General features: G+C 36.9%; 5 protein-coding genes across 5 annotated transcripts; all 5 read left to right on the forward strand.

The window, feature by feature from the left end:
- Positions 1-16,144: 16,144 nt before the first annotated feature.
- LOC125475882 (F-box/kelch-repeat protein At3g06240-like) lies at positions 16,145-18,408 on the forward strand. The gene is made up of 3 exons (XM_048581245.1): positions 16,145-17,822; positions 17,963-18,011; positions 18,100-18,408. Exons 1-3 carry the CDS (start codon positions 16,155-16,157, stop codon positions 18,294-18,296), a joined length of 1,914 nt encoding a protein of 637 aa, XP_048437202.1. The 5' UTR covers positions 16,145-16,154; the 3' UTR covers positions 18,297-18,408.
- Positions 18,409-32,835: 14,427 nt separating this feature from the next.
- Positions 32,836-33,860, forward strand: LOC103932723 (ribonuclease S-7). The gene is made up of 2 exons (XM_009342360.3): positions 32,836-33,150; positions 33,334-33,860. The coding sequence occupies exons 1-2, from the start codon at positions 32,899-32,901 to the stop codon at positions 33,820-33,822; spliced, it is 741 nt and encodes a 246-aa protein (XP_009340635.2). The 5' UTR covers positions 32,836-32,898; the 3' UTR covers positions 33,823-33,860.
- Positions 33,861-56,040: 22,180 nt separating this feature from the next.
- On the forward strand, positions 56,041-57,049 carry LOC125475884 (ribonuclease S-7-like). Its single transcript, XM_048581247.1, has 2 exons — positions 56,041-56,357; positions 56,561-57,049. The coding sequence occupies exons 1-2, from the start codon at positions 56,106-56,108 to the stop codon at positions 57,047-57,049; spliced, it is 741 nt and encodes a 246-aa protein (XP_048437204.1). The 5' UTR covers positions 56,041-56,105.
- Positions 57,050-64,578: 7,529 nt separating this feature from the next.
- Positions 64,579-66,804, forward strand: LOC125475883 (cyclic phosphodiesterase-like). Its single transcript, XM_048581246.1, has 3 exons — positions 64,579-65,995; positions 66,136-66,184; positions 66,273-66,804. Exons 1-3 carry the CDS (start codon positions 65,327-65,329, stop codon positions 66,467-66,469), a joined length of 915 nt encoding a protein of 304 aa, XP_048437203.1. The 5' UTR covers positions 64,579-65,326; the 3' UTR covers positions 66,470-66,804.
- A 3,487-nt stretch (positions 66,805-70,291) lies between these two features.
- On the forward strand, positions 70,292-71,440 carry LOC125475886 (telomere-associated protein RIF1-like). Its single transcript, XM_048581248.1, has 5 exons — positions 70,292-70,622; positions 70,734-70,801; positions 70,916-70,977; positions 71,091-71,240; positions 71,325-71,440. The coding sequence occupies exons 1-5, from the start codon at positions 70,552-70,554 to the stop codon at positions 71,358-71,360; spliced, it is 387 nt and encodes a 128-aa protein (XP_048437205.1). The 5' UTR covers positions 70,292-70,551; the 3' UTR covers positions 71,361-71,440.
- The last annotated feature ends 649 nt before the right edge of the window (positions 71,441-72,089 follow it).

Raw genomic sequence — 72,089 nt, forward strand, 5'->3', positions numbered from 1 at the left:
ATCCTAGTGCCATTACTGATGTATATATATTGGTATTGATTACACTTTTGTTAACACAGACAGCTTTAGCTGTCATTTGTTCACATACATCCTTCTCTGTACTATATATATATATATATATATATATCAGTTCTTTGATTTGAAACAAAACAATTCTTGATGCTTTCTTCTTAAGGTTAATTGGTATGTGAAAGCTCTGATACCAAATGTAAGATCAATATAAATAAAGTAACCACTAACCTGAAGAAGAAATCTCTTGGAAACTAGGGATCTTCTGCATCTCTCCTCAACTGGATGCAATTGCTCAATGACTGGGATCTAATTATTCTTTAGTTTGCATGATTGAGAGAGCGCAAGGACCCCTTGTTTTCTACTGCATACGATGATGGTTGATAAGGACTCTTCCCATTATACAATCCTAATCAATTTAACCTTATCATTGAGAAAATCTATCATTCACATCCATTATAAGTGTTTCAACACTATAGTGATTGTTTTAGCTAAAACCCCTATTATACAAATTCCTTATCAGCTTACAACCTTAGTTAATCCCAATCTCTTGTATCCTCATGTCTCCAAACTAAAGATGATAAGTGTTCAGCTCTCATTAGAACTTACAAACTAGTATTGCTACTTGATGAGTTGCATGATTGATCGATCAATGTCACTACGGAGAAATTTTTCTTTGTGACCAGAACACGAGTGGTATACCACGTGTTTTTATATAAGTAGTGAAATTTTTTATTTTTTAAGTTATTAACTTTTTAGCGCACATATCCTACCATTTGTATAGTGACATATGATGTATCACCCTGTGTTTCCGTCACTGAAAAATCTCTTTTCACAACGTACCTACTTATACTGTAATAATTATGACCGATCACTGTGTACGGGAATATAAATAATAAGTATTTAATGAAATCAGATATATGTTGCTCCTCGAGTACATTTCTTCATTAGCACCAAACCTATATATATCTTGTTTAACTTTAACTGCCTCAGCGAGCTTTGAAAATATTCAAGGGTCTAATTAGTCACTGGTCGGTCTTCCATGCAGTCATGCATCCGCATAATCGAGATTGTACATGTACTATAGAGAAAGGGTTTAATTAACCATTATAACTACAGAGAGAGAGAGAGAGAGAGAGAGAGAGAGAGAGAGTAAAAAGACACAAAGTCTGAAGGATGATTCAGGAATGTACAACATCAAATTCAAGGAAAGGGTTAATTAATACTACTTCAAGACAGACGTCCAAATTCATATACTTGACTAGTGGATCTATCTTGTTTTTAAGTGCTGAACAAACTAGTTGATATCTTCTTCTTCTTTTTCACAAACAAAAGTTCGCTTGTTATCTCGTTAAGGTATTCCTCTCTTCTAATCGTGTCTCCAAAAGTTCGCTTGTTAACTTGTTATCTCGTTATAGTACCTATGGGGTGGGGGTGGAGGTGGTGGAGGGGTTAAAATGAAACGATCGAAACAGATGCGAAATTGTGAAAAACTTAATTAACATTCCTACTCCCACTATAATGAAAACCAGTACAAGTCTGCAATTCAGTATATAACTTGTTACATATCACTATCAAGTTTTCAAATTATAGGAAAAAGAAACTGTAGACATGCTGTGAGAAATTTGAAACCAAAATATGCTGTGAGAAATTTGAAATAGAAAACTAGATTTTAATCCCTAAATAAGATGAAGTTTAGAAAAATGTCTTATACAAGATTAAAAATTAATTTTAGTTCCTAGACTCTATTTAATGCCAGCATATGTATTCAATGTTTCTTTTTTTATTTATAATTTTATGAAAATATTATAAATTTTAATTCTCATTATGGTAGGCATCTTATATAAGAAAATATTTTCGTAGAGATTTTTCGGTACACTTATGTTTTTGCATATTTTCTTATCTACCACTATTCATAAAAATATATTTAGGTACGAACATTTCGGTACAATGGGTTAATATAATATGTTTAGGTACGAATATTTCGGTACACTAGTTTAGTATAATATATTTAGGTACCGACATTTCGGTACACTAGTTTAATATCATATAATTAGATACGGAATTTTGGTACACTTATGTTTTTACATATTTTCTTATCTGTCACTAATTCACTATAATATATTTAGGTACAAGCATTTCGGTACACTAATTTAGTAAAATATATTATGATATGGATGTTTAGGTACACTAATTGGAGAAAGTTAAATAAAGTTGTATAATAATAAATTTAAAATTTAATGTAATAACATTAAATAAGTTATCTATTAAATATAAAAACTTTGACGAAAAAAATTCTATTAAATATAAAAACAAAAATATAATATGAATTTGAATTAAATACACATTAAGGGTCTAAAATCAATAATCAATTTATAGAATTTCGTGTTTATAATCAAAACCTTTCATATTATAAATCGCCCTATAAATATCGCCTCTACAAAAAATCAATTAAAACTAAAGTCGTTTAATCATCAAACTGTTTAAAAACAAATGAACGGAATTGATAAAAGTATTACGAACCGTCTATGTATTTGGCACAATAGATTGACTAAATAACCTTAGTTTTAATTTATTTTTTGCAGAGATGATCTTTACAATGTGATTCATAGTATGAACCGGTTCTTATCATATGGACCAAACTCTGTGATTAAAACACTAAGAGTTTTGAGTAGAAATTCCTACGTATCTTTAAGTAGCCAAGTATTATTCTTAAAATTAATGACATTTTAAATTGTGGGGCTTTCTTTTATTCATTAAGTTACATTAACTTGTGTATTAGCTATATCTGATATTGTGCAAATTTCAACATGATCACAATCTGTTCATGGCAATGACATTTTTGCTATAAATATTGAGAGCTACTAGACCCACCTCATTGTCTTATTTTCTCACCCACGTTATAATGTCACCCACCTTAAAAAGTTAAAAAATTAAAATGTTATTTCCCCACCCACTATTATTCCCGAAATAACCTTTAATATATACATAAATATGAACTTATAAAATTCTCTTAGAAAATATAACAAATAATATGTAAATGAAAATCATTAAGGTCTGCAAATTCAAATGGAAACGAAAGATATATCCAAATTCAAAAGAATTCGACAACAACAAATTCAAAAATATGATGGACAAATTCAAATGACGTACACACAAATTATTCTTCTACATTTTCATTGGAAACATAATCTTCTACCCATTCCGTAGAAGCGTCATCTTCTACCTGTTTAATAAAAAAGTCATCTTCTAAGTCCATTGATATTTTTTTTTACTTTCTCTTAATGAAAGGAGATGAAAATGTGAGTTAGGGTTTAAGGTAGACAAATCGTCTTCCACTCCCAACTTCTTTTTATTTTTTTTTAAATTAAGCAAAACAAAATAATTAATGTCTTTATCAATCTTTTTGCAAATGGACAAATTTGTAATTAAAAAATTCATTAAAGGGTGGGTGGGAAAATAAGACATTCGGGTAAGAATAACATCACTCTAAATATTTTGGTGGAGTTATATTGCTTTCAACTAAATTATTAGTTATACGAATTTATCCTTAATCTAGTAGACGTCATCACTGATGAATTTTTTCCAAATGAACTTCAGAACATCATTCAAATTGTGGGGTTTAGAAAAATCTCGTGTACAGAGGTCTATTTGCAGATGATGACAAAGAATTATGGATATATGACAAGGAAGTATGAAGATGAGATGATAAGAATTGTGAACTGGAATTGTGAGACATACAGGTAAGTACTCTTTAGCTGTTTTGGTAAAAGAAAATTATGTCATTTGATTATTGAGTACGCTCATAATTTTATGGTTTTCACTTATCTAATTTACTCAGCATATATTAATAGGGCATGTAATTTCTGCTTAGTTAATTTCTAAGTAGTTGTCATTTGATAAAATAACAAAATGAAATTTTGCTCTAACTTTCCTTGTGCATGTAAACACAATATCAGAAATACATGTTGTCCTTAATCAGATGCATAATTCTAAGTGCTTGCATCTCTCCTTATGAGAATGTTAAATGAGCTCAAGTAGGACAATATTTTAGTATAAAAATGAATTGAATTAATTTGGTAAGGAGATATGTCGTTTGCTTGTTGAGAATGAGTCCCACATTGATGGGAGGAGGGACTTTGCATGGACTTATAAGAGGTTGGGCTACTCCCCATATTGTCAATTGATTTTATGGTGGAACCCCAAATTTCTTCATGATATCAGAGCAAGGTTGTCCCATGTGTGAACCAAACGGCCACATGTGTTTCACATCAACCCCATTGTGTTGTCCACTTGTTAGGCTCGTAAATTCGCCACATGTGAGGGGGCATGTTGAAAATGAGTGCCACATTGATGGGATGAGGGACATTGCATGAGCTTATAAGAGGTTGGGTTACTCCCCATATAGCTAATTGATTTTAGGAAAAATTAGGTTCTCATCCCTATTTTTCCTACTCCATTGATTAAAACCTTATTCCTTTTCAATTTTTGATCAATGTCCTTATATTTTAATAAACGTCATTAATTATTTCAATAACATAATATTTTTATTTCTAAATATATTCATTTAGTGTTAGAAACGTTATATTTGTTATATTTATATTTATGGCTAAATTTTTTTATCATATATTTTTATTTTAGTGTGTACCCATTTTTTAATTTGCAATGCTTTTTTTTTTTTTTTTATTTGTACCAATTTTCTTTTCAATTTTAATATGTACCCATATATTAATTCATTTTTGTGCCCATATTTTTTAAACTTTTATTTGTATTTGTACCCATTTTTAATTTTGCTAAATGTACCCATGCTAATTATATGTATTTATTTTATGTTTTAAAATATATCAATAGTTATCTTTTAAAATATGTTAATAATTATGTTGGTACATTATATTTTTGCTATAATTTTTGTGAAGAACAATATTACTCTAAAATTGATTTTGAAGTATTTATTATATTTTAAAAATATTATTTAAATTTCATAATTTGGGGGACATTAAATGCATAAATGCATGAGTTAAATCTCTTAAATGAGGCCAAGGATGTAACATCCCACATCGCCCAGGGGAGTGATCCTTAAATGTATATTCCCATCCCTACCTAGCACGAGGCCGTTTGGGAGCTCACTGGCTTCGGGTTCTGTAGGAACTACGAAGTTAAGCGAGAAGAGGGCTAGAGCAATCCCATGATGGGTGACCCACTGGGAAGTTCTCGTGTGAGTTCCCAGAAACAAAACCGTGAGGGAATGGTAAGCCCAAAGTGGACAATATCGTGCTACGGTGGAGTCGGGCCCGGGAAGTGGTCCGCCCGGGCCGGGATGTGACAATTTGGTATCAGAGCCTAACCCTGGTTGCGTGTGTGCCGACAAGGACGTCAGGCCCCTAAGGGGGGTGGATTGTAACATCCCACATCGCCCAGGGGAGTGATCATTAAATGTATATTCTCATCCCTACCTAGCACGAGGCATTTTGGGAGCTCACTGGCTTCGGGTTCCGTAGGAACTCCGAAGTTAAGCGAGAAGAGGGCTAGAGCAATCTCATGATGGGTGACCCACTGGGAAGTTGCTCGTGAGTTCCCAAAAACAAAACCGTGAGGGAATGGTAGGCCCAAAGCAAACAATATCGTGCTACGGTGGTGGAACGGGCCTGGGAAGTGATCTGCGCCCGAGCCGGGATGTGACAAAGGACCTCGATCAAAATATTTAAACAAGCAAGGTTTCAATCTAACAATTAGGTTGATTAGGGATTGGAACCAAAATAACCCTTGATTTTATGATAGAATCCCAACTTTCTTCTTTGGTTTTGACTTAGACTTAGTGCATGGAGAAAAACAAAATCATGGAATTTTATGATTGAGTTTTAAAGAGCATTAAAGTAATGATTTCACATATTAATATTCTGGTTAAATAGCTTTAATGTGGGTTTCCTTTTATTTCTCATTGATTGAGTTGTTATTATTATTTTTTTGTCTACGGAGTTTTATGCCGATTAATGTTGATGTTTATAATAGAGAGTTAACGCGCTTATGAATTTTGTGTTAAATAAGAATTAATCTTGAGCATTTAATATGCAAATTAATTTGGGAAATTATTGTTATATCATGATAGTATGTTTTAAAGAGATTCCAATACCTATGTGGAGGTATGTGTGAAGTTACAAATTGTTAGAAATATTACGTCAAAATATTACTTCAAAAAATAATATAATGTCTGGTTGATTGTGATTACGTGTTTCTTCTCTAGTGGTGGAATGATACCATGGAAGTGAACATAGAAAATTAAAATGACGGTCCACCATGAACGATGAATTCATTGAGAAGGACGCATATGTCTTGAGAGAAAAGTTACACAAGATCATTGCCGAGGCATATTTTGAATACTAAACATATTTGAAGTACTATTACTTAGAAATTGACGTCTGTTGAGTTTTACATTATACTTTTTACATATGGCAATGCATAATAATTGCAACTCTTTATTTGCGATGACATTTTAATGTGATGTATCGGAGAGAGTCTAATTTGACATGCATGTTGAAGAGTAGAGGCTAAGTGGCTTAAAACCCGTCCAATTACATCCAAATACATGAGAGACGAATTTTGTCAACAAGCAGAGAAAACGAAACCCTAATACTAACGGGCTAAGCCCAAATTCTAACAATAAAATAATCCTAAATTCCAACCACCTCCCCCCCCCCCCGTCAAACTCATGGCGGTACACGTCATGAGTTTGCCAACAAGCAGATGTGGATGCAAGCTCCGTTAGGTGGACAAGACAAGACAAGCTCCATTAGGCGGACACGACAAGACAAGCTCCATTAGGCGGACACGACAAGACGAGCTCCGTTAGGCAGACAAGACAAGACAAGCTTAGTTAGGCGCAACGGCGAAGCTAGTAACAGGGCTAGAGTGGGCTCTAGCATAGGGAGAGTTTTAGTTGTTTAAGGTTAAAAATACTGATAATTTAGATTATTTTATTAATTTTAATTGTTATAGCCCACCTAATAAGTAAAAATTCTGAACAATATGACTACTTTTAGAAAAAGTAAGAGTTAATAAATATTAAATAAATTATTTACTTTAATCAATATCAAATTTTATTATTATTATATTTCAAATCGTACACACACACAGGCAGACACGTCTCATTAAGTCTTTTTATTTGATTAGTTTCTAGGGAGTAGTATAGTGATTAGTTTAGGAGTAGAGTAATCATCTCATCCGGTTTTAAAAAGTAAATTTAATATTTTATTAATTTAGGTTTCCTAGGAGTAGACTAGTTTATTATTTTATTTCAACTTTTGGGGTACAACACAGTGACACTCTTTCACTTTCTGACTTTCAAAAAAGCCTTTGTCCCATCTTGACCTCTCGTCTCTGCACTGCAGTTCACAAAAACTAAGCATACAATACAAGTGAGAAAACTTGTTGGTTTTTCTGGCTTATTAAAACAAGACGTAGCAAGATTTTTCTAGCTTATTAAAACAAGACGTCGCAACAAGATGGAGAGTGAATTTCTGGCATATTCAATGGTTGTGTATATGGAAAAAAAGCTTGCCAAAAAGATTGATTCAAAAGAAATAACAAAAGATTTCAATTCCATTAAGGATCGAAGGGCACAACTTGAATATGTACTTTTTCTTTTATTTGTTAAGTTGTTATGACAAGATTGATGATGTATGTCTCTTTCTACTATAAGTTGCAACTTCAAATGTTTTCTTTGTTAAATCTAGTTGAAACTGGCTTTATTCATAGTTTAATTTTTTACTTTAAATTATTGCTTTCAGGTTTGTCATTGTGTCACTTTACATAAGTAACAAAAAAATTTAACCATTTGATCTCCTAGTAATAATTTTAGTTTAGCTCACCCACCAAATAATTTCCAGCTCCTCTATTGATTAGGCGGACAAGACAAGACAAGCGGGCGGACAATCAAGCAAGCAAATGAACAATCCAGGCTTCAATCAACAAGGCCCAACTAAAGGCCTTCAAACAAATCATAATAGCCCAACAGATTGTGGGCTCCATACCTTTTTTCTTTTTGCCTTTTTCCTGTTTTCTTTTTTATTTTTTTCCTTTCTTTTCTTCTTCTTTCTTCGGTTCCGGTAGCAAAATGGGCGCAAAACATGTGCAGACGAACATTCTGATAGGATCGTACAGGTCCGAGTTCTGGATAGCAGGGTGGTGTGGCGTGGCTGGTGGTGCGACTTATGGTTCTGATGCAGATTCCACACAGGCGGTGAGACGGATGGATGGGTCTCCATGCAGCATGCGGCGCCAGGACTCTAGTTTTGCTTTCATTTTTTTTTTTTAAAACTACCCACAAATAAACAGTCTAAACCAATCAAGGCAAAAACAAGATCCCAAAACCAAACCAGAAAATAAAAAAAAACAAAAAAAAAAATTTCACGAACCTAAACTAGACAGGACAACAAAATGATATCAAACAAGAGCAGATTAAATCCCGAAGAATTGTACCTGCTCTGATACCAAGTTAAATATCAAAAAACGCCATGAACAAGACTAACAAAATAAGAATATTATTAAACAAACGAGAATGCCGAAACGGCTACAAAACCCTAAAGGCTACATTGTGAATGACTTGCTTCTACGAGCTACAAAGCATCACATATACAGAGAACTAACCTAACCCTAATAAGCAAGAAAATGAAACCCTAATACTAACGGGCTAAGTCCAAATTCAAACAATAAAATAATCTTAAATTCCAACAACAAGGAGTTTAGATGACATATACACTTGAAAATGTGGGGGTATTGCTATGTTTCTGTAAGTTCATCTATAACCTGATCATCTTATGTGAATATATATGCAATTTTGAAAATAATTTCTTAGTCACTTATTTTATACGAAAATGAGTGTGTATATATATTACCTTTTGATATTGAATTTTTTTCTTTTTTTGGTGGAGGTGTATTGATATATATATACTAGAAGCAATATACTAAGAACCGAGCAGATACCTAAAGTATTTTAGTTTGCAGTCATGATCTGGTGCCAACAATACACAGAGTCTAACACTCATGTGAATTATGGAATGAGTTTGCGTATCCTTGATATGCAAATTATGAATAGAGCTTGATTTATTTGATCAATTGTACAAGAGTTTGCAGATAATATATTTGAGCAGGTTCACTAGCTATGAAACAACCGGCTGGTAATCTTATAAAGAAGACAATGTGAACGACAAGAGACGATTTCTTTCTTTATCTATTATTGAGATATCCGATTATTTGTGGAAGAGACCACTTTGTTTGGTTTGAGATATCCCACTATTTGGGAAGAGACTAGTTGGTTTATTGTGTGTGATATCATAGCTATGAGGGCATTAAGCAAAATGACTTATGCATATGTACTTGATATAATTGTTTTGACGTCAGAATTGGATTTAGCTAATCATCTGACAAATCCACTAAGCTAAATGCTAGTGATGATTATGACATCAAAGGGATGAGACGTATGCATATAACATTGATCAAGAGTGATGGTAACCCAACCTATGTGAAAGGAGATGCCATGAACTAGGTTCATATGGGTAAGAACAAGTCACTTGTTGATTGGGCGTGCATGATCAATTTATATCTAATGTTATTATTGTTGAGAGTCTATCTCTATGGTATAGATAATGCAACTACTGCAACGTCTAAGGTTGAACTTATGTTCTTAATGAATACCAAAGCCTATATATATGGGTGGTGTGCTTGACTGCAATGCACACTTGATGGATTCACCTATTTGAGTGTGGGAGTGGGGCCGCCACTCATGAATTTCCAGGTGGGCGCATGGCCTATTTGCGCCAACCCTCCAGAACATGCTCGATCCGAGGATTCAATGTAGATGGTTAGTCCTATGATTCAGGCAAAGAAATATTGGTTCATTGAAAATTCAATTTTTACCAAATTTCTATGAGTTACTACTAACTCATCCTAAGGTTGGTTCATAGTCCAAAAAACACTAGTGTTCATGCGTTGGATTCTTATTTTCCTTTCGTATTTCCTTGTCCTCTTTAAACTTGTTTTACTCAAATTCCTTTTGTGATTCAATTTGTATTTTGAAATATGGGGAATTGTTGGCATTTTTTTATTGGGTATTTCAAAATACAATTCCTTATTGATCATGTTAATATCATTCTTAATGATTTTTTCTAATCTCAATTTCATTTTTTTTTTTTTTGCAAACCAAAAACTGAAGCATTAAAGCGGTTATAATATTGGGGCTATAAATTAAGTACATTTTCTCTTTGAATATGCCATCTTGATTAACCCATTAATTGGGCAATTATATTTTTTGAAGAAAAATTGGGCAATTATATAGTCTAACGTTTCTAGACCATGCTTAATCATGTTTACTTTTCTCATGTTCTATATCAAAACAACTCTTCAAGCCGCGTGAGTATTATGGTTGATCTTTACCTAGACTACTCCTTCGCTATTGAACTTCAAAAATTTTCTTTCCTACAAACCTCGCCTAGTTGAATCTCACCTTCCTCTCCTCTTTTGATTTCTTGTATTCTCTCAAATGCTATTATAATTTCACCTTTCATATGCCTAATGAAGGATCATAGGTTGTTATATCCTCAGGGTAGGGCACCATAACCCATTACACTAAGACATTGTCTTAGAGGGGCAAAATCTATTCCTAAGGATAGTGACTGCACACCTCAACCTAAAATCTTATTCAAATCGAGGATTGACGAAGAGTTGTTCTCTACCTACAAAAGATAAATATTTTATCTTATTTGGTTTATTTTATTTAATAAATTGTGGTGATAAAATTATGATATACTATTATTAATTTTGTGATTTGTTGTAGGAGAAGTAGCATACGTATCGCAAATATCTCCAACAGTAGTTAAAGTTCTCACCATGCCAAATTTCAATACATACGATTCCTCCATATATGGTACAACAACAAAAACAATAAACTCAAAATTCAAACCAAACAATACAAAACCAAAATAATATATACAATAATGACAAATGAAATATGAAAAAAAAAAAAAAAAATATATATATATATATATATATATATATATATATATATATATATATATTGCATGGTTTCCATGCGTTGCTCACAAATGGTAAAAATAGATGTTAAAAAAAAAAAAAATACTCTAACCTAAAAATTAGCTTACTCATCAATGGAAAGTAAATTCGGGGTGGCAATGTACTCAACCAGTTTAAAATTGAAGAAATAAAATATTAAACAAATGCTTATGGTTTTGGATCTTTTATCTAACGTTCTATTGAGGGGAAACAACACATGTGAATAAAGCAAATGTTAGTCAATGGTTTTGGGTCTTTTATCCAACTTTCTATTGTGGGGAAACAACATATGTGATTAAAGCAAGTGATTTAATGATTTATATCTTAGGGAAGAGGATCCTCTTCGGAGCCGGTTCAACCGGAGCCTTCGGATCCTCCTCCTTCCTCTTCTTTCTTTGCAGATTTTCGGCCCTCGAAGTCGGCGTCGTAGCCTCTTTGAAGTTAGTTATTGGAAAACTTCAAAACCACACAGTCGGCGACGACTACTACGACGTTACCGATAACTAGCTCCAGGGAGGCCACGACGTTGACTTCAACCAACTCCGACCACGGCCGACTCCCACTCTGAGGGCCGAAAAAGTGTAGAGAAATAAGATGAAGGAGGAGGATCTAGAGGCTCCGGTGGAACCAGCTCCGGAGAGGATCCTCTCCCATATCTTAGGGCCTAGGCTAGTCTTACAATAGTATCTTTTAAATAATATCGTTAATATTACTGGTATAGGATGGGTGTAACCGTGTAATACAACAATCTTAAATTCTTACTAAAAAACAAAGCTGGTTGATAAGATGCATATATACCTTCCACCAAATGTAGAAAAAGAAATAGAGATACAATGTATGCATATCTCGATACGCTAAAATGGACATGATTCATATATATTCCATAAAGAATGTAAATATTCCACCTTTTTCGAGTAGCGTATCTTCACAATATGACTCAGGCTAAAATGAAGTCATGTCTAATCCACATTCGTCATGTGCACATGATGTGACAAAATAAAATGAATTTGAGCTAAAATCAAATAACATGAGACCCACAAACAAATAATGAAGAATACCGAGCCGGCCCAACTGTAAGGTTGTGGGGTTGAATAACACATCTCACACTTTGGTCATATCCATCCAACCTAAGACGATGTTCCATCACGGTTGAAGGTTGTAGGCTCGAACAATGCAACTCTCACTCTTGGTCCATCATTTTATAAAATTAAGACGTTTTCTAAGATGCAGACTTTGAGTGGGACCTTGCATTAGAAACTCCCATAAATTAAAGAGTTGAACTTGAAACAAATCCCTCCCAGTTAGTTGCATTGCACCATTCACAGTCATAAAGCAGAACAGAACGCCAGCCGGCACGGCCTCCATCGACTCCTCTTCCTGCGGGGGTTTCTTTCATCTCTGGTAATTTCTGCAACAATTAATTAAATCTTTACATACTAATCTAAATCAGTTTCTATGATGATGATGATGATACACGCGCGCGCGCGCGCGCACATCACCATGTATAATTGAACCTTGCTTCCGAAAATTAATCAAAGTTCTGATCTTAAAGCTTAATCAGTTTCCTGTGTTAGAAATTTAATAATTTAAATATTAGTATTATTAATATTTAAATATTAAATATTCAAATGAATGAAAATTAAAATGGAAAAGTGGGTTAGTCTTGGACTGCCTATGTATTGCAGTCTGCAATTGTTGCTTTTTAATTTTATTTTATTATGAAAAATGGTCATGGAAAGATTTGACCGGCAAGGGTTATGCATGTTTGAACAAAGGTTGCAGCTTTTTGTCATTTGGAAACAGATGTAATATTCAACAAAGGTTTGCATCCCTTGACTTGGAAGCAGACGCAACCTTTGTCCTTTGCAAGGAGATGCATCCTTTGAAAATGTGGCATATCAATGCCTATAAATAGACCACCAAGTCAAGCATTTTAGATATAGTTTTGCATTCAGAAATCATATAGAAATTAGAGTAGTTTAGTGTTCAAGAAAGAGAGAGTTTTAAACAATTTTGGTTCGCTGTTCTTTGTGGATTGGAGTGTTACTTCCGCAAAGAGAAAGATCGTTGTATCATGGGAGACATTTGCCAATGCAAACCTTGAAGCACCGTTGAGGGGAAATCTTGTCTTAAGGCTAAAGAATCAAATTCTAGCCTCGATCTCTAAAGGTTCTTCTATTCCTTGTTTTTCTTGCATTTATAGAGATTCTATTGTGTGTTATTTAATAGTTTTAATAAAATATATAACAGCTTTTCCATACCTTTTTCCAACATCCTGTTTTTCTTAGAAATCTTAATTAAAAAGCTTAATCAGTTTTATGTATAATCCACCACTAGCGATCCACAACAATTTTCAGGATATCGTCTTCAAGTCTGACTCTCTAGAGCTCATCAGCAACATCAAGGGTTCGGAATCTCTCCAATCGTTTTCATTCGATCAATTGGCGGTGGTTCCTCGTCAAGCGAATTGTGCAATCGATTGGGTTGCTTCGCAATGTAATAGAGGGATGCACTTTGATGTTTGGGTCATAAGGCCCCCATCTCTAGTTCACATTTTATCCAAAGATGGTCTCTCTTGCCCCCCATAAAACTTTGGAAGCTGCGTTTGGGAAGGATAGCAAATTGGACCTCAGCCTCGCTTTTGTGTTGTGCTCTGCCTTCATCACAGGCTCAGCTTTGGGCGAAACCTCTTTTGGCTTTCTTTGTTTTGTATTTCTTTACTTTTATTCTGCCTTGTTTTGTCTTTCTTCCTTGTATTGCTATTTGGCTTCTGGGCTCTACCCTTAATGAAATGCTACCTCTTGTCCAAAAAAAGAAGAAAATCGTTAGAGGGAGAGCGTGAGTGGTGTTGCAACAAAATGGAACAAGATATGTTGATGAAAATTCTACTATCTCTGCCTCCCAAAACTCTGATGCGATTCAAATGTGTCTCTAATATGGAAAGTAAATTGGTAGACCTTTCAAGTTGGTGGGCACTTTAGTAATTTGACCATAGTTCTATAAATGGAGGTGTAGCTTCTAAAAGACTCCAGAGGCCTTCCATAACGAGAAGGGACTTGCTGACCCATTTTTAGGGCGATCGGGTCATCGACCTGCCAACTTGACTTGCTCATATCTCCTTCATTAGATAGATAAGATGCATGCATACCTTTCACCAAATTACTTCAATCTAAAATAGAGGTTTAATTGCTACCAAAGGCCCAATTGCTAGTGTAGAACAAAAATATAGGGGTAAATATCAGTTTACTACCCTCAAGTTTCGTGGTTTTCAACATTTGGTACATGAAGTTTTTTTTCATCCTAGAGTCATACCTAAAGTGTTAATTTTGGGACAGTCTCACACATCTGTTAGTTAAACTGTTAACTGATGATGTGGTGCCTATGCTGGACAATGAGTGGACGTCATGTGTCATTAAATGATCCACGTGGAAATTAAAAATTCAAAAAAAAAAAATTATTTAAAGAAAAGTTATTAATTTTTTTTAAAATAATAATAATAAAGCAAAAGCAAAACCCAGATCGTCTTCCCCAAATCCCCCGTGCCCACCCTCCCTCCCTCACTTTTCCCTTGTCAAAATCTCGAGCATCTTGACCTCTCCCAGAACCTTCTCACCAGCACCCTCCCCGCCACCCTTCCTAACCTCAAATACCTCGACTCACCGGAAACAATTTCTCCAGACCAATTCCCGACTTCTTCGGTCGCTTCCAGAAACTCGAGGTCCTCTCTCTCGTCTATAATCTCATCGAAAGCACCATCCTTCCGTTTCTCGACAACATTTCCACCCTAAAAATGCTCAACCTTTCCTACAACCCGTTTCACCCCGGTAGGATCCCGGCGGAGCTCGACAATTTGACGAACCTTGAGGTGCTCTAGCTCACCGAGTGAAACTTAGTTGGCGAGATTCTTGACTCGCTGGGTCGTCTAAAAAACCTCAAGGATTTAGACCTCGCTATCAACAGCTTCAAAAGGACTGTGGGACGGGAGAAGGAGGGCAACGACGGGATTTTTGGGATGGGAGAAGGGGGTGGGCTCGGGTGGCGACGGTGGGATTTTTGGGAGGGATGATGGGGGATGGGAGAAGGTGGGATGGAGGCGTAATGGGGAGGGAAGTGGTTGCGGGTGATGGGGGTAGGAGGGTGGGCACATTGGGATTTAGGGAAGACAATCTGGGTTTTGCTTTTGTTGTTGTTTTTTTTTTAACTTTTCTTTAAATAATTATTTTTTTGAATTTTTAATTTTCACGTGGATCCCTTAATGACACGTGGCGTCCAGTTGTTGTCCACATAGGCGTCACATCATCAGTTAAAGGCAGAGTTAACAGTTTGACTAACGGATGTATGAGACTATCCCAAAATTAACACTTTAGATATGACTCTGGGACGAAAAAAGCTTCATGTACCAAATGTTGAAAATCATGAAACTTGAGGGTAGTAAACTGATATTTACTCAAAATATAGATACAATGAATGCATATCTCAATACATTAAAATTGACATGATTCATATCTAATCTAAGAAATGCAAATACTATACTTTTTTTTTCCGAATAATGTATCTTTACAGTATAATGCAGGCTAAAATCAAGGCATAATCCACATTATGCCATGTTGACACGATGTGACAGAAGAACTGAACTCGGCTAAAATCAAATAACATGTTCCATGAGGCCCACAAAGAAAGCAATGGATGATATTTGGTGGGCCCTACTTTTGAGTTAGAGGGTTCAAGAAACGCATCTCTCACACTCTGGTCTATCATCACGGTTGTAGAGCAGAACACAAAACCAGCAGTGCGGCCTCCATCGACTCCTTCTCCGGCGGGGGTCTCTTTCGTCTCCGGTAATTTCTGCAACAATTAATTAAAATCTTAACTTACTAATCCTAATCAGTTTCTGTGGTGATGATATGCACACACGCAGATCAGGATGTATGTAATTGGACCTTGCTTCCGAGAATTAATCAAAGATTTGATCTAAAATCTGAATCAGTTTACTGTTTGTGATTTTTTCTTCTTAGAAATCTTAATTAAAAAGTTTTCATAATTTGTTGTTTATCGTTAGAGGGAGAGCGCGAGGAGGCAAAATGAAAATGGGACAAGATATGTTGGTGAAAATCCTACTAACTCTGCCTCCCAAAACTCTGATGCGATTCAAATGTGTCTCTAAATGGTGGTCTGCTCTCATCAACAATCCGGGTTTCGTGTCAAATCACCTCTCCAACTCCGCGAACAACAATCTCACCACTCTCCACGTCTTTTTGGCGCGATTAGTAGTGCAGCGGCAGCATGAGGAGGAGGAGGAGGAGAACCCCAAGTGTAACAGCACCACTAAGAAGGGGGAGACTGAAGAAGTATTATCAATTCTTGAGTTTTGCAGAGACGATGATAATACTGATGACGAGCATAGCAATAGCTGCTCTCTTGTTGGTGTCCAGGACATCATTATTCCTCAATCTTTGATTCAAAATATCGGAGTGCCGGAACAACAATTTCGTATCCACGGCCACTGCAATGGCATTGTTTTACTATCTAGTGAGAGTGGCCTAGTTTTATGCAATCCCGGAATTGGGGAATTCAATCGTATTCCCGATGAGCCATGCCTTCCAATGTGGCCCTTGGACCAGCCGGATGATTACGATCCGCAAGAACATATGGAAACTGGTTTTCATACTGGATTTGGCTATGCTCCCATGTCTAATGAGTACAAAGTTGTGACCTTTACTACTTATTTTCAAGAGGTAGATGAACACTGCCGGACATTTCTTAGTCGGCACAGAGCAGTAGTATACACCATGGGTTGTGATTTTTGGGAAGAGATCAACACAGATTCTTTAGAAACCGAAACTACTTTGTTTTGGCCTGAGGATTTCCAGATGTCCTTCAAGGGAATGTGTTATTGGCTGGGAATTGAGCAAGATAAGGAATTATTTCCATTTGACGCAGTTGAGCATCGATTCCATGCGAATGGGAAATTGATCATTTCCTTCGATACAAGTCGTGAGGTATTTCACGGTATACCCTTACCATCTGAGCTCCAACAGTTTGTCCGGTCGAATCACCTCTATTTGAAGCTTACTGTTTGGAATGAATCAGTTGCTTTTTTTGCCCTTAGTGTGGACCATCGTCGATATCCTGAACCTTATGAAATGTGGGTGATGGATGATGACTTTAAGGGTGCTTGGACAAAACACTTGACCATTGAGGGCACAGATGATAAGATACGTAGGTCTGGACCTGTGGCGTTGTGGGGCGATGAGTGGCTTATGATTGACAGTGATGGACACGTAGTTTTCTTTAATCTTTGTACCAAAAAGCTTAAGCATATTCCCATTGAAACAGAAGATAAAGATAGTATTATTGTTTATGTGAATAGCATAGTTTCGGTCATGGGACGCAGCCACAAGCTTAAGAGCATAGAGAATACTTGCTCAGATAAAGATGAAGATGCGATAGTGGTGGTAGACGGGAAGAGGGAAAGTTGCCGGAGGTTGTACTCATATTCGGTTTGGGCCATTCCACCGGCTGATGTTTCCCATAGAATCAAGAAGGTGATGGAGGGCCTCCAGGCGGAGTTTGGTGGGCCGGAGATCGAACCTCACATCCCCATCCTGGGATCCATCCAGATGATGAGTCGTGAGGATGCCCTTAACAAGTTTAGATTTGCTCCTATGGATGACATCGTTGCTAAAGTTGATCGGGTGGTTACTAAGAATTACTATCACCAGTGTGTTTCATTATTGATGGATCGAGAGGTATATATTTTCTCGATCCCTTGTTAATACATATTGATTTTCTTGATGTTTTGTTTTGTTCTGTTTTGTTTCCTTTTCATCTTTCTCGTTTTGGTTTGAGCTTGAATAGACTCACTTATCATTACACCTTCTTTTCTTAGTTGTTTGAAAATGCCCAAAGTTGGAGCTACCATTTCGGTTTCTACAACAGTAAGTTGTTGTTTACAGTGACTTAATTTCTTAAAGTGTTGACGGGAATGTACGTATGTAATCTGCGTGTCTGCAATATTTGATGCAGGTTCTATGCCATATTTGAGTCTCCTCTACGGGAAGTTGACGGAAGAAGAAAGGAAAAAAGCTGGAGAAATTGTTAATATTCTCGACGAGAGCATTACTAGCTTGACCTTCCGCATAACTCACTTTGCATTGTATGAAATAGACTACGATGACAGATCTCTGAAATCTTGGACCAAGATTGCTGAAATCGGTCGTTAGACAAGCTCTCCGGTTGCATATATATGCATAGCACTTGGCAAACTACAAAAAATATGGGCACTGCACACAATAAATTATTGTGTGCCCTTTGAGGCCAAAGAGCACCAACATATGTGCTTGTAGACAAATAGCAACAATGTAGCAACAAAGTGTGTCCTTTGGCCGAAGGGCACAATATAGTTGTTTGTGTTATCAAGGCAAAGCATTATAGAGCCTAATTTGTGCCTTCATTCTGATAGGTCTGACAGCCCTTTTCAACTGATTGGGCACTTCTGTGTAATCGTGCCCTATACCAAATTTATTTAAAAAGAATTGAATTTTTTTTTCTTTTCACATGAATTACATCCGGATTCTTGCCCACTCACATACTAATTATATCGATCTATAATTAATAAACCTTAAACTGCATCAGTTGAGAAGAAATTTGAAAAGAAGAAAAGAAAAAGAAAAAAAAAAGACCTTAACTCAAATTCATGAATTGGGTGAGGTACTAAGATTAGAAACAATATACGAAGAGAAATTCGAATGAGTTTAACTAGGTAATATATACTAAGTGAATGAAGTTGTCTAACATTTTACAAGATAACAACATCTAAAATCTACCAAAATTGAGGTCCTTCTATCTCAACCTCCGCATGAATATCATCTAGTATTAGCGCCAATATATTTCTCTGGATAACCTCCACTGTCACTTTTTCTGCTAGCATTATACACAAAATACAAGAGAGAGTGGAGAGAGAGAGAGAGAGAGAGAGAGAGAGAGAGAGAGAGATTCGGTGAGAAATGAAGAGAGAAGTGATGGTGGGTAAATAAGAGAGAGTGGAGTGGTAAGTGATTACACAGACATTACTATAAACCAACAATGCCTGATGACCAAGTAAAATATAGTAACTACCAAGACCATAACGCAACGAGGTGCACAAAAGGGATATTGCACGCATGCAAAATATCCCATCCAAACAACAACCGGTCATCACCACATGCAATATGTGTGACACATTCAGAGAAACCGAAAACGACATTCAAAGTCCACGAGTCCGATGCATAGGATTTGACAAAAGGATTTAAAAAATATTTTTGACCCACATGCAGCCGACCAAATTCCTAACAAACTTTCGTTTAAGAATCACTAAAGATGGACACACAATTCGGACTGAGAAGGAAGCCCCTTCTTGGTGACATGTTGCACTATTGAAATCCTCTGACTTGGAATGGGGGCAAGGTGAAAGAACAAACGAAATCAAAAAACAAAGACAACTCAAACATGTTAGACTAACATTTAAATTTGGAGGTCATTCCGGGTATGATTCGACACTTCCTCAACCTTAATCTGGTTAATGCATTACCGTGAGTCTAGGGCAAAAGGTTTTCCATTAGCTTAATATTTAATACCTAGTACCGGAGTAAGGTGGTATTCCGGATATCGCGGTGGAAATCTTGACAAATACTAAATTTGGAGGTGACGTTTTCCCAAAACAACGTCACCAAAGATGGCTTTTGAACTCTGTCCCGGGCCCATAAGCTTACCTGCGTTTTTCCTCAACACTTCTTACTTCGAATAGATTGACAGATTAAACTCTATTCATCGATTAGGAAACAAACAGTATTCATCATCATTACAAATTTTTTTGCATGACATTCAAGATTGCACCACTGAGTCTGAAATGTCTCTGCTACATTGTACGAAATTGGATCATATACAAGGATAGAAGACCAAACAGTATGTATTCTAAAGCTGGAGAAAGGTTGATCGAAATAACGTTACCTCAAAAGTCTGGTCATGACTCAACAACTCTGTGAAGAGTTTGACCTAACGGAGTAGCGATGCTACCATCACCTTGATCCGGGACAATAGATGAAATCCGAGTGACTCCGCTTATATAGCCATACTTGTTCCACAAGACATGAAATTTGACCCAAGGGGTACAACAGATGAATTTGTTGTACCAGTAGAAAAGGAAGGCTTTATGTTCTCCCTTCCTAAGGCTCTCCTCACCTCGGCCGATGAAGTGGAGAATGAGAGTGTTGTAGTTGAAGAAGTTCTTGTGTAGCTTTTGAACCTCTTTGTAGACATCGAAATTTCAGTAAAACAAATGTTCACCAATGCATTAAAGTTTTGACGTGTCAAGGCATACATGGCATACGCCACGTGTTGTACAAATTGTACACATGGCGTGTGACTCAACAAAATAGGAAGAAATACCCTTGAAGGATTAAACAAGTTTTTCTTCTCATTTTGGGCAATGACAAGGCAAGTACATTTCAATCCATTGAGGATCAAAACAAGTTTTTCTTCTCATGTTGGGCAATGACAAGGCAAGCACACTTCAATCCATTACGGATCAAAGCAAGTTTTTCTCATTTGGGCAATGACAAAACATACACATTTCAAGTTTAAAATGGTGTTAAGTGGGAAATTAGGCCATAAGTTACACCACTTCAAGTTTAAAATGGTATTAAGTGGGAAATTAGGCCATAAGTTACACCACTTCAATTTCAATATTGCATTAAGTGGGAAAATTAGGCAATGGTGCTTGGAAAGGAAAAAAATATTTTGTGGTGGTGATTCATTCTCAAAGCCTATAAATAGGCTTCTCCATCAAGGTATCAAGCATCAAGGAATTCACAAATACATTTCTCTACTCCAAAATTAGAAGAGGAATTCCCCAAATCCTTGAAGCTTTGAAACTCCAAAGCTTCCAACCATCCAAATTCCCAAGAATTCCGAAGGATCAAGAAAGCTCTCTTCGTTCTTCGTTAAATCCTCTTTCAAGATCAAGCCCCGACGGCCCTTGAAGAAAGTGTTCATCCGTTCATCCTAAGTATAAGCCCCCAACGGCCCTTTGGATCAACAACCTCAACAAATCCACACATCCAATCGTTCTTCAAGATTAAGCCCAAAAGCCCTTAAAGATCCGCTCATCCATCAACCTTCAAGATCAAGCCCAAAAGCCCTTGAAGAAATCCACACAACCATTATTCAAGATCAAGCCCCAACGGCCCTTGAAGAAAGCGTTCATCATTCATCATCCGTTCATCCTAAGCTCAAGCCCCAACAGCCCTTTGGATCAACAACCTCAACAAATCCACACATCCAATCGTTCTTCAAGATTAAGCCCAAAAGCCCTTGAAGATCCGCTCATCCATTAACCTTCAAGATCAAGCCCAAAAGCCCTTGAAGAAATCCACACAACCATTATTCAAGATCAAGCCCCGACGGCCCTTGAAGAAAGTGTTCATCCGTTCATCAACTGTTCATCCTTAGATCAAGCCCCGACGGCCCTTTGGATCAACAACTCATCCACAAACCTACACCCTACGAAGATAGAATCAGATGACCAAATTTGAGAGAGATCGTAACCCCAAAATCATTAAACACAAAATATTATTTTGTACATGTTATTCTTGTTTCTTGTTTCAAGGAACTTTCGTGTTCACAAATTTGGCACGCCCAGTGGGACATCTCTACCTCTCATCTCTATCCTCAAATCATCGAAAAACGCAAATGGCATCAAGAAAGGATCAAGCTGTTCCTGCAATCAAAGCAAAGAACAAGAACATCATTGCCGCAAGTGGTGATATTTCGGGCACCATCACATTGCTTTGGAGGTTGGCGAAAGCTGTTTTCCCTCCTTTCTGATTGGTGCACTTGTGGAGAAGACATATGTTTCTCGTGCAGTTTCTTCGGAGTGACATGAGTCCATCATTCAATTTCACTTGACTTGGAGCATGCCCCTAACAGTCGAGGTGAAGACTTTGAGTCGAAAGAGCCAGAAGTGACATCTTTCTTAGGGATTTCATCTTCAGTGCCGTCCTCTTGGGTTTGTTGGCATGAAGATTTGTCAGTGTGGACGATGATGCGCCTCCTTACTTTCAGTGGTCCTTTTGTGTCGACCTCTAGGATTGTTTGGCGCTTCATCCTTGAAGGAATCAAGCTTCGAACGTCGCATTTTTCTGCTAACCCATCGAACTTTTCTTCCTTTGGTGTTGTCTTCCTCTTTCCAAAAGGCTTCTCATTATCTTCAAATCTTTCCGAAGCTGATCGTCGCAGAGGAGAGATAGCTGTGTTGCTTTGTTTCTTAGGCTTTAACAACCTTTCAAAAACAGAGCTTTGGGATGTTAGCGCGTTAAGCCTCTTGAAGACAGAGGTTCGGCCTTGACTACCAATGCGATTAAGCATTGAAATTCTGGAGCTTGAATGGCTCATCCTATCGAAGACCGACGTCCGAGGGGCGGGTTTAGGCCCTTTTTGGTCTTGTTCAATGCTCACGCTGATGTGTTGAGCGCTAGCTTTCTTCACTTTGCTTGAAATCTTCACGGGTGCATTTGGTGTGAAGCCAAGTCCGGCTTTGTTGTTGTCAACTCCGTAACCATGCTCCTTCAACTTCTTTTGAGTTTTGGTGAGGTTACGTTCTTTGTCATTGACGGTGTTTGAAACCTTCTTTCCAAGATTTGAAGAGGAAGCAAAGTCATGCCTAGTCTTTGACATGAGTTCGTAGGCATTTGGGTTAAAGCCTTCTTCGGTCTTCTTAGTTGGAAGAGAGCTTGGTTTCATTTTGACGCCATGATGTGCCTCCAGACGGTTGATGAGTCCGGCGGTTTGCAAGTTTTTCTCATCTGCAGTCCGTGTGAGCTTTGCGATTGCTTCATTCATCTGAGCTAGCTGCTCCTCGATTGAAGTTACTCCAGTGGTCATGACTTGCATGGTTGTACTGCCGCTCGAATCAGCGTCGGAGAGTAGGGACGATTGGATGTGTGGATTTGTTGAGGTTGTTGATCCAAATGGCCGTTGGGGGTTGAGCTTAGGATGAACGGATGATGAATGATGAATGCTTTCTTCAAGGGCCGTTGGGGCTTGATCTTGAATAATGGTTGTGTGGATTTCTTCAAGGGCTTTTGGGCTTGATCTTGAAGGTTGATGGATGAGCGGATCTTCAAGGGCTTTTGGGTTTAATCTTGAAGAACGATTGGATGTGTGGATTGAGGTTGTTGATCCAAAGGGCCGTTGGGGGCTTATGCTTAGGATGAACGGATGAACACTTTCTTCAAGGGCCGTCGGGGCTTGATCTTGAAAGAGGATTTAACGAAGAACGAAGAGAGCTTTCTTGATCCTTCAGAATTCTTGGGAATTTGGATGGTTGGAAGCTTTGGAGTTTCAAAGCTTCAAGGATTTGGGGAATTCCTCTTCTAATTTTGGAGTAGAGAAATGTATTTGTGAATTGCTTGATGCTTGATACCTTGATGGAGAAGCCTATTTATAGGCTTTGAGAATGAATCACCACCACAAAAGCTTTGATCCGTAATGGATTGAAGTGTGCTTGCCTTGTCATTGCCCAACATGAGAAGAAAAACTTGTTTTGATCCTCAATGGATTGAAATGTACTTGCCTTGTCATTGCCCAAAATGAGAAGAAAAACTTGTTTAATCCTTCAAGGGTATTTCTTCCTATTTTGTTGAGTCACACGCCATGTGTACAATTTGTACAACACGTGGCGTATGCCATGTATGCCTTGACACGTCAAAACTTTAATGCATTGGTGAACATTTGTTTTACTAAAATTTCGATGTCTACAAATGCCCCCACTTCAAGGCGCGTCGTAGACATGTGCTTGACACGTGTAGAAGATGCGTTTTGAAGTCCCTTAATGTAGATGTCAACCCAAGGGCTGTCGAGGCTTGATCTTGAATTGGGCTGGAAATTTCTTCAAGGGCTATTGAGGCTTGATCTTGAGTTCGACTGGAAGATTTTCTGGTTTCCTCCAATCGTTGATTTTCCACAGGCTTAGTCTTGAACTGGGCTGGAGGATTCTTTTGGTCTCCCCCGAAGGTCTGAACTTACTCCTTTTATCTGGAGTTGAATTTGATTCAAGGGTGGAGAACACTTGATTTTGAATCGGGCTTGTGATTTCTTCAAGGGCCATCGAGGCTTGATCTTGAATTAGGCTGGAGGATTCTTTTGGTCTCCCCCAAAGGTCTGAACTTACTCCTTTTATCTGGAGTTGAATTTGATTCAAGGGTGGAGAACACTTGATTTTGAATTGGGCTTGTGATTTCTTCAAGGGCCATCGAGGCTTGATCTTGAATTAGGCTGGAGGATTCTTTTGGTCTCCCCCGAAGGTCTGAACTTACTCCTTTTATCTGGAGTTGAATTTGATTCAAGGGTGGAGAACACTTGATTTTGAATCGGGCTTGTGATTTCTTCAAGGGCCATCGAGGCTTGATCTTGAGTGAAAATAGGACCATGAGCGGTTTCAGGATTCAGACACATGGCAGGCAAGCACGAGGTGGAGGTGATGACCTGTTTCTTTGTTCAATCTTTCCAATTCGTATTGAAGAGGGTTAGAGGATGACTCAGCATATGCAGTTGTTGCGTTTGCTGACGATCCACAAGATTGATGTTTCATTGTCACTCGTCTTAGCTGTTCTCCAAGCAGATGTGGTCCCTTCTCTGGAAGTGTATCAACCGTTGAAGATGACTACTCGAGAGCAACGCTAGGTAAGCAACCAGGGAATAGATTCCAGGTAGTCGGTTCCAGATCGGAAGACTGACTCCAAGTGCCGGCTGATTGCTCTCTTTCACTTTGCCATGCGAGTAAGAACAAGGACAAAGGAAAGGACATGGAGAAAGCATGATATGAGACTTTTGCTTTTGAAGAAGCAGCGAACGAATCAACACATATATTTGTTGTGCTTGTCTCCACATGCTTCGATGTATCATTTTCACTTGCCTTACTTGCTCCCCTTGCAGAAGTGGTATTTCCTTATGCAGGTTTGCATCTTCTCTTGTAGTATTTGTCCTCTGATGCAGAAGTTGAATGCAAACCTTGCATTTGAATGGACCCTCACTTCTTGGTGGCAGCGCAAGTTTGAGTGGAGGTTCCGACATATTGCTTTCTCTGTCCTTGTCTTGGCAGGTGAGAACAAGGGCAAAGGAAAAGACAGGGAAAAAGCATGATATGAGATACCTTTGCTTTCACCCTTGATGATATGAGATACTTTTGCTTTTTGAAGAAGCAGCGAATGAATCAGCACATATATTTGTTGTGCTTGTCTCCACATGCTTCGATTTACCGTTTCCTCCTGCCTCATCTGTATTCCAGGCATCTGGTATCTTCTTTGGGGAAAAAGAAAAAAATTGAGTATTTCGAGAGGCTTTGCTGGGAGTGCGCCCTCAGAGGTGAGGAAGAGTTGGGCTTTTTTTTTTTTTTTTTTTTTTTGCAGGTCTACCTTGCCATAAAAGATGAAGGTTGACATATATAGGGATTTCCCAATAGCAAGTGGTGGTACTGTTCCTTTACCATTGTCGACAACTGTTGGGTAATTGAACAGTAAGATTCACGCGTTCTCAACTTTGTCAGAAATCTTTGACAAAGTTGCCCGTGATTTCTGCAAAGCTGGGGTTGCATGTGAAGGGTGATGACAAATCTGGAAGAGCTCAGCTTTTGAAATTCAGAGAGTGATGACTCTTCGATCCTTGAATAAGCAGCCCAGCTTTTGAGGTTCGGAGGGTGTTACCTCTTTGATTTCTGAACAAACGCTTCTTCGATTTTTGAGCAAGCGTCTCTTCGATTTCTGAACAAATGCTTCTTCGATTTTTGAGCAAGCGCCTCTTTGATTTCTGAATGGCAAACAGTAGTGCGGATGCGGCTTTGTCAGAGATCTTTTGACAAAGTTAAACGCGTTTTCTGAAAAGCCGAGAAAGCGTCGCCTAACTTACGCCTTTTATCTGGCTTTTGAGATTTTGAAGAGTGGTGTCTCTTCCATTTTTGAATCGGTGGTCGTGTCGCCTCTCCTCTTTATAGAGGTATCGATTACCTCCAACATGCACATCTTGAAGGTTGCTCATTCGTGAAAATCATCTCCGGTGTATTTTGTTTTAACAGCCCCTTGAGATTTTTCTCCATCCGACCCTTCTCTTTTAACACCTTTGAAAAATGGCCAACCCATCTAACATTTGCTTAGATTTGAGTCTCAGCAGTGCGCCGCGTCAAGGTAAGGTATGGTGCCCGTCTTTTTTATCTTCTAATGGCCCTCTTACAGGTGAAGACTCCGTGATGACGGATGCAACAACAGCTACGATAGTAGCTAGGAACCTCCTTACTCCCAAAAATAGTAGGCTGCTTTCAGGACGGTCCGATAAGTTGGCCGTTCAAGAGTCCCTCGCTCTCAGTGTTCAGTGTGCGGGCTCTGTGTCCAACATGGGCCAACGCCTGCTTGCTCGATCTCGTCAAGTGGAATCATTGATGGCAGAGGTGGAAAATCTTAAGCAAGAGATCAAACAGCTTAAGTACGAGAATAGAAGTTTGCATGTGCTTGCAAATAACTATTCGACGGGCATGAAGAGGAAGCTTGATGAGCTGTAAGAATCTGAAGGTCGAATTCAAAGTGACTGTCAAAGGCTTGCGACTTATCTCCAGAGGCACCTTTTTCCTGGGTCATCTAGCGTTCCACCCAGAATTGAGGCCTCGAATGCTCTATCTTCAATGCCTCCCGCTCCGATGCCTTCTACTCCGATGTCTTCCGCTTCTAGAGTTTTGCCACGTAGTGGGTCTTCACGTGAACAACCTTTGTGAAAGCTCCATCTTTTTTTTTTTTTTTTTTTTTTGATGATGTAATAAAATTGACTTTCTTTAATGAAACATTTATTTATTTATTTTGATGTGACTGTACTTGAAGTTTTGAAGTTTCAAGTTGCCTACGTACTCTTCCAAAGAAGGGATCAAGTCATAACGTAGTTCAAATGAGTGATGGTTTTGATGATGATTTTGCCGTACACAGTTTATGCTCTTGCGGGCCAGGAGAGTGATACATGGAAGACTTGTGCTGCTTGAACTTGTATTTGTCGCAAAGCTCGTCCACGAGTCGGTTGGAGAACTGCTTTCCATTGTCAGTGATAATGTAGCGAGGCACCCCATATCGGTGGATGATATGCTCCTTGATGAAACGAACAACAGTTTCCTTTTTTACTTCCCTTAAAGGGATGGCTTCAGCCCACTTGGAGAAGTAATCTGTTGCAGCTAGGATGTAAGCTTCCCCTGCAGATGACTTTGGCGTAATTGGTCCTACAACGTCCAATCCCCATGCGTCGAACGGCCATGAAGCAACTGTAGGGTGTAATGGTTCAGGCGGTTGATGTATGAAGTTGGCGTGGAATTGGCAGGCTTGGCACCTTTTGGCGTGTTCCAGGCAGTCCTTCACCATGCTCGGCCAGTAGTAACCCATTCTTTTAAGCCGGAAATATAGCTTTGGTCCAGACTGATGTGCCCCACACACACTTGAATGTGCTTCTTCCATGGCTAGATTAACTTCTTCCTCACCTAGGCATCTCAGGAACACTCCTTCAAAAGAGCGTTGATAGAGTGTTCCTTTGTAGTAAAGGAAGCGAGGTGCTCGTCGACGTATTTCGGAACGGTGTCTGAGATCATCTGGAAGCTTTCCGTGCTCTAAGTAGTCGATCAGTGGTTGTCTCCACTCTTCAGCATCGACTGGAAGTACTGAGATGACATTTGTATCATCTAGTAACATTTCATTAACGAGCGGAATCACCCATCTTTGGAAAACTGGCACGTCTGCAATTTCATCTTTTCCTAGTGTCATACTCGAGGCTAGATTGGCGAGAACGTCTGCCATTTGATTTTCCTTTCTTGGCACATGTTCCAGTGTCACAGCTTCGAACTTTTGTAGCAGTTGGGTCGCTAGCCAGAAGTATGGGACGAGATCATCTTTCCTCACCTCATATTCAGTTAAGAGTTGATTGATTATGAGCTTGGAATCGCCATATACCTCAAGAGCTGTGATTTCCATGTTGATCACCATTTGGAGCCCGATGATCAATGCTTGGTACTCAGCAACATTGTTGGAGCATAGCTCATTCAGTTGGAAGAAGTAAGGTAGTATTTGCCTTTGTGGCGACATGAATACTACTCATGCCCCCGCTCCGTCTGCTCGTGCGGATCCGTCGAAGAACATCGTCCATGTTGGGAAGATGTCGATGTAGAACACCTCCTCGTCAGGCAAGTCGTCTGAGATTTTCCAATCAGCCGGGATTGGATGATCGGCAAGGAGCGTTTGGTGCCGTTTGCAGTTTCAGCTCGTGCAGGCAAGGAGCGTTTGGTGCCGTTTGCAGTTTCAGCTCGTGCAGGCAAGGAGCGTTTAGTTGTCACCTTTTAGGCTCGTGCGAACGAGGAGCTTTGGTTGTCGCCTTTTAGGCTCGTGCGAACGAGGAGCTTGTGGTGTCGTTTGCAGTTTCAGCTCGTGCAGACAAGGAGCGTTTGGTTGTCACCTTTTAGGCTCGTGCGAACGAGGAGCTTTGGTTGTCGCCTTTTAGGCTCATGCGAACGAGGAGCTTGTGGTGTCGTTTGCAGTTTCAGCTCGTGCAGGTTTGTGGATGAAATCCGAGTGACTCCGCTTATATGGCCATACTTGTTCCACAAGACATGAAATTTGACCCAAGGGGTACAACAGATGAATTTGTTGTACCAGTAGAAAAGGAAGGTTTTATGTTCTCCCTTCCTAAGGCTCTCCTCGCCTCGGCCGATGAAGTGGAGAATGAGAGTGTTGTAGTTGAAGAAGTTCTTGTGTAGCTTTTGAACCTCTTCTTTTGAAGGCTCTCGATCTCCTCGGTTGAGTGTCTCGACGGCTCGTTCGTCGAACAACGTTTTTAGGTCGAGGTTCGACGGGCACCCGGCAAGGGCAGCATCTATTGGAAGACTAGATGGGGAAGTCCCAAGGATAAATGAGATATCAAGGACGGTGGGGCTGATAGGGCCGAAAGGAAAGATCATGGTGTTGGTAGCCAAACACCATAAACTCAGGGCCGTCATGAACAGCTCTTTATCCATGATGATCTCCATGGTTGAGAGCTTGATGGCGTCATGAATGCCGAGAGCGTCCCATTCTTTGTCGAAGATTGTTCCCATTCGGTCGACCCAGACGGCCCAAGCTGTAGTGGTCGAGGGCCAAGCTCCTTGGGGCAGTGCCAAACACCATTTCGACCAGTCAAACCCTTGCAGCACGGGTGTTAGGCACTGTTCCTTGAGGAGGTTGGTGATGCACGATGGCACTGCATCTTTGAATAGTGGGCCCAGAATTTGGTGGGTGGTGGCTAGGTCGTTTTCGAAGCGTAGCGTTTTGATGGCTCTCCGGTCGATGAAATCTTTGCATTTGTTACACTCGTCGGAAAGCTTTAAGATGAAGGAGGCCATTGGTAAGGAGTCAAAGGTTTGCGTAGGCTAAAAAGGGGGTTTGTGATAGATGAGTTTGAGGTTTTGTGGTTGGAGCAAGCAGGAATGGCAAGAGAGATTTCAAAGTTTTTGAAGCGTGGGATGCAAATAAAAGAAATCTGGGTATTTATAGGCATTTCAGAGGGAAGATCAAACGTTTGGTATTCGGAGGCGCTAGGGTTTTGAATTTGAGGGAAAATTAACCGGGAAATGGCCAATCATTTTGGATATCTTGGGAATCTTCAAAGATAGGATCGAGGTTTTCAGGGATTTGGGACGCACGATTGCATGCGGCGACGGTTTTAATTCATTAATGAGGAAGAGACGTTTCGACGGGCGCATGTTTTTGAGGGCCATGACTCCAATTGTTGTTGGCGATGTTTCATCGTCACTTTTTCCTTTACTAGTTTTGAAAAAAAATGGAGTTTTTAGATTTTATGACTTAAATAAGATATTTTTATATTTTAACTTGAATCGTTTTCTAAATCTAATTCAAGTATTTATTATTAAAACTTCGGTTAATTTATTATGTGTGGGCGGCTGACTAGCGTTGCCTTCAGGATGAAACGTACCATAGTTTAAACTCTACAGGTAGGAGGCAATGCATTGTGTTCATGTTCTAGTTGTGTTAATTGTGTCTTATGTTCACGCAAGTTTCGATGAGAAATGAAGAGAGAAGTGATGGTGGGTAAATAAGAGAGAGTGGAGTGGTAAGTGATTACACGGACATTACTATTAACCAACAATGCATGATGACCAAGTAAAATATAGTAACTACCAAGACCATAACGCAACGAGGTGCACAAAAGGGATATTGCACGCATGCAAAATATCCCATCCAAACAACAACCGGTCATCACCACATGCAATTCGGAAGCAAGGTTCAATTATATACATGCTGATGTGCGCGTGTGTGTATATCATCATCATCATCATAGAAACTGATTTAGATTAGTAAGTAAAGATTTAATTAATTGTTGCAGAAATTATCAGAAATGAAAGAGACCCCCGCAGGAGAAGGAATCGATGGAGGCCGCGCCGGCCGACGTTCTGTTCTGCTCTGCTCTATGACTGCGAGTGGGTGCAAAGCAACTGGGAGGGATTTGTTTCTAATGCAAGGTCCGCAAAGTCCGCACCTTATAAAACGCCTTAATTTTATAAAATGATAGGTGTGAGAGTTGCATTGTTCGAACCTACAACCTCAAAATTTGGGCCGACTCAATAACATTCATTATTTGTTTGCGGGCCTCTTATGTTATTTGATTTGAGCCTAAGTTCATTTTATTCCGTCACGTCATGTTCACGTGGTGAATGTAGATTAGGCTTTGAATTTAGTTTGAGTTATACTGTAATTATACGTTATTCGGGGAAGGTAGAATGTTTACGATCATGTCCATTTTAGTGTTATCAGATATGCATACGTAGTCTCTATTTCTTGTTCTATTTTGGTGAAGGTATGCATGCATCTTATCTGCCACTCTTTCCATTAGAAAATTAAGATGGTCATATTACACAGTTACACCCACCCTAAACCATTAGTATTATGGATATTAATTAAATTACACCATCATAAGATTTAGCCTAGGATTTAAATCATTAATATCAGCTGCTTTAATCACAAGTATTATCCTATTATTCACAAGTGTTACAAGTCTGGTCCATATGATGATCACATACTATAATAGCGTATCCATTCAACTCTAATGGAATGTCGTCTTAGGTTGGATGGATACGACCAAGTGTGAGACGTGTTATCCGACCCAATAACCTTACAGCTAGGTCGGCTCAATATAATTCATTATTTGTTTGTAGGTGTCGTGTTATTTGATTTTAGCCCAAGTTCATTTTATTCCGTCATGTGATACCCACATGGCGAATGTGGATTAGGCAAGACTTAACTTTAGCTCAAATCATATTGTGAAGATACGTTATTTGAGAAATTAATGTAGAATATTTGCATTCCATATGGAATAGATATGAATAATATCCATTTTAGTGTATTGAGATATGCATTCATTGTATCTATATTTCTTATTTTAAATTTGGTAAAAAATATTTATGCATCTTATCTACCAACCCTACTTTCTATTAAGAATGTAAGATTATCTTATTACACGGTTACACCCTTCCTCTACCATTATTATTAAGGATATTATTTAAAGTATACTATTATAAGATTAGCCTAGGCTTAGGATTTAAAAACGATAAGCATTTTTTTTCTAAATTTTATTTCTTCAATTTAAACCCATTGACTACATTGCTACCTCCAATTTACTTTCCATATTTAGATTGATGAGTAAGCTAATTTTTAGGTTGAGTCATTCATTTTTTTTTACATCTATTTTTCCCATTTTGTGAGCAACGCATGTAAACCACGCAATATTAATACCATTTTTTTCATATTTTATTTGTCATTATTGTACATATTATTTTGGTTTTGTATTGTTTGGTTTGAATTTTGAATTTTGAGTTTGTTGTTTTTGTTCTTGTACCATATATGGAGGAATCATTTGTATTGAAATTTGGCATGGTGAGAACCTTAACTACATGTAGTATATATTCTGTTTGCTTCTACATGTTTTAGAACTTGTTATGGTGATAACTCAAAATCGTGTTTATATCTTTGCTTTAGGTATATAATTGTGCTGGTATCTTCATTGAAGATAGATCGATGGCTACCTAGCTATCTTATAGGTAATTAAATGAAGATGTTAAGTAAATATTTTTCATAGAAATAGCCTCTACAATTCAACAAAAAAAAAAAAAAAAAAAAAGAAGAAGAAAAGATAGTGTTTTAAACATCAATATCATAGGTAAGTGATTTGTATATAATTAAGAATTTTTCAATTTAATTCCATATTTACCATAAAGGGAAGAAAAGCCATAAAACTAAGTGGGTTTCTTATTGATTGATATTCATGACATTCAGGTCGGATGAAGGTTCCTCTCGTGAGCAACCTTGGCTTGATTAGAAATTAACTTATTCTTTAGATAGGGAAGGTGGCATGTGTAATGGTCGTGATGGAGTACTTGAAAATGTATATGTGTTATTTGTTGGTGAATTCTTGAAATGGAAACAAAACAATAATCTGTGTTGGATACAAATTTCTCACAGCATGTCCACACATGCATGCAGTTTCTTTTGCCTATAAATTGAAAACTTGATAGTGATATGTAACAAGTTATATACTGAATTGCAGACTTGTATTGATTTTCATTTGTAGTGGGAGTAGGAATGTTACTTAATTAAGTTTTTCGCAATTTCGCATCTGTTTCGATCGTTTCATTTTAACCCCTTCACCACCTCCACCTCCACCTCCACCCCATAGGTACTATAAATACATGCAACTTCGTCTTCAAAACATCAGGTAGAAATAGAAATGGAGTCAAAGTTAGTACAAGTCATATTTTTCTTCTTGTTTGTCACAGTTTCATCCGCTTACACACCATTCCAATACTTTATGCATGTTCAGTTCTGGCCAGCTGCTGAATGCCAAGCTATAGGGGGGGTGAATAAATGCCACATCATGCAACCATCTCATCTTCAGTTCACTATTCATGGTCTCTGGCCTGCGAATAAATCATCCTCTTCATCCCTTACCTGCATGGGGGATGCCTTTAATGTGAATGGGGTAATTATTCACAAATTAACTCTCAATAGTTAATATTCATGTGTGTCCCTACGTATGTGTATGTATGTATATATGTATATGTGTATATATGTATCATTATATATCTCCCTACATGTGTACCGTATATGTACGTGTATTCTTAACCAGTTTTCTTCTTATGTTTTAAATAAATAATATATGTAGATGGATGATGCACTGAAAAAGGAGCTACTCAGTTCGTGGTGGGATTGGAGAGATGGGGACCATGTCAAATTCTGGCAAAGAGAGTATGATAAGCACGGAAAGTGCTCCGACAACGTGTTCCCGAAGACCGAGTACTTCCGGAAGACCCTAGCGACGTACCATGATTTTGATATAGCTCAAATCCTGCAGAAGGCTAATATTGTACCCCAACCACTTCAGCCAAAGATGTCGTTATACAAATTGTACTCCATCGATCAGATAACAAAGGCCATTGAGTCCGAAACTGGCGGACATTCCGTCAATATCAGATGCTATCAACAAATGCAGAAGCAGAGCAAGAAATTAATATATTTGGCCCAAGTCGCCCTCTGCTATGATGAATCTGGCAATAACAGAATTGACTGTGATCCAGGCGAAACAACCAGTTGCAAGTTTCAGCGCACAGACCCGGAAACTGTACCAAGTATAGCCCACATAAAGCTATGGTAACAACTGTAAGATCAATATAAATAAAGTAAGAGGAATACAATAATCACAGTACCAAAAGTAACCATTAAACTGAAGAAGACATCTCTTGGAAACTAGGGATCTTCTGCAGCTCTCCTCAACTGGATGCAATCGCTCAATGAATGGGATTTGAGTATTATTTATTTTGAGTGATTGAGAGAGCGCAGGGACCCCTTGTTTTATACTACATACGATGACGATTGATAAGGACTCTTCCAATTATACAATCCTAATCAATAATCTAACCATATCACCAAGAAAACCTATCATTCACATCCATTATAAGTGTTTCAACACTATCGTGACTGTTTTAGCTGAAACCCCTATTATACAAATTCCTTATCAGCTTACAACCTTAGTTAATTCCAATATCTTATATCCTCACGTCTCCAAACTAAAGATGATCAAGTGTTCAGCTCTCATTAGAACTTACATTATCCCACTAGAGCTAACACTTGATTCACGAGATCAGCACCAACTTGAATCACGAATACAAGTTCAGGTAATTAATTAGTATTCATGAAGAACTAAGGGGTAACCTGTTCAATTCGTCGAACAAAATCCCCATAATTACATTCACAAAACTCACTAACACATTGAACTCCCACAAGATTTTGTGTAAAATGTGTCTGTAGATGTGTAGTTTCTCACATCCTGCACTTGGTCCCCTTAAGAATCGATAGATCAATTTATCTTAATGTTTCATATTGAAACTCTTGGTTGTTTGTCCTACTGACCAATCATAATATTGTCAAAACCATTATGCATAATAAAATATACATGTACTGTCATAACTAAAGCTGTGCATCTAAAGGGAAAACTTCGAAACAACCACACAACTTTTAAGACTTCGTTAGTGTGGAAACCTTATCAATGAAGAAAATTTATTAATACTTATTCATAAATACCTATCATATGAACTAGTAACTGGTAACAAAACACGTTCCAGGATTTACTTGCTTCCACTAATTAACTTCATCAAAACTAGCTAACAGACCCATCTTTGCAAAATGCTTCTTGAAAACCACAACTGGAACTGCTTTGTTTAAAGGATCTGCAACCATAGAACCGGTCTCCAAGTAATCAATCTTCACCAAACTTGCCGTCACTTTCTCTCGATCAATCAAATATTTGATATCTAAATTACTTGTTGCAAATGATTTTTGTTGTTCTTGCTGAAGAAAATAGCTGCATTGTTATCACAATAAATTTGAATTGGTCTCGAAATAGAATCCACTACACTAAGTCCTGCAATGAAAATTTTCAACCATATAGCTTGATTGACAGTTTCACAACATGAGAGATATTCAGCCACCAAGGTAGAGCCACTGTTGCTTGCTTCACACTTCTCTACAAACCTGCACCACATGCCATAGTGAAAATATAACCCGAAGTAGAATTAAGGTCATCTGGACATCCAGCAAAATATGAATCACTATACTCTTCTAACACAAGCTCATCAGTTTTCCTGTAAATAAGCATATGTTCCTTGGTTCTTTGAAGGTACCTTAATACCCTCTTGGCTCCATTCTAGTGAGCCTCCCCTGCGTCAGATTGAAACCTCCCAAGAACACTGATAGTGAAAGCAAGATCAAGTCTTGTGCACACTTGTGCATACATCAAGCTTCCAACAAGAGAGGCACGTGGTTTGCCTTCGATGTTTCTTCTTTTCAACTCATTCTTGGGACACTGCTCTTTGCTTTATCTGTTATCCATTGAAATTGGCATTTCAATAATGCCACAAGAAGCCATGTTAAATCTTTTTAAAACCTTGTCCAAGTAACCCTTTTGTGATAACCCCAGCAATCCATTATTCCTATCTCTTTTAATTTCAATACCAAGAACATACGAAGCTTCTCCAAGGTCTTTCATTTCAAAGTTTTCTTGCAGCAATTTCTTGGTTTCTTCCAATAAGCTACCTGTGTTCATTGCAAGTCGTATGTCATCCACATAAAGGACCAATATTATGAAGCTACTCCCACTGATCCTCAAGTATATGCAGTTATGAGAAGGATTCTCAGCAAAGCCATTCTCTTTAACAACTACATGAAGCTTGAGATACCATTGTCTTAATGCTTGTTTTAACCATATATTGGGTTTTTCAATCTACAAATTGAATTTTGATTCCATTCTTCTAAGAATCCCTCTGGTTACTTCATGTAGATGCATTCTTCAAAGTGCATCTTTTGTTGAAAAAGGACTGAAGGTCTCTTTATAATCCACTCCCCTTCTTTGAGTAAGCCCTTTTGCTACAAGTCTCGCTTTGTGCCTCTCTATATTTCCCTTCGAATCTCTTTTGGTCTTGAATACCTATTTGCAGCCTATTGGCTTCATGTTTTCTATTTTCTCTACAAGCTCCTAGACTTCATTATTTTTCATCGATCCCAGTTCACTTTCCATTGCTTCTATCCATTTGGTAGCATTTATACTTGATACTGCTTCTTTAAAAGTTTTGGGATCATCGAATTCTGACAAATCAATGTTGTTGGCTGCTGCTTCAGTCATGTACACAAAATTTTCTAAGGCAGTTGATCTTCTTAACCTAGTTGATTTCCTCAGGACCATTGGTTGATTTTCAACTATGCCACCCTCTTGCCCTTGCTGTGTTTGCATGAGTAATGCTTCGGTGTCCATAAGCTCATTGACACGGTTGATATTGACATCATTATCAATCGGTGGTATGGCTCCCAATTTATTTCCTTGCTCAGAATTCACGTTCCCTTCAACTTCATTTGTATCATTATGCATGTGCCTTGGAAATTCAATTGCCTCTGTGTCATCATGCATGTACCTTGGAAATTCAGTTGCCACTATTGATGCCTTGAGAGAAGAAATCTTTGCATGTTCTATAGTAGTGCTAGTGTCTATTTCCTCTTCAAACACAAAATCATTATCATTTGTCCCAGACTCATCGTCCAGACTGTGCTCCATAAATATTGTTTTCTCTGTCTCAACAATTTAGGACCTTGATTGCTAGAAGGGTAGAATTTAAACCCTTTTGATCTCTCGGCATAACCAATGAAGTAACAACTAATTGTCTTGGGATCAAGTTTAACACCACTGCGTTGTAAATTTTGGCTTCTGCTTTACATCTCCAGACGTGTAAATGATTCAAGCTCGGTCTCTTTCCAGTCCATAATTCAAATGGAGTGTTTTCTACTGCTTTTGAAGGAACTATATTCAACAAATAATTTGCAGTTTTTACTCCATCTCCCCATAAATATTTAGGAAAGAAAACCCTACAAATCATGCTTCTTACCATATCCATTAAGGTTCTATTCCTTCTCTCTGCAACCCCATTTTGCTCGGGTGTGCCTGGGTTGGTGTATTGAGCCACTATTCCATTGTCTTGTAAAAACAAGGCAAATGGTCCTGGATGCCTGCCATTTTGTGTATATCTATCATAATATTCTCCATCTCTATTAGACCTTACGATTTTAATTTTCTTTTCCAATTGATTTTCAACTTCAGTTTTATAAATTTTAAGCACTTCCAAGGCTTTTGATTTTTCTGGGATCAAATATATGTAGCAATCTCTAGAATAATCGTCAATGAAAGTAATAAAATATTTATTTTCTTTGATTGTTTATGTAGGAAATGGACCACAAATGTCTATATGTATTATTTCTAGGAGTTGCTTACTCCTAGTTGAACCCTCTTTACATTTATTAACCAAATTCCCCTTAACACATTCAATGCAAAAATCAAAATCATTGAAATTCAATGGAGGCAAGATGTCATTTTTAACCAAAAGTTCCACTCTTCATTTTGATATGTGGTTGAGTCTCCTACGCCAAAGATTTGAAGAATTTTTCCAATTTTTGACTTCTTTTTCAACATTAAAGATACTTTCAATCAAATTGGTTTTGAATTTAAACATCTAGTCACATAGAAATCTAGTGCCAATATGAGAAGATTTATAAAAAAAAAACATTGAAGCCAATATTATTTAAAGTAAAATAAAATCCCAATAGTACTAACTTAGAAATGGAAACCAATTCCTTCTCATGGAAGGTACATATAGACAACATTTTCTAGCTCCAAGCAAAAACCAAAATCTAATTTTAATCTAACAGTCCCTAGTGTCTTGACTTCAACTCTTCTTCCATTGCCAACTGAAACCTTGACTTCATCCTTATTTAGTGTTCTCTTTGTTATGAAGTCTTGCAATGAATTAGTAATGTGAAGAGAAGAACTGGAGCCACCAAGCATTGCTAGGTGTATCAATCAAATTGGACTTAAAACAAGCAAAAACATTTGAAATTTTATTTTTACCTTTCTTTGCCTCTTGTTTGGCAAGCCATGACTTGTATTTAGGACAGTTTCTCTTCATATCACCTGTCTTTTTGCAAAAATAACACTTACAAATTGATGAGTTATTAACCTTGAAGGTCTTTTTAGAGGGAGGAATGTTTCTGGCAGAATTCCTTTTGGCAGTATCCGAATTGTAGTTATTGGCATTCTTTGCATAACCCTGAACAAAATTCACTGACTCACCCTTCTCCTTTTCAACCCTTTCCTTCTTAATCCTCACTTCCTCACCCACACATATAGATATTAATTCATTGACATCCCACTTTGCTTGCAGTGCATCATAGGGTACTTTTAACTAAGTATAAGTATTAGGCAAGGAATTCATGATGACATGGACCAAAAATGTTTCAGAAATGGGTACCTCAAGTGTTCTAAGCTCCCAACAATGTCGATATCCTTGAGAATGTATTCACGGACACTCCCTTCACCATCGTATCTAATGGTTGTCAGTGAGTTCATAAAGTTCCCAGTTTTTGTCTGAAAAGACTCTTTGCACTTCTCTTTGATCGATTTCATGAACTTCTTTGCATTAGTTGCCTTTGGGAAGCCTCCAAGAACAATCATGGACCTTTTGATTATCATGAGGGATATTTTGTTCGATTTCTCCCATTTTTCATGCTTGGATCTCTGGCTCAAAGTGCATCCTTCATTTGGCATTGGTGGTTCTTCAGTTCTTAACGCCAAACCATATCCAAGACACCCAAAACTATCTCCAAATCATGTTTCCACTTCTTATAGTTGACACCTTGAGAGGTTCAATTGTGTTGAGGTTCATGGAACTTGGGTTCATGGCTGTATTGATATGGAATGAAAATATTAATCTTTAATCCCCATCTTTACTTCACAGACTCAACTATTTTAGATTGAGGAGTATGCGAGTAATTCTCTTAATCATACCACCTTCATATCCAACATATGAGTTTTCTGTAGTCATGAATAGAAACCCTTATGATTTTTCAACTGACTTGATTCACACGTTGATATATGAAGTGTTATGCCACTTCGAATCCAAGACATGAACAACTGAACTTCTTTAGATGATCAATGTCTATGTTTCGAATCCTAGTGCCATTACTGATGTATATATATTGGTATTGATTACACTTTTGTTAACACAGACAGCTTTAGCTGTCATTTGTTCACATACATCCTTCTCTGTACTATATATATATATATATATATATATATATCAGTTCTTTGATTTGAAACACAAAACAATTCTTGATGCTTTCTTCTTAAGGTTAATTGGTATGTGAAAGCTCTGATACCATATGTAAGATCAATATAAATAAAGTCAGCGGAATAGAATAACTACAGTACCAAAAGTAACCACTAACCTGAAGAAGAAATCTCTTGGAAACTAGGGATCTTCTGCATCTTTCCTCAACTGGATGCAATTGCTCAATGACTGGGATCTAATTATTCTTTAGTTTGCATGATTGAGAGAGCGCAAGGACCCCTTGTTTTCTACTGCATACGATGATGGTTGATAAGGACTCTTCCCATTATACAATCCTAATCAATCTAACCTTATCATTGAGAAAATCTATCATTCACATCCATTATAAGTGTTTCAACACTATAGTGATTGTTTTAGCTAAAACCCCTATTATACAAATTCCTTATCAGCTTACAACCTTAGTTAATCCCAATCTCTTGTATCCTCATGTCTCCAAACTAAAGATGATAAGTGTTCAACTCTCATTAGAACTTACAAACTAGTATTGCTACTTGCTAAGTTGCATGATCGGTCGATCAATGTCATTACGGAGAAATTTTTCTTTGTGACCAGAACACGAGTGGTATACCACGTGTTTTTACATAAGTAGTGAAATTTTTTATTTTTTAAGTTATTAACTTTTTAGCACACATATCCCACCATTTGTAAAGTGACGTATGATATATCACCCTGTGTTTCCGTCACTGAAAAATCTCTTTTCACAACGTACCTACTTATACTGTAATAATTATGACCGATCACTGTGTACGGGAATATAAATAATAAGTATTTAATGAAATCAGATATATGTTGCTCCTCGAGTACATTTCTTCATTAGCACCAAACCTATATATCTTGTTTAACTTTAACTGCCTCAGCGAGCTTTGAAAATATTCAAGGGTCTAATTAGTCACTGGTCGGTCTTCCATGCAGTCATGCATCCGCATAATCGAGATTGTACATGTACTATAGAGAAAGGGTTTAACCATTATAACTACAGAGAGAGAGAGAGAGAGAGAGAGAGAGTAAAAAGACACAAAGTCTGAAGGATGATTCAGGAATGTACAACATCAAATTCAAGGAAAGGGTTAATTAATACTACTTCAAGACAGACGTCCAAATTCATAAACTTGACTAGTGGATCTATCTTGTTTTTAAGTGCTGAACAAACTAGTTGATATCTTCTTCTTCTTCTTTTTCACAAACAAAAGTTCGCTTGTTATCTCGTTAAGGTATTCCTCTCTTCTAATCGTGTCTCCAAAAGTTCGCTTGTTAACTTGTTATCTCGTTATAGTACCTATGGGGTGGGGGTGGAGGTGGTGGAGGGGTTAAAATGAAACGATCGAAACAGATGCGAAATTGTGAAAAACTTAATTAACATTCCTACTCCCACTATAATGAAAATCAATACAAGTCTGCAATTCAGTATATAACTTGTTACATATCACTATCAAGTTTTCAAATTATAGGAAAAAGAAACTGTAGACATGCTGTGAGAAATTTGAAACCAAAATATGCTGTGAGAAATTTGAAATAGAAAACTAGATTTTAATCCCTAAATAAGATGAAGTTTAGAAAAATGTCTTATACAAGATTAAAAATTAATTTTAGCTCCTAGACTCTATTTAATGCCAGCATATGTATTCAATGTTTCTTTTTTTATTTATAATTTTATGAATTTAAATTTTATGAAAATATTATAAATTTTAATTCTCATTATGGTAGGCATCTTATATAAGAAAATATTTTCGTAGAGATTTTTCGGTACACTTATGTTTTTGCATATTTTCTTATCTACCACTATTCATAAAAATATATTTAGGTACGAACATTTCGGTACAATGGGTTAATATAATATGTTTAGGTACGGATATTTCGGTACACTAGTTTAGTATAATATATTTAGGTACCGACATTTTGGTACACTAGTTTAATATCATATAATTAGATACGGAATTTTGGTACACTTATGTTTTTACATATTTTCTTATCTGTCACTAATTCACTATGATATATTTAGGTACATGCATTTCGGTACACTAATTTAGTAAAATATATTATGATATGGATGTTTAGGTACACTAATTGGAGAAAGTTAAATAAAATTGTATAATAATAAATTTAAAATTTAATGTAATAACATTAAATAAGTTATCTATTAAATATAAAAACAAAAATATAATATGAATTTGAATTAAGTACACATTAAGGGTCTAAAATCAATAATCAATCTAACACCAGGTTTTTTTTTTTAATTTTAATCTTCTTGAAAGATTAAAATTCAAAAACCCCAATTTGAAACCCTACACGGATTATTGTTTTGTTTCCATTTCAAGAAGTCACCAACAAATCACATATATAAATTTTCAAGTACTCCATCACGACCATTACACATGCCACCTTCCCCCGTCTAAATAATAAGCTAATTTCCAATCAAGCCAAGGCTGCTTATGTGAGGAACCTTCATTCGACTTGAATGTCATGAATATCAATCAATAAGAAACCCACTCAGTATTATGACTATTTTTCCCTTTATGGTAAATATGGAATTAAATTGAAGAATTCCTAATTATATACAAATGATTTACCTATGATATTGATGTATAAAACTTTTTTTTTTTGGTTGAATGGGAGAGTCTATATCTATGAAAAATATTTACTTAACATCTTCATCTAATTGCCTATAAGATAGACAGCTATCGATCTATCCCCAATAAAGATACCAATACAAGTATATACCTAAAGCAAAGATATATAAACACGATTATGAGTTATCACCATAACAAGTTCTAAGACATGTAGAAGCAAAAAGATTATATACTACATGCAGTTGTTGGCATTTTTGATTGGGTATTTCAATATACAATCCCTCATTGATTATGTTATTCTTAATGATTTCTTCTGATCTCAATTTCAGTTTTGTTTGCAAACCAAAAACTAATGCATTAAAGCGGGTTATAATATTGGGGCTATAGATTAGACTTTCTCTTTAAATATGTCATCTTGATTAACCCATTAATTGGGCAATTATATAGTCTAACGTTTTCAGACCATGCTTGATCATGTTTACTTTTCTCATGTTCTATGTAAAACCAACTCTTCAAGCCGTGAGGATTATGGTTGATCTTTACCTAGACTACTCCTTTGCTTCTTTTCTTTTTTTTTAGTACAATATATTTTTGCTATTGAACTTCAAATATTTTCTTTCCTACAAACCTCACCTAGTTGAAAGGAATCCCACCTTCCTCTCCTCTTGTGATTTCTTGCATTCTCCTCAAATGCTATTATAATTTAACCTCTCATATGCCAAAGGAAGGATTATAGGTTATTGCAACTTGAAGGGTAGGGCGTCACAACCTGTTACACCAAGACATTGTCTTAGAGGGGCAAAATCTACTCTTAAGAACAGTGACTACACGCCTCAACCTAAAAGCTTATTCAAATCGAGGATCGACGGAGAGCGTTACCTACAAAAGATAAGTATTATCTTACTTGGTTTATTTTATTTAATAAATTGTGGTGATAAAATTGTGATATACTACTATTAATTTTGTGATTTGTTGTAGGAGAAGTAACGTTACTTCATTGTAGGAGGACACTACAAAAGTCGGTCCAATTTGTTGATTGGCTCTGATTGCTTGATGACTATGATTAAATTGATCACATTATTTAATATATAATATAATTATATATTTATATCATTGACTTTGTTTTACTTCTATTAGTGGGTTGATAGCTAGAAAGAAGCCTTGATAAGTAAGATCCATTTTGTACCTTAATCCTCTTCGAATTATATTGATAGCTAAAGCCAATCGTTTAGCAAATGTACAATTGATTTGATTTCCTTCTCTCTTATTTACTGATTTTGAGGCTAAGAGATAAAACAGTCGTTTCCTATCATTTTTATTAACCTATGTTTTATCACCCATTGGTCTTTATATTAATCCTTTTGGTTGCTGTTATATTTCCTTGCTTCACTATCCCAATATAATTTAGTTGGACCTTTTTTTTGCAGAGAGTTGAAATAAGAAACGCTTTTGGCATATAAATTTTTATAGCATCTTTAAACTGTGGGGGTCACTCCATCTCATTTGGTTTGGAGGAATTAAATTAGATGCATTGTGCCATGTGATTACGAGTATCATATAATTTGAGTTTTACTTTACATCTTTTTCATGCATCACTAAGAGTTTGGTCGAGTGAATTCTAGGAGATCATTCAAATTGTGGGGGTTATAGGAGAGCCCTTTGTGAGGAATATTCATATTAAAACTAAAACAATACTTGGCTACTCAAAGATGAGTAGGAACTTCTACTAAAAAAGTTTCATAATTGTTCGCTATCAATTTATAGAATTTCGTGTTTATAATCAAAACCTTTCATATTATAAATCGCCCTATAAAGATCGCCTCTACAAAAAATCAATTAAAACTAAAGTCGTTTAGTCATCAAACTGTTTAAAAACAAATGAACGGAATTGATAAAAGTATTACGAACCGTCTATGTATTTGGCACAATAGATTGACTAAATAACCTTAGTTTTAATTTATTTTTTGCAGAGATGATCTTTACAATGTGATTCATAGTATGAACCGGTTCTTATCATATGGACCAAACTCTGTGATTAAAACACTAAGAGTTTTGAGTAGAAATTCCTACGTATCTTTAAGTAGCCAAGTATTGTTCTTAAAATTAATGACATTTTAAATTGTGGGGCTTTCTTTTATTCATTAAGTTACATTAACTTGTGTATTAGCTATATCTGATATTGTGCAAATTTCAACATGATCACAATCTGTTCATGGCAATGACATTTTTGCTATAAATATTGAGAGCTACTAGACCCACCTCATTGTCTTATTTTCTCACCCACGTTATAATGTCACCCACCTTAAAAAGTTAAAAAATTAAAATGTTATTTCCCCACCCACTATTATTCCCGAAATAACCTTTAATATATACATAAATATGAACTTATAAAATTCTCTTAGAAAATATAACAAATAATATGTAAATGAAAATCATTAAGGTCTGCAAATTCAAATGGAAACGACAGAGATATCCAAATTCAAAAGAATTCGACAACAACAAATTCAAAAATATGATGGACAAATTCAAATGACGTACACACAAATTATTCTTCTACATTTTCAATGGAAACATAATCTTCTACCCATTCCGTAGAAGCATCATCTTCCACCTGTTCAATAAAAAAGTCATCTTCTAAATCCATTGATATTTTTTTTTACTTTCTCTGAATGAAAGGAGATGAAAATGTGAGTTAGGGTTTAAGGTAGACAAATCGTCTTCCACTCCCAACTTCTTTTTATTTTTTTTAAATTAAGCAAAACAAAATAATTAATGTCTTTATCAATCTTTTTGCAAATGGACAAATTTGTAATTAAAAATTTCATTAAAGGGTGGATGGGAAGATAAGACATTCGGGTAAGAATAACATCACTCTAAATATTTTGGTGGAGTTATATTGCTTTCAACTAAATTATTAGTTATACGAATTTATCCTTAATCTAGTAGACGTCATCACTGATGAATTTTTTCCAAATGAACTTCAGAACATCATTCAAATTGTGGCCGGGTTTAGAAAAATCTCGTGTACAGAGGTCTATTTGCAGATGATGACAAAGAATTATGGATATATGACAAGGAAGTATGAAGATGAGATGATAAGAATTGTGAATTGGAATTGTGAGACATACAGGGAAGTACTCTTTAGCTGTTTTGGTAAAAGAAAATTATGTCATTTGATTATTGAGTACGCTCATAATTTTATGGTTTTCACTTATCTAATTTACTCAGCATATATTAATAGGGCATGTAATTTCTGCTTAGTTAATTTCTAAGTAGTTGTCATTTGATAAAATAACAAAATGAAATTTTGCTCTAACTTTCCTTGTGCATGTAAATACAATATCAGAAATACATGTTGTCCTTAATCAGATGCATAATTCTAAGTGCTTGCATCTCTCCTTATGAGAATGTTAAATGAGCTCATGTAGGACAATATTTTAGTATAAAAATGAATTGAATTAATTTGGTAAGGAGATATGTCGTTTGCTTGTTGAGAATGAGTCCCACATTGATGGGAGGAGGGACTTTGCATGGACTTATAAGAGGTTAGGCTACTTCCCATATTGTCAATTGATTTTATGGTGGAACCCCAAATTTCTTCATGATATCAGAGCAAAGTTGTCCCATGTGTGAAGCCAAACGGCCACATGTGTTTCACGTCAACCCCATTGTGTTGTCCACTTGTTAGGCTCGTAAATTCGCCACATGTGAGGGGGCATGTTGAGAATGAGTGCCACATTGATGGGATGAGGGGCATTGCATGAGCTTATAAGAGGTTGGGTTACTCCCCATATAGCTAATTGATTTTAGGAAAAATTAGGTTCTCATCCCTATTTTTCCTACTCCATTGATTAAAACCTTATTCCTTTTCAATTTTTGATCAATGTTCTTATATTTTAATAAACGTCATTAATTATTTCAATAACATAATATTTTTATTTCTAAATATATTCATTTAGTGTTAGAAACGTTATATTTGTTATATTTATATTTATGGCTAAATTTTTTTATCATATATTTTTATTTTTAGTTTGTACCCATTTTTTAATTTGCAATGCTTTTTTTTTTTTTAATTTGTACCAATTTTCTTTTCAGTTTTAATATGTACCCATATATTAATTCATTTTTGTGCCCATATTTTTTAAACTTTTATTTGTATTTGTACCCATTTTTAATTTTGCTAAATGTACCCATGCTAATTATATGTATTTATTTTATGTTTTAAAATATATCAATAGTTATCTTTTAAAATATGTTAATAATTATGTTGGTACATTATATTTTTGCTATAATTTTTGTGAAGAACAATATTACTCTAAAATTGATTTTGAAGTATTTATTATATTTTAAAAATATTATTTAAATTTCATAATTTGGGGGACATTAAATGCATAAATGCATGAGTTAAATCTCTTAAATGAGGCTAAGGATGTAACATCCCACATCGCCCAGGGGAGTGATCCTTAAATGTATATTCTCATCCCTACCTAGCACGAGGCCTTTTGGGAGCTCACTGGCTTCGGGTTCCGTAGGAACTCCGAAGTTAAGCGAGAAGAGGGCTAGAGCAATCCCATGATGGGTGACCCACTGGGAAGTTCTCGTGTGAGTTCCCAGAAACAAAACCGTGAGGGAATGGTAAGCCCAAAGCGGACAATATCGTGCTACGGTGGAGTCGGGCCCGGGAAGTGGTTCGCCCGGGCCGGGATGTGACAATTTGGTATCAGAGCCTAACCCTGGTCGCGTGTGTGCCGACGAGGACGTCAGGCCCCTAAGGGGGGTGGATTGTAACATCCCACATCGCCCAGGGGAGTGATCCTTAAATGTATATTCCCATCCCTACCTAGCACGAGACCTTTTGGGAACTTACTGGCTTCGGGTTCTGTAGGAACTCCGAAGTTAAGCGAGAAGAGGGCTAGAGCAATCCCATGATGGGTGACCCACTGGGAAGTTGCTCGTGAGTTCCCAAAAACAAAACCGTGAGGGAATGGTAAGCCTAAAGCAAACAATATCGTGCTACGGTGGTGGAGCGGGCCTGGGAAGTGATCCGCCCCGGGCCGGGATGTGACAAAGGACCTCGATCAAAATATTTAAACAAGCAAGGTTTCAATCTAACAATTAGGTTGATTAGGGATTGGAACCAAAATAACCCTTGATTTTATGATAGAATCCCAACTTTCTTCTTTGGTTTCGACTTAGACTTAGTGCATGGAGAAAAACAAAATCATGGAATTTTATGATTGAGTTTTAAAGAGCATTAAAGTAATGATTCCACATATTAATATTCTGGTTAAATAGCTTTAATGTGGGTTTCCTTTTATTTCTCATTGATTGAGTTGTTATTATTATTTTTTTGTCTACGGAGGTTTATGCCGATTAATGTTGATGTTTATAATAGAGAGTTAACGCGCTTATGAATTTTGTGTTAAATAAGAATTAATCTTGAGCATTTAATATGCAAATTAATTTGAGAAATTATTGTTATATCATGATATTATGTTTTTAAGAGATTCCAATACCTATGTGGAGGTATGTGTGAAGTTACAAATTGTTAGAAATATTACGTCAAAATATTACTTCAAAAGATAATATAATGTCTGGTTGATTGTGATTACGTGTTTCTTCTCTAGGTGGTGGAATGATACCATGGAAGTGAACATAGAAAATTAAAATGACGGTCCACCATGAACGATGAATTCATTGAGAAGGACGCATATGTCTTGAGAGAAAAGTTACACAAGATCATTGCCGAGGCATATTTTGAATACTAAACATATTTGAAGTACTATTACTTAGAAATTGACGTCTGGTGAGTTTTACATTATACTTTTTACATATGGCAATGCATATTAATTGCAACTCTTTATTTGCCATGACATTTTAATGTGATGTATCGGAGAGAGTCTAATTTGACATGCATGTTGAAGAGTAAAGGCTAAGTGGCTTAAAACCCGTCCAATTACATCCAAATACATGAGAGACGAATTTTGTCTATTAATGAGATTTTCAATTCGTTTAAAGCATGCAACTAATTGATATATGAATGTCTCTGTACTCTATTTATATATATTTTCATGTATCTTTTGATGCTTGAAATTAATTTTAAATTTGTATGTTTGTGATGCTTAAATCAAAGCTACTATAAATTAAGGAAAAGGTGTTAGAATTTTTAATGACCCTTTTGATAAGTGAGATACAAGGACACGAACTGTGTGCTAATGACATTTACAAGAGTTGAATATCAAAGTGCGCCATGAATAAGACTAACAAAATAAGAATATTATTAAACAAACGAGAATGCCGAAATGGCTACAAAACCCTAAAGGCTACATTGTGAATGACTTGCTTGTTCTACGAACTACAAAGCATCACATATATAGAGAACTAGCCTAACCCTAATACGTAAGAAAACGAAACCCTAATACTAACGGGCTAAGCCCAAATTCTAACAATAAAATAATCCTAAATTCCAACCACCCCCCCCCTCCCCGGTCAAACCCATGGCGGTACACATCATGAGTTTGCCAACAAGCAGATGCGGATGCAAGCTCCGTTAGGTGGACAAGACAAGACAAGCTCCATTAGGCGGACACGACAAGACGAGCTCCGTTAGACGGACAAGACAAGACAAGCTTAGTTAGGCGCAACGGCGAAGCTAGTAATAGGGCTAGAGTGGGCTCTAGCATAGGGAGAGTTTTAGTTGTTTAAGGTTAAAAATACTGATAATTTAGATTATTTTATTAATTTTAATTGTTATAGCCCACCTAATAAGTAAAAGTTCTGAACAATATGACTACTTTTAGAAAAAGTAAGAGTTGATAAATATTAAATAAATTATTTACTTTAATCAATATCAAATTTTATTATTATTATATTTCAAATCGTACACACACACTGGCAGACACGTCCCATTAAGTCTTTTTATTTGATTAGTTTCTAGGGAGTAGTATAGTGATTAGTTTAGGAGTAGAGTAATCATCTCATCCGGTTTTAAAAAGTAAATTTAATATTTTATTAATTTAGGTTTTCTAGGAGTAGACTAGTTTATTATTTTATTTCAACTTTTGGGGTACAACACAGTGACCCTCTTTCACTTTCTGACTTTCAAAAAAGCCTTTGTCCCATCTCGACCTCTCGTCTCTGCACTGCAGTTCACAGAAACCAAGCATACAATACAACTGAGAAAACTTGTTGGTTTTTCTGGCTTATTAAAACAAGACGTAGCAAGATTTTTCTGGCTTATTAAAACAAGACGTTGCAACAAGATGGAGAGTGAATTTCTGGCATATTCAATGGTTGTGTACATGGAAAAAGAGCTTGCTGAAAAGATTGATTCAGAAGAAATAACAAAAGATTTCAATTCCATTAAGGATCCAAGGGCACAACTTGAATAGGTACTTTTTCTTTTGTTTGTTAAGTTGTTATGACAAGATTGATGATGTATGTCTCTTTCTACTATAAGTTGCAACTTCAAATGTTTTCTTTGTTAAATCTAGTTGAAACTGGCTTCATTCATAGTTTAATTTCTTACTTTAAATTATTGCTTTCAGGTTTGTCATTGTGTCACTTTACATAAGTAAAAAATAAATTTAACCATTTGATCTCCTAGTAATAATTTTAGTTTAGCTCACCCACCAAATAATTGCCGGCTCCTCTATTGATTAAGCGGACAAGACAAAACAAGCGGGCGGGCAATCAAGCAAGCAAATGAACAATCCAGGCTTCAATCAACAAGGCCCAACTAAAGGCCTTCAAACAAATCATAATAGCCCAACAGATTGTGGGCTCCAAACCTTTTTTCTTTTTGCCTTTTTCCTGTTTTTTTTTTTTTCTATTTTTTTCCTTTCTTTTCCTTCTTCTTTCTTCGGCTCCGGTAGCAAAATGGGCGCAAAACATGTGCAGACGAACATTCTGAATCCAGACTCCGAGGTGTGGTTGCATCTTTTCAGGCGAGGAAGCAATGGGCAGCTGCAAGATTTCAGGGGTGGAGGCGTGACTGGGTGGCTTGGCGGCGGGGTGGATTCGAACGGCAGATGTGCTGGGTTTCTGGTTGCAGCGGCAGCGTGCAGATGGGGTTCGTGGGTCTGGGTGAGAATGAGAACGAGCAGTGCGGTGGTGGGCTGACGGGTTTACAGGTTCAGGGGCTGATTTGCAGCGTCAGATGCGAACAATAATAGGATCGTACAGGTCCGAGTTCTGGACAGCAGGGTGGTGTGGCGTGGCTGGTGGTGCGACTTATGGTTCTGATGCAGATTCCACACAGGCGCTGAGACGGATGGATGGGTCTCCATGCAGCATGCGGCGCCGGGACTCTAGTTTTGCTTTCATTTTTTTTTTTTTAAACTACCCACAAATAAACAGTCTAAACCAATCAAGGCAAAAACAAGATCCCAAAACCAAACCAGAAAACAAAAAAAAACAAAAAAACAAAAAAAAAATTCACGAACCTAAACTAGACAGGACAACAAAATGATATCAAACAAGAGCAGATTAAATCCCGAAGGATTGTACCTGCTCTGATACTAAGTTAAATATCAAAAAACGCCATGAACAAGACTAACAAAATAAGAATATTATTAAACAAACGAGAATGCCGAAACGGCTACAAAACCCTAAAAGCTACATTGTGAATGACTTGCTTCTACGAGCTACAAAGCATCACATATACATAGAACTAACCTAACCCTAATAAGCAAGAAAATGAAACCCTAATACTAACGGACTAAGTCCAAATTCAAACAATAAAATAATCTTAAATTCCAACAACAAGGAGTTTAGATGACATATACACTTGAAAATGTGGGGGTATTGCTATGTTTCTGTAAGTTCATCTATAACGTGATCATCTTATGTGAATATATATGCAATTTTGAAAATAATTTCTTAGTCACTTATTTTATACGAAAATGAGTGTGTATATATATTACCCTTTTGATATTGAAAATTTTTTTTTTTGGTGGAGGTATATTGATATATATATATATATATATATATATGCACATATATATACTAGAAGCATTAGACTAAGAACCGAGCAGATACCTAAAGTATTTTAGTTTGCAGTCATGATCTGGTGCCAACAATACACAGAGTCTAACACTCATGTGAATTATGGAATGAGTGTGCGTATCCTTGATGTGCAAATTATGAATAGAGCTTGATTTATTTGATCAATTGTACAAGAGTTTGCAGATAATATATTTGAGCAGGTTCACTAGCTATGAAACAACCGGCTGGTAATCTTATAAAGAAGACAATGTGAACGACAAGAGACGATTTCTTTCTATATCTATTATTGAGATATCCGATTATTTGTGGAAGAGACCACTTTGTTTGGTTTGAGATATCCCACTATTTGGGAAGAGACTAGTTGGTTTATTGTGTGTGATATCATAGCTATGAGGGCATTAAGCTAAATGACTTCTGCATATGTACTTGATATAATTGTTTTGACGTCAGAATTGGATTTAGCTAATCATCTGACAAATCCACTAAGCTAAATGCTAGTGATGATTATGACATCAAAGGGATGAGACGTATGCCTATAACATCGATCAAGAGTGATGGTAACCCAACCTATGTGAAAGGAGATGCCATAAACTAGGTTCATATGGGTAAGAACAAGTCACTTGTTGATTGGGCGTGCATTATCAATTTATATCTAATGTTATTATTGTTGAGAGTCTATCTCTATGGTATAGATAATGCAACTACTGCAACGTCTAAGGTTGAACTTATGTTCTTAATGAATACCAAAGCCTATATATGGGTGGTGTGCTTGACTGCAATGCACACTTGATGGATTCACCTATTTGAGTGTGGGAGTGGGGCCGCCACTCATGAATTTCTAGGTGGGCGCATGGCCTATTTGCGCCAACCCGCTAGAACGTGCTCGATCCGAGGATTCAATGTAGATGGTTAGTTCTATGATTCAGGCAAAGAAATATTGGTTCATTGAAAATTCAATTTTTACCAAATTTCTATGAGTTACTGCTAACTCATCCTAAGGTTGGTTCATAGTCCAAAAAACACTAGTGTTCATGCGTTGGATTCTTATTTTCCTTTCATATTTCCTTGTCCTCTTTAAACGTGTTTTACTCAAATTCCTTTTGTGATTCAATTTGTATTTTGAAATATGTGGGGAATTGTTGGCATTTTTTTATTGGGTATTTCAAAATACAACTCCTCATTGATCATGTTAATATCATTCTTAATGATTTTTTCTAATCTCAATTTCATTTTTTTTTTTTTTTTTGCAAACCAAAAACTGAAGCATTAAAGCGGTTATAATATTGGGGCTATAAATTAAGTACATTTTCTCTTTGAATATGCCATCTTGATTAACCCATTAATTGGGCAATTATATTTTTTGAAGAAAAATTGGGCAATTATATAGTCTAACGTTTCTAGACCATGCTTAATCATGTTTACTTTTCTCATGTTCTATATAAAAACAACTCTTCAAGCCGTGAGTATTATGGTTGATCTTTACCTAGACTACTCCTTTGCGATTGAACTTCAAAAATTTTCTTTCCTACAAACCTCACCTAGTTGAATCTCACCTTCCTCTCCTCTTTTGATTTCTTGTATTCTCTCAAATGCTATTATAATTTCACCTCTCATATGCCTAATGAAGGATCATAGGTTGTTATATCCTGGGGGTAGGGCACCATAACCCATTACACTAAGACATTGTCTTAGAGGGGCGAAATCTGTTCTTAAGGACAGTGACTGCACACCTCAACCTAAAATCTTATTCAAATCGAGGATCGATGAAGAGTGTTCTCTACCTACAAAAGATAAATATTTTATCTTATTTGGTTTATTTTATTTAATAAATTGTGGTGATAAAATTATGATATACTATTATTAATTTTGTGGTTTGTTGTAGGAGAAGTAGCATACGTATCGCAAATATTTCCAACAGTAGTTAAGGTTCTCACCGTGCCAAATTTCAATACATATGATTCCTCCATATATGGTACAATAACAAAAGTAATAAACTCAAAATTCAAACCAAACAATACAAAACCAAAATAATATATACAATAATGACAAATGAAATATGAATAAAAAAAAAATGCGTGGTTTCCATTCGTTGCTCACAAATGGTAAAAATAGATGTAAAAAAAAAAAAATAAAGAATTACTAGCTTACTCATCAATGGAAAGTAAATTCGGGGTCGAAGAAATAAAATATTAAACAAATGATTATAGTTTTGGATATTTTATCTTTCTATTGAGGGGAAACAACACATGTGAATAATGCAAATGTTTGTCAATGGTTTTAAGTCTTTTATCTAACTTTCTATTGAGGGTAAACAGCATATGTGATTAAAGCAAGTGATTTAATGATTTATATCATTGGGAAGAAGATCCTCTCTGGAGCCGGTTCCACTGGAGCCTCCGGATCCTCCTCCTTCCTCTTCTTTCTCTGTAGGTTTTTCGGCCCCCGGAGTCGGCGTCGCGGCCTCTCTGGAGCTAGTTATCGGAAAACCTCTCAATCCATCCATAGTAAAACACACTGGTGATAGTAATTCTTAGTAACCACCCGATCAAATTTAGCAACGATGTCATCCATAGGGGCAAATCATATACAGGAAACTGATAGATCGAAACTTTGATTAATTTTCGGAAGCAAGGTTCAATTATATACATGTTGATGTGCGTGTGTGTGTGTGTGTATCATCAGCGTCATCATAGAAACTGATTTAGATTAGTAAGTAAAGATTTAATTAATTGTTGCAGAAATTATCAGAGATGAAAGAGACCCCCGCAGGAGAAGGAATCGATGGAGGCCGCGCCGGCCGACGTTCTGTTCTGCTCTGCTCTATGACTGCGAGTGGGTGCAAAGCAACTGGGAGGGATTTGTTTCAAATGCAAGGTCCGCAAAGTCCGCACCTTATAAAACGCCTTAATTTTATAAAATGATAGGTGTGAGAGTTGTATTGTTCGAACCTACAACCTCAAAATTTGGGCCGACTCAATAACATTCATTATTTATTTGCGGGCCTCTTATGTTATTTGATTTGAGCCTGAGTTCATTTTATTCCGTCACGTCATGTTCACGTGGTGAATGTAGATTAGGCTTTGAATTTAGTTTGAGTTATACTGTAATTATACGTTATTCGGGGAAGGTAGAATGTTTACGATCATGTCCATTTTAGTGTTATCAGATATGCATACGTAGTCTCTATTTCTTGTTCTATTTTGGTGAAGGTATGCATGCATCTTATCTGCCACTCTTTCTATTAGAAAATTAAGATGGTCATATTACACAGTTACACCCACCCTAAACCATTAGTATTATGGATATTAATTAAATTACACCATCATAAGATTTAGCCTAGGATTTAAATCATTAATATCAGCTGCTTTAATCACAAGTATTATCCTATTATTCACAAGTGTTACAAGTCTGGTCCATATGATGATCACATACTATAATAGCGTATCCATTCAACTCTAATGGAATGTCGTCTTAGGTTGGATGGATACGACCAAGTGTGAGACGTGTTATTCGACCCAATAACCTTACAGCTAGGTCGGCTCAATATAATTCATTATTTGTTTGTGGGTGTCGTGTTATTTGATTTTAGCCCAAGTTCATTTTATTCCATCATGTGATACCCACATGGCGAATGTGGATTAGGCAAGACTTAACTTTAGCTCAAATCATAGTGTGAAGATACGTTATTTGAGAAATTAATGTAGAATATTTGCATTCCATATGGAATAGATATGAATAATATCCATTTTAGTGTATTGAGATATGCATTCATTGTATCTATATTTCTTATTTTAAATTTGGTAAAAAGTATTTATGCATCTTATCTACCAACCCTACTTTCTATTAAGAATGTAAGATTATCTTATTACACGGTTACACCCTTCCTCTACCATTATTATTAAGGATATTATTTAAAGTATACTATTATAAGATTAGCCTAGGCCTAGGATTTAAAAACGATAAGCATTTTTTTTCTAAATTTTATTTCTTCAATTTAAACCCATTGACTACATTGCTACCTCCAATTTACTTTCCATATTTAGATTGATGAGTAAGCTAATTTTTAGGTTGAGTCATTCATTTTTTTTACATCTATTTTTCCCATTTTGTGAGCAACGCATGTAAACCACGCAATATTAATACCATTTTTTTTCATATTTTATTTGTCATTATTGTACATATTATTTTGGTTTTGTATTGTTTGGTTTGAATTTTGAATTTTGAGTTTGTTGTTTTTGTTCTTGTACCATATATGGAGGAATCATTTGTATTGAAATTTGGCATGGTGAGAACCTTAACTACATGTAGTATATATTCTTTTTGCTTCTACATGTTTTAGAACTTGTTATGGTGATAACTCAAAATCGTGTTTATATCTTTGCTTTAGGTATATAATTGTGTTGGTATCTTCATTGAAGATAGATCGATGGCTACCTAGCTATCTTATAGGTAATTAAATGAAGATGTTAAGTAAATATTTTTCATAGAAATAGCCTCTACAATTCAACAAAAAAAAAAAAAAAAAAAAAAAAGAAGAAGAAAAGATAGTGTTTTAAACATCAATATCATAGGTAAATGATTTTTATATAATTAAGAATTTTTCAATTTAATTCCATATTTACCATAAAGGGAAGAAAAGCCATAAAACTAAGTGGGTTTCTTATTGATTGATATTCATGACATTCAGGTCGGATGAAGGTTCCTCTCGTGAGCAACCTTGGCTTGATTAGAAATTAACTTATTCTTTAGATGGGGAAGGTGGCATGTGTAATGGTCGTGATGGAGTACTTGAAAATGTATATGTGTTATTTGTTGGTGAATTCTTGAAATGGAAACAAAACAATAATCTGTGTTGGATACAAATTTCTCACAGCATGTCCACACATGCATGCAGTTTCTTTTGCCTATAAATTGAAAACTTGATAGTGATATGTAACAAGTTATATACTGAATTGCAGACTTGTATTGATTTTCATTTGTAGTGGGAGTAGGAATGTTACTTAATTAAGTTTTTCGCAATTTCGCATCTGTTTCGATCGTTTCATTTTAACCCCTTCACCACCTCCACCTCCACCTCCACCCCATAGGTACTATAAATACATGCAACTTCGTCTTCAAAACATCAGGTAGAAATAGAAATGGAGTCAAAGTTAGTACAAGTCATATTTTTCTTCTTGTTTGTCACAGTTTCATCCGCTTACACACCATTCCAATACTTTATGCATGTTCAGTTCTGGCCAGCTGCTGAATGCCAAGCTATAGGGGGGGTGAATAAATGCCACATCATGCAACCATCTCATCTTCAGTTCACTATTCATGGTCTCTGGCCTGCGAATAAATCATCCTCTTCATCCCTTACCTGCATGGGGGATGCCTTTAATGTGAATGGGGTAATTATTCACAAATTAACTCTCAATAGTTAATATTCATGTGTGTCCCTACGTATGTGTATGTATGTATATATGTATATGTGTATATATATATCATTATATATCTCCCTACATGCGTACCGTATATGTACGTGTGTTTCCGTGTATGTACGTGTATTCTTAACTAGTTTTCTTCTTATGTTTTAATTAAATAATATATGTAGATGGATGATGCACTGAAAAAGGAGCTACTCAGTTCGTGGTGGGATTGGAGAGATGGGGACCATGTCAAATTCTGGCAAAGAGAGTATGATAAGCACGGAAAGTGCTCCGACAACGTGTTCCCGAAGACCGAGTACTTCCGGAAGACCCTAGCGACGTACCATGATTTTGATATAGCTCAAATCCTGCAGAAGGCTAATATTGTACCCCAACCACTTCAGCCAAAGATGTCGTTATACAAATTGTACTCCATCGATCAGATAACAAAGGCCATTGAGTCCGAAACTGGCGGACATTCCGTCAATATCAGATGCTATCAACAAATGCAGAAGCAGAGCAAGAAATTAATATATTTGGCCCAAGTCGCCCTCTGCTATGATGAATCTGGCAATAACAGAATTGACTGTGATCCAGGCGAAACAACCAGTTGCAAGTTTGAGGACAAACACCCGGAAACTGTACCAAGTATAGCCCACATAAAGCTATGGTAACAACTGTAAGATCAATATAAATAAAGTAAGAGGAATACAATAATCACAGTACCAAAAGTAACCATTAAACTGAAGAAGACATCTCTTGGAAACTAGGGATCTTCTGCAGCTCTCCTCAACTGGATGCAATCGCTCAATGAATGGGATTTGAGTATTATTTATTTTGAGTGATTGAGAGAGCGCAGGGACCCCTTGTTTTATACTACATACGATGATGATTGATAAGGACTCTTCCAATTATACAATCCTAATCAATAATCTAACCATATCACCAAGAAAACCTATCATTCACATCCATTATAAGTGTTTCAACACTATCGTGACTGTTTTAGCTGAAACCCCTATTATACAAATTCCTTATCAGCTTACAACCTTAGTTAATTCCAATATCTTATATCCTCACGTCTCCAAACTAAAGATGATCAAGTGTTCAGCTCTCATTAGAACTTACATTATCCCACTAGAGCTAACACTTGATTCACGAGATCAGCACCAACTTGAATCACGAATACAAGTTCAGGTAATTAATTAGTATTCATGAAGAACTAAGGGGTAACCTGTTCAATTCGTCGGACAAAATCCCCATAATTACATTCACAAAACTGACTAACACATTGAACTCCCACAAGATTTTGTGTAAAATGTGTCTGTAGATGTGTAGTTTCTCACATCCTGCACTTGGTCCCCTTAAGAATCGATAGATCAATTTATCTTAATGTTTCATATTGAAACTCTTGGTTGTTTGTCCTACTGACCAATCATAATATTGTCAAAACCATTATGCATAATAAAATATACATGTACTGTCATAACTAAAGCTGTGCATCTAAAGGGAAAACTTCGAAACAACCACACAACTTTTAAGACTTCGTTAGTGTGGAAACCTTATCAATGAAGAAAATTTATTAATACTTATTCATAAATACCTATCATATGAACTAGTAACTGATAACAAAACACGTTCCAGGATTTACTTGCTTCCACTAATTAACATCATCAAAACTAGCTAACAGACCCATCTTTGCAAAATGCTTCTTGAAAACCACAACCGGAACTGCTTTGTTTAAAGGATCTGCAACCACAGAACCGGTCTCCAAGTAATCAATCTTCACCAAACTTGCCGTCACTTTCTCTCGATCAATCAAATATTTGATATCTAAATTACTTGTTGCAAATGATTTTTGTTGTTCTTGCTGAAGAAAATAGCTGCATTGTTATCACAATAAATTTGAATTGGTCTCGAAATAGAATCCACTACACTAAGTCCTGCAATGAAAATTTTCAACCATATAGCTTGATTGACAGTTTCACAACATGAGAGATATTCAGCCACCATGGTAGAGGCTGCCATTGTTGCCTGCTTCACACTTCTTCACGAAACTACACCACATGCCATAGTGAAATATAACCTGATGTAGACTTAAGGTCATCTGGACATCCAGCAAAACATGAATCACTATACCCTTTTAACGCAAGCTCATCAGTTTTCCTGTAAATAAGCATATGATCCTTGGTTCTTTGAAGGTGCCTCAATACCCTCTTGGCTACATTCATGTGAGCCACCCCTTCGTCAGATTGAAACCTTCCAAGAACACTAATACTGAAAGCAAGATCAGGTCTTGTGCACACTTGTGCATACATCAAGCTTCCAACAAGAGAGGCATATGGTTTGCCTTCCATGTTTCTTCTTTCCAACTCACTCTTGGGACACTGCTCTTTGCTTAGTTTGTCACCCTTTGAAATTGGCATTTCAGTAATACCACAAGAAGCCATGTTGAATCTTTTTAAAACCTTGTCGATGTAACCCTTTTAAGATAACCCCAGCAATCCATGTAATATAGTTAATAGTGGAAATAAGCAAATCACAAATACAATTAACCACTAACCTTGTGTAGCCATTGCAGCAGAAAAATAAGAGCTCTTCTACACTCAACACTATTGTATGCAATTAACAAACAATGGGGCTTGTTCTCTCTGTTTTGCGTAATCAATGTGAATGCAGGGACCTCTATTATATATCCTTAGTGGTGGTATTTGATTAGGTTACTTCCCATCACGTAATCCTAATCAATTTGTAGAAACCAATATCCTTATCACCACAAACCAAAGTTATCATATCAGAATAGTTTAACCTATTCATACCAGGATTACTTTCAACTTTATATTAGATAAAAAAACATTCCCTGATAGCTTTACAAGTCTAGTCTATCCCAATCTCTTATGACTTCAATCATTTAAGCACGTGATAAACCAAGTGTGCAGCATTCATGAAGAACTAAAGGGAGTCATGTCTTTAAAACATAAACACTATCCCCTGAATCACTATCATGAAACTATCATACACATGAAACTCCAACAAGACATGAAAAATTAATACAACATGCATGCTCGAATGTTTCTGTAATGCACCTCGTATTATAATCCACCTTTAATAAAACTAGTAAACTAGTCTTCTTCATTGTCTCCCATTGAGACCTTTAAGTTGCCTTCTGTAATAACAATTAAATATAAATTGTTTTCGAAATAACACATTAAAAACAAAAAAGTATTGTATCATAACTATAGGAACTTAATATCCAAATTTCTTGTAGCATTGGACCTTTTGTTATTTTTGGTAAAGAATATGGCTGCATTGTTGTCACAATAAAGTTGTATTGGCCTTGAGATCAAGTCGACTATTCTGAGACCTGTGATAAAATTCTTCAACCAGGCTCCTTGATTAATTGCTTCACAACAGGACAAGTACTCAGCCATTATTGTTGACGATGCCACTATATCTTGTTTAACACTCCTCCAAGAGATAGCTCCATCACCCATCATGAATACATAACCAGAAGTTGACTTCAAATCATCGGGACAACCTGCAAAATCTGCATCACTATATCCTTCTAGAACCAGTTGATCAGCAGTTCTTTTGTAGACTAACATGTGTGATTTAGTCCTCTGAAGGTACCTCAATACTCTCTTACCTACATTCCAATGTGCCTCATCAGCGTTGGACTGAAACCTCCCCAAAACACTAATTGTAAAAGCAAGATCAAGCCTTGTGCATACATTAGGCTCCCAACTAGTGATGCATATGGCTTGTCTTGCATGGCTTCTTTCTCTAAGTTATTTGTAGGACACTGTTCTTTACTCAATTTGTCTCCCGTGGATATCGGCATTTCTGTAGTTCCACACATTGACATATTATATCTCTTCAACACTTTTTCGATATATCCCTTATGCGACAACCCTAGTAACCCTCATTTCCTGTCCCTTTTAATCTCGATACCCAAAACATATGCGGCCTCGCCCAAATCATTCATTTCAAAATGGTTTTGCATGAAAGACTTGGTGTCATTTAAGAGACTCATTCTGCTCGCGGCCAATAAAATGTCATCTACGTAGAGCACCAAAATAATAGAGTTGATCCTATTAATTTTCAAGTAAATGCATGCATCAAAGGGATTCTCAAAAAAACCATGCCTTCTTATTACTCGATGGAATTTTTAAGTACCACTGCCTCGACATTTGCTTTAATCCATAAATGGATTTCTTCAATTTACAAACTAAGTGTCCTTTCCCTTCCTCCATAATGTCTTCTTCTAAACACCATTCAATAAGGCTGTTTTTACATCCATTTGATGTAAAAGCAAGTCAAAATGCACCACCATTTTCATAATAACTCTGAATACATCCTTCATCAATATTGAACTAAACGTGTCTTTATAATCAACCCCTTCTCTTTGAGTAAATCACTTCGCAACTAGCCTCGCCTTATGCCTTTCGATGCTTCATTTCAAATCTCTTTTTGTCTTAAACACCCATTTACACTCTATTGGTTTGATGCCCTGAAATGGTTCCACTAATTCCCAAACATTGTTGTTTTCCATGGAACTCAATTCATTTTTCATTGCATCAATCCACTTGTCGGAGTTGCCACTAGTCATGGCTTCCTTGAATGAATTAGGGTCTTCGAATTTTGACAAGTGTGATTCACTTTCGGCAAAATAAACAAAATCTTCTAGAGTGCTAGACTTTCTTACCTAGTTGATTTTCTCAATGGAATAGTAGGTTGTTGCATTAATGTTTGTGCTTGTTGTATGATTGGTTGTGCATGCTGCATGATTGATTGTGCTTCATTGGTGACATCTGCATGCACTTCAATCTCATTTTGAACCTCTACATTTTCACCTTATTCATAATTATTGTGTGGTTGATCTTCATGGTTGTCATCAACATTACTATCAGTCATTTGCCCAAGAATATCAACCACGATAATCACTTTATTATGATCTTCAATCTCTGCCCGATTCTCGATAACCACATCTTTTCCTTCCTCGAACATGAACTTGTTTGGATTGGAAGTAAAGTCATCATTACCTTGAGTGTGTTCCAAGAAGATTGCCCTTGCAGTTTCAACGAATTTCATGCTGTAATTAGGGAAATAAAATCTATAACCCTTGGATCTGTCTGCATAACCCATGAAGTAACAGCTGATGGCCTTGGAATCTAATTTCTTACCATTAGGATTGTAGATCTTTGCCTTTGCTTGGCAACCCCAGACATGAATGTGTTTTAAACTAAGGCTTTCTCCCAGTCCATAACTCGAAAGAAGTCTCTTCCACAGCTTTGCTAGGAACCCTATTAAGAATGTAACTCGTTGTCTTCAGTGCCTTACCCCACAAAAAATCTGGGAGTTTTACCTTGCTTATCATGCTTCGAACCATGTCAAAAGTGTTCTATTTCTTCTTTCTGCCACCTTGTTTTGCTCGGGAGTTCCTGGAGTGGTATATTAAGCAACAATACCATGATTTTGCAAGAAAGAAGCAAAAGGACCTGGATGTCTACCTGTTTGATCATACTTTCTATAGTACTCACCTTCCCTATCAGACCTTACAACCTTAATCTTTCTTTCCAATTGGTTTTTAACTTCCTTTTTGTAAATTTCAAAAACTTCTAGGGCTTTAGATTTTTCAGATTTAAATAAACATAACAAAATCTTGAAAAATCATCAATGAAAGTGATAAAATATTTATTTCCTTCAATAATTTGTGTTGGAAAAGGACCAAAAATGTCCCTATGAATGAGTTCCAAAAGTTATTTGCTTCATGTGGAACCTTCCTTCCTAGACTTAGCGTATTTTCCTTTGATGCACTCCACACAAATATCAAAATCATTAAAATTTAATGGAGGCAAGATTTCATCTTTCACCAAGAGTTCCATCCTTGGTTTTGAAATATGACAAAGCCTTTTACGCAATAAGTTTGACGACTAAAGTGATTTTGTTTCTTTGCTCTCAGTACTAAAGATAACTTTATTATACTTAAGTGAACATTGAAACATGCCATCAACCAAAAATCCGGTACCAATATGGGAAGAATTTATAAAAAATATTGAAGCCAAACTTATTCTTTGTAAAATAAAACCCTAACAAAACCAATCTTGAAACTGAAACAAGTTTCCTTCTCATTGAAGGTACATAAACGACATTTCCAAATCTAATTGAAAACTAAAATCCAAATTAAGCCTAACTATGCCTAGAGCCTTGACTTCAACCCTTCTCCCATTGCCAATGAATACCTTGACTTCATCTTTATTTGGAATTCTCATTGTTATGAAGTCCTGTAATGAGTTCGTAACATGAATAGAAGAGCTAGAGTCAAGCCACCAAGCACTACTAGGTATATCAATCAAATTACTTTCAAAACAAGCAAAAACCTTTTTACCCTTTTTAGCTTTTTGTTTAGCAAGCCATGCTTTATATTTAGGACAACTCCTTTTCATATGGCCGACCTTTTTACAAAAGTAACATTTGAAAACCAAAAGTCTGTTAGGTTTAAAAACCCTTTTGGAAGACGAGTGAACATTTCTAGTATGATCTTTCCTGATGGCATCCGAGTTTGATGCCTTGACATCTCCATTGCTGCTTTGAACAAAATCAACCATTTCATCCTTTTCTTTGTCCATTTTCTCCTTTTTCATCGTAACCTTATCACTTACACAGATGGAGATTAACTCATTGACATCCCATTTCTCACGTAAAGCATTGTAAGACACTTTGAGTTGAGTATATGTATCAGGCAGTGAATTCATAATAACATGCACGAGGAAAGTTTCAAATATGGGTACCTCTAGTGTTTTCAGTTTTCCAGCAACATCAATCATTTTCAGAATATACTCATACACACTCTCAACACCATCATACCTCATGGTTGTCAATAAATTCATATGTTTCCTAGTTTCACTCTTGTCTGACTCGTTGTACCTTTCTTCAATGGATTTCAAGAAGTCATATGCATTTGATGTCTTTGGAAAACCACCACGCACCACTTCGATCATTGATCTCTTAATAATCATCAAGCAAATCCTGTTGCACCTTTCCCATTTCTCATGCTTGGATATCTGGCTTGCTCTGCTTCATTCAGTGGGCACCGATAGTTCCTCAGTTCTTAGTGCTAGATCCCAGTCCATCACACCAAGCACTATCTCCAAATCTTGCTTCCACTTTTTGTAATTAACTCGAGTTAGGGGTTCCATTAACGGATGTATGAGACTGTTCTAAAATTAACACTTTAGGTATGACTCTGAGATGAAAAAATCTTTATGTACCAAATGTTGAAAACCATAAAACTTGAGGGTAGTAAACTGATATTTACCCAAAATATAGATACAATGAATGCATATCTCAATACATTAAAATTGACATGATTCAGATCTACTCTAAGAAATGCAAATATTATACATTTTTTTTTCCGAATAATGTATCTTCACAGTATAATGCAGGCTAAAATCAAGGCATAATCCACATTATGCCATGTTGACACGACATGACAGAAGAAATGAACTCGGGCTAAAATCAAATAACATGTTCCATGAGGCCTACAAAGAAAGCAACGGATGGTATTATGTGGGCCCAACTTTTGAGGTAGAGGGTTCAAGAAGCGCATCTCCCACACTCGGTCTATCATCACGGTCGTAGAGCAGAACACAAAACCAGCAGGTGCGGCCTCCATCGACTACTTCTCCGGCGGGGGTCTCTTTCATCTCGGTAATTTCTGCAACAATTAATTAAAATCTTTACTTACTAATCCTAATCAGTTTCTATGGTGATGATATGCACACACGCAGATCAGGATGTATGTAATTGGACCTTGCTTCCGAGAATTAATCAAAGATTTGATCTAAAATCTGAATCAGTTTACTGTTTGTGATTTTTTCTTCTTAGAAATCTTAATTAAAAAGTTTTCATAATTTATTGTTTATCGTTAGAGGGAGAGCGCGAGTAGTGTTGCAGCAGCAAAATGAAAATGGGACAAGATATGTTGGTGAAAATCCTACTAACTCTGCCTCCCAAAACTCTGATGCGATTCAAATGTGTCTCTAAATGGTGGTCTGCTCTCATCAACAATCCGGGTTTCGTGTCAAAGCACCTCTCCAACTCCGCGAACAACAATCTCACCACTCTCCACGTCTTTTTGGCGCGATTAGTAGTGCAGCAGCAGCATGAGGAGGAGGACCCCAAGTCTAACAGCACCACTAAGAAGGAGGAGACTGAAGAAGTATTATCATTTCTTGAGTTTTTCAAAGACGATGATAATACTGATGACGAGCATAGCAATAGCTGCTCTCTTGTTGGTGTCCAGGACATCATTATTCCTCAATCTTTGATTCAAAATATCGGAGTGCCGGAACAAGAATTTCGTATCCAAGGCCACTGCAATGGCATCGTTTTACTATCTAGTGAGAGTAGCCTAGTTTTATGCAATCCCGGAATTGGGGAATTCAATCGTATTCCTGATGAGCCATGCCTTCCAATGTGGCCCTTGCACCAGCCGGATGATTACGATGGGCAAGACCATCTCGAAACTGGTTTTCATACTGGATTTGGCTATGATCCCATGTCTAACGAGTACAAAGTTGTGACCTTTACTACTTATTTTCAAGAGGGAGATGAAAACCGCCGGAGATTTCTTAGTCGGCACAGAGCAGTAGTATACACCATGGGTTGTGATTTTTGGGAAGAGATCAACACAGATTCTTTAGAAACCGAAACTACTTTGTTTTGGCCTGAGGATTTCCAGATGTCCTTCAAGGGAATGTGTTATTGGCTGGGAATTGAGCAAGATAAGGAATTATTTCCATTTGACGCAGTTGAGCATCGATTCCATGCGAATGGGAAATTGATCATTTCCTTCGATACAAGTCGTGAGGTATTTCACGGTATACCCTTACCATCTGAGCTCCAACAGTTTGTCCGGTCGAATCACCTCTATTTGAAGCTTACTGTTTGGAATGAATCAGTTGCTTTTTTTTGCCCTTAGTGTGGACCATCGTCGATATCCTGAACCTTATGAAATGTGGGTGATGGATGATGACTTTAAGGGTGCTTGGACAAAACACTTGACCATTGAGGGCACAGATGATCAGATACGTAGGTCTGGACCTGTGGCGTTGTGGGGCGATGAGTGGCTTATGATTGACAGTGATGGACACGTAGTTTTCTTTAATCTTTGTACCAAAAAGCTTAAGCATATTCCCATTGAAACAGAAGATAAAGATAGTATTATTGTTTATGTGAATAGCATAGTTTCGGTCATGGGACGCAGCCACAAGCTTAAGAGCATAGAGAATACTTGCTCAGATAAAGATGAAGATGCGATAGTGGTGGTAGACGGGAAGAGGGAAAGTTGCCGGAGGTTGTACTCGTATTCGGTTTGGGCCATTCCACCGGCTGATGTTTCCCGTAGAATCAAGAAGGTGATGGAGGGCCTCCAGGCAGAGTTTGGTGGGCCGGAGATCGAACCTCACATCCCCATCCTGGGATCCATCCAAATGATGAGTCGTGAGGATGCCCTTAACAAGTTTAGATTTGCTCCTATGGATGACATCGTTGCTAAAGTTGATCGGGTGGTTACTAAGAATTACTATCACCAGTGTGTTTCATTATTGATGGATCGAGAGGTATATATTTTCTCGATCCCTTGTTAATACATATTGATTTTCTTGATGTTTTGTTTTGTTCTGTTTTGTTTCCTTTTCATCTTTCTCGTTTTGGTTTGAGCTTGAATAGACTCACTTATCATTACACCTTCTTTTCTTAGTTGTTTGAAAATGCCCAAAGTTGGAGCTACCATTTCGGTTTCTACAACAGTAAGTTGTTGTTTACAGTGACTTAATTTCTTAAAGTGTTGACGGGAATGTACGTATGTAATCTGCGTGTCTGCAATATTTGATGCAGGTTCTATGCCATATTTGAGTCTCCTCTATGGGAAGTTGACGGAAGAAGAAAGGAAAAAAGCTGGAGAAATTGTTAATATTCTCGACGAGAGCATTACTAGCTTGACCTTCCCCATAACTCACTTTGCATTGTATGAAATAGACTACGATGACAGATCTCTGAAATCTTGGACCAAGATTGCTGAAATCGGTCGTTAGACAAGCTCTCCGGTTGCATATATATGCATAGCACTTGGCACACTACAAAAAATATGGGCACTGCACAAAATAAATTTATTGTGTGCCCTTTGAGGCCAAAGAGCACCAACATATGTGCTTGTAGACAAATAGCAACAATGTAGCAACAAAGTGTGTCCTTTGGCCGCAGGGCACAATATAGTTGTTTGTGTTATCAAGGCAAAGCATTATAGAGCCTAATTTGTGCCTTCATTCTGATAGGTCTGACAGCCCTTTTCAACTGATTGGGCACTTCTGTGTAATCGTGCCCTATACCAAATTTATTTAAAAAGAATTGAATTTTTTTTTTCCTTTCACATGAATTACATCCGGATTCTTGCCCACTCACATACTAATTATATCGATCCATAATTAATAAACCTTAAACTGCATCAGTTGAGAAGAAATTTGAAAAGAAGAAAAGAAAAAGAAAAAAAAAAAAAAAAGACCTTAACTCAAATTCATGAATTGGGTGAGGTACTAAGATTAGAAACAATATATGAAGAGAAATTCGAATGAGTTTAACTAGGTAATATATACTAAGTGAATGAAGTTGTCTAACATTTTACAAGATAACAACATCTAAAATCTACCAAAATTGAGGTCCTTCTATCTCAACCTCCGCATGAATATCATCTAGTATTAGCGCCAATATATTTCTCTGGATAACCTCCACTGTCACTTTTTCTGCTAGCATTATACACAAAATACAAGAGAGAGTGGAGAGAGAGAGAGAGAGAGAGAGAGAGAGAGAGAGAGAGAGAGAGATTGGGTGAGAAATGAAGAGAGAAGTGATGGTGGGTAAATAAGAGAGAGTGGAGTGGTAAGTGATTACACGGACATTACTATAACCAACAATGCCTGATGACCAAGTAAAATATAGTAACTACCAAGACCATAACGCAACGAGGTGCACAAAAGGGATATTGCACGCATGCAAAATATCCCATCCAAACAACAACCGGTCATCACCACATGCAATATGTGTGACACATTCAGAGAAACCGAAAACGACATTCAAAGTCCACGAGTCCGATGCATAGGATTTGACAAAAGCATTTAAAAAATATTTTTGACCCACATGCAGCCGACCAAATTCCTAACAAACTTTCGTTTAAGAATCACTAAAGATGGACACACAATTCGGACTGAGAAGGAAGCCCCTTCTTGGTGACATGTTGCACTATTGAAATCCTCTGACTTGGAATGGGGGCAAGGTGAAAGAACAAACGAAATCAAAAAACAAAGACAACTCAAACATGTTAGACTAACAATTAAATTTGGAGGTCATTCCGGGTATGATCCGACACTTCCTCAACCTTAATCTGGTTAATGCATTACCGTGAGTCTAGGGCAAAAGGTTTTCCATTAGCTTAATATTTAATACCTAGTACCGGAGTAAGGTGGTATTCCGGATATCAGCGGTGGAAATCTTTACAAATACTAAATTTGGAGGTGATGTTTTCCCAAAACAACGTCACCAAAGATGGCTTTTGAACTCTGCCCCGGGCCCATAAGCTTACCTGTGTTTTTCCTCAACACTTCTTACTTCGAATAGATTGACAGATTAAACTCTATTCATCGATTAGGAAACAAACAGTATTCATCATCATTACAAATTTTTTTGCATGACATTCAAGATTGCACCACTGAGTCTGAAATGTCTCTGCTACATTGTACGAAATTGGATCATATGCAAGATAGAAGACCAAACAGTACGTATTCTAAAGCTGGAGAAAGGCTGATCGGAATAACGTTACCCTCAAAAGTCTGGTCACGACTCAACAACTCTGTGAAGAGTTTGACCTAACGGAGTAGCGATGCTACCATCACCTTGATCCGGGACAATAGATGAAATCCAAGTGACTCCGCTTATATGGCCATACTTGTTCCACAAGACATGAAATTTGACCCAAGGGGTACAATAGATGAATTTGTTGTACTAGTAGAATAGGAAGGCTTTATGTTCTCCCTTCCTAAGGCTCTCCTCGCCTCGGCTGATGAAGTGGAGAATGAGAGTGTTGTAGTTGAAGAAGTTCTTGTGTAGCTTTTGAACCTCTTCTTTCGAAGGCTCTCGATCTCCTCGGTTAAGTGTCTCGACGGCCCGTTCGTCGAACAACGCTTTTAGGTCGAGGTTCGATGGGCACCTGGCAAGGGCAGCATCTATTAGGAGACTAGATGGGGAATGTCCTAAGGATAGACTGAGATATCAAGGACGGTGGGGCTGATAGGGCCGAAAGGAAAGATCATGGTGTTGGTAGCCTGAACACCATAAACTCAGGGTCCGCCATAAATAGCTCTTTATCCATGGTGATCTCCATGGTCGAGAGCTTGATGGCGTCATGAATGCCGAGACGTCCCATTCTTTGTCGAAGAATGTTCCCATTTGGTCGACCCAGACGGCCCAAGCTGTAGTGGTCGAGGGCCAAGCTCCTTGGGGCCGTGCCAAACACCATTTCGACCAGTCAAACCCTTGCAGCACGAGTGTTAGGCACTGTTCCTTGAGGAGGTTGGTGATGCACTGATGGCACTGCATCTTTGAATAGTGGGCCTAGAATTTGGTGGGTGGTGGCTAGGTCGTTTTCGAAGCGTAGCATTTTGATGGCTCTCCGATCGATGAAATCTTTGCATTTGTTACACTCGTCGGAAAGCTTTAAGATAAGGAGGCATGGTAAGGAGTCAAAGGTTTGCGTAGGCTAAAAATGGGGTTTGTGAGAGATGAGTTTGAGGTTTTGTGGTTGGAGCAAGTAGGAATGGCAAGAGAGATTTCAAAGTTTTTGAAGGCATGGGATGCAAATGAAAGAAATCTGGGTATTTATAGGCATTTCAGAGGGAAGATCAAACGTTTTGGTATTCGGAGGCGCTAGGGTTTTGAATTTGAGGGAAAATTAACCAGGAAATGGCCAATCATTTCGGATATCTTGGGAATCTTCAAAGATAGGATCGAGGTTTTCAGGGATTTGGGACGCACGATTGCATGCGGCTGCGGTTTTAATTCATTAATGAGGAAGAGACGTTTCGACGGGCGCACGTTTTTGAGGGCCATGACTCCAATTGTTGTTGGCGATGTTTCATCGTCACTTTTTCCTTTACCAGTTTTGAAAAAAATGGAGTTTTTAGATTTTATGACTTAAATAAGATATTTTTATATTTTAACATGAATCGTTTTCTAAATCTAATTCAAGTATTTATTATTAAAACTTACCATATTTAAGTGTTATAACATTTATAAACCTATTCTTAAGTCATGTATATTTTTATGCTCCAATCACACTAATAGATAAAAATTTATCCAAAATTTAAATTCTTATAATTTAAAAAAGTCAACAACGATACATAAAAAATTTATATGAAAAAAACTCATGGGTACAAAGTATTGCGACAAATGTATATGCACATAAAATTGTGGTACGAATACATTAGTACATAAGTTTTAGTACAAATGTCTCACCTACATAACTATAATACACACATAAGTACGTAATATGCATATATATATATATATATGGAGAAATTCACGCATAATGAAGAAATTGAACTTATTACAAACTCAACTATCGTTTACGTGTGCTACAACCAAACCTGAAACCTTATCACAAACTCTTTCGTATAAATCCTTCCAAAAGTCGTGGAACTTAAAAAATCCTCTCACAGAAATACATGGGACTTAGGACTCGTTTAACAAGTACTAGTGATTAAAAACGCTTTTAAAGGAATATTTTTTAGTTCTAAAAACACTTTAAGTATTTCTTAGCATTTATTTAGGCCTAAAGCCCAACAGGCCCCAGGTTGCTAAACCCGTCACCCTTTTCCGTGCTATGGCGCGAAAAGACTCCCAATTCCAAAAATCCAGTGCGAAATTAGGGTTTCACCTCACATGCTACCGGTAGTCTGGTCACTGCTGCTTCCTCTCCCCCACCGCAACGATTTCCGGATTTTCAGACCAGCTTGAAGAAATCAGGGGTCTGATTTCTTCAGCCGCCACCAAAGCAAACAAGTCTTTCGCCTACTCCACCCTCTTACACCTCCAGCAGCAATCCTCCGACCGTCACGATTCAATTCAAATGCTTGCGCGGAGCTGCCGGAGCCTCATCCGTCCGACCGTCGCCGTTGTTCGGAACAATGACGAAGAAATGTGAGTTCTTCCGATTCGAAATCTCATTTTTCTGGGTTTTTCATTTATTTTAATGGTGTGGTTTAACTGAATACGTCTTGGATTTTTCTTTTTTATTTAAAAAATTTGCAGTGCAACTCAGGCATTGGAATGCTTGGGCTTCATGATATATCATCCGTCCATCGTCGCCGAAATCGCAGGTACATGTAGCCACTCAAAATTCTGATTCGTTTGAAATTAAAATTTTGAACTTTTTATGCAGCTGAGCTTAAACTGATAACCAAATTTCTGTCACCAATTTCTTTGTTTCGCAGCGGATGATGTCAAATTTGTTTTAGATTCACTGGCAAAGCTCATTACAACCACAAAAATGAAGGTTATTTCTTTATATTGACGGGAATTTATTACTACAAGCGATGATCTTTTTGTGTTTTTAGTTTTTGTTTTTTCGCGTGTCCGAATAGTAACCTGCTGATTTCATAACTGCAGTCTGTTTGCAATTTCGGGGTGTGGTGCATATCTATCCAACAATTGAGTACACCACTTTTAGCTGCCCCTTTCCATTCTCTTTTGCTTGCAATTGTTCATGCCATTGACAATCCTATCAGTTCTTTGTCGACTACTTTTGAGGCTATTCAGGTAATACATCGCAAGTATCATGCGTTTTAAATAGTGTTGTTTTCATACTAATTCTTCTGAATATGCCTTATGTTATTGTGACAGGCTGTTATCGCATATATGGGCTCCTTCAGTATATAGAAGACTCCTTAGCTCTGATAAGAGGGAGAGGGATATGTCAGAGAGGTGTTTATTGAACACTAGGTCTACAATATTACCCCTCCGCTAAATCTTTCCAAGGTACTCACTTGCTTATGTTATTGTGACTTACATCACATATCGCTTCAGTTGGTGGAGGCTGTCTGTGAGGAGATTGAACATACTATAGTGGGATTCCCTATTTACAGGGTGCCATTTGACATCAAGTGTATTGATAACCACCAAATATTAGTTGACATTGGATGTGCAAAATCCGGTGTCACTAACGCTTACATGGATATGGTTTCACCAATGGTTTATTTAAGTGTACTTTACTTCTGCTTAGTGGTTCAGTCAACAATGACCGAACCCAAACAGACATCAATCTTCAGAGAATGCAGAATTATTTCAAATATCTGTTATCAATGTTTGATCCCCTGGAAAGCCTAGTTGTCACTACTGGATTATTGTACAAGCACAGTGGTCCTAGCTGCTTAAGGATGTGGATTGCAGTGGCAGAAGGTTTGAAGTTCTACATTGATGATATGAAGGATTTTTCGTCATTGAAAATGGAGTCTGACTGCAAATGTTGTTTTGCCATGTGCGATCTGTTGTCCTATCCACTAGTTGTATGCTCCTGTACTCCGAAATACTTTATGTCTGCAGACCTTGGAAGCCCCGCAAAAGAATCTCATGCTTCACATCACATACAGGTTGAGCTTGAACAAGTTA

The sequence above is a fragment of a genome, unplaced genomic scaffold (genome assembly GCF_019419815.1).
Source record: "Pyrus x bretschneideri cultivar Hongxiangsu unplaced genomic scaffold, Pyrus_bretschneideri_v1 Contig165, whole genome shotgun sequence".
Lineage (NCBI taxonomy): Eukaryota > Viridiplantae > Streptophyta > Magnoliopsida > Rosales > Rosaceae > Pyrus > Pyrus x bretschneideri.

Bases quoted from the DNA above. Each gene is read 5' to 3' on its own strand.
- LOC125475882 (XM_048581245.1), top strand. From the start codon at position 16,155: ATGAAAATGGGACAAGATATGTTGGTGAAAATCCTACTAACTCTGCCT. The intron at 17,823-17,962 runs GTATATATTTTC...TTCTTTTCTTAG, and splicing joins CATTATTGATGGATCGAGAG to TTGTTTGAAAATGCCCAAAG. The intron at 18,012-18,099 runs GTAAGTTGTTGT...TATTTGATGCAG, and splicing joins CCATTTCGGTTTCTACAACA to GTTCTATGCCATATTTGAGT.
- LOC125475884 (XM_048581247.1), top strand. From the start codon at position 56,106: ATGGAGTCAAAGTTAGTACAAGTCATATTTTTCTTCTTGTTTGTCACA. The intron at 56,358-56,560 runs GTAATTATTCAC...TAATATATGTAG, and splicing joins ATGCCTTTAATGTGAATGGG to ATGGATGATGCACTGAAAAA.
- LOC125475886 (XM_048581248.1), top strand. From the start codon at position 70,552: ATGCTTGCGCGGAGCTGCCGGAGCCTCATCCGTCCGACCGTCGCCGTT. The intron at 70,623-70,733 runs GTGAGTTCTTCC...AAAAATTTGCAG, and splicing joins CGGAACAATGACGAAGAAAT to TGCAACTCAGGCATTGGAAT. The intron at 70,978-71,090 runs GTTATTTCTTTA...TCATAACTGCAG, and splicing joins TTACAACCACAAAAATGAAG to TCTGTTTGCAATTTCGGGGT.
- LOC125475883 (XM_048581246.1), top strand. From the start codon at position 65,327: ATGAATCAGTTGCTTTTTTTTGCCCTTAGTGTGGACCATCGTCGATAT. The intron at 65,996-66,135 runs GTATATATTTTC...TTCTTTTCTTAG, and splicing joins CATTATTGATGGATCGAGAG to TTGTTTGAAAATGCCCAAAG. The intron at 66,185-66,272 runs GTAAGTTGTTGT...TATTTGATGCAG, and splicing joins CCATTTCGGTTTCTACAACA to GTTCTATGCCATATTTGAGT.
- LOC103932723 (XM_009342360.3), top strand. From the start codon at position 32,899: ATGGAGTCAAAGTTAGTACAAGTCATATTTTTCTTCTTGTTTGTCACA. The intron at 33,151-33,333 runs GTAATTATTCAC...TAATATATGTAG, and splicing joins ATGCCTTTAATGTGAATGGG to ATGGATGATGCACTGAAAAA.